The sequence below is a fragment of the Marmota flaviventris genome, unplaced genomic scaffold (genome assembly GCF_047511675.1).
Source record: "Marmota flaviventris isolate mMarFla1 unplaced genomic scaffold, mMarFla1.hap1 Scaffold_54, whole genome shotgun sequence".
NCBI classification, from domain to species: Eukaryota; Metazoa; Chordata; class Mammalia; order Rodentia; family Sciuridae; genus Marmota; species Marmota flaviventris.
Window position 1 is genome coordinate 561186 of NW_027288344.1, and position 72089 is coordinate 633274.

The following is a 72089-nucleotide window of genomic DNA, read 5'->3' on the forward strand; positions in this document are numbered from 1 at the left end:
CAAAAATCTTTATCATGATGTTTGGGAGGAACCTCTAAAAGGACTTTTCATATGCCTAGAAATTAGTGCATACGCTATCTTCACTGATGAAAATATTTACTAAAAAGAATGGAAAAGAAAATAACCTTTCGTCGTTTTTGTTCCCCTTTTATGAAACCTAAAAGCATTTTGTTTTCCAGAGCTCCATAAAAGTTCAGCACATAAAAGGTTAGGAGCCTGACTTTTTTCTGTCGTGTATATCTTTGAAAAATTGGTTTATGAAGAGCCATACATCATGTAGGCAGACATATGGGAATAGTTAAAGATTAAGGTAAATAGACAAATTGAACTGCTTTAAATCATTTTCCTGGTTTCAGGAAAATGAAACCTATTTTGTTGATTACATTTCTGCTAAGGAATCAGAGGTTGATTCTGGTCATAAGTGTCCTCTTTCTTGACATACAGAAGTATTGGAAGACTGTTGTCATTATTTCCTTACTTCTTCCTTCTTTCTGGATGTACAAGGGACTCTAAAACGACTGGCATAGGTTTAGTTGGATTGATTGCCCATTGAATAGATGAAATAAATATCTATCAACAACTAAAAAATTATTTTAAAAAGTTAATTGCTTATTATAGCTATTAAATATCATAGTAAAAAGTTGCCCATCATGAGGCAACTTTTTAACTTACATCCATTTCTTTAATTACTATTAGGGGCTAAAGGCTAACATAGCAAAGTTAAGATACCTAACAAATGGTTAGCAGTTTTGTTTATGGACAGACTGATATCTACCTTCTACAGATTGATTTTCCTTTACTTGGATTTTATGTAGACCCAAAACAGAGGGCGAAAATCTGAGAGACATCGTGTATATGTCTCAGGCAATCACTGAGGATATCTTGTAGTAAATTATGTTTTCTACTCCAATTCCACATGTGCTTACAAAGTTATTGTGTCCAATTCAAATTTTCTCTACTAATTTCCTCAAATAATTGTCTATATTCTTGGGAGATTTGGATTTACTGCATGACAATGTATATAGTTATCAGGTTCAAAATTTTTATTTCCATTCCATTCATATTATGAGGTTAAAAATATGTTGCTATTGTGATAAAAATATCTTAGTAGAAAAATGTATGAATTTATAATAAGCAAAGCAAATGGAATTTGAAATCATAAGACATATACTTTTTTGGAATATTTTCACAGTTTCTAAAATTTCCTGAACTTCAGAAATTAGTCCTCAGAGAAAACTTATTGTGTTAGCAAGTTATAGTTATGGTTTTCTTTTATTTTTGCTAATAATTACTGAAATATAGGTAGTGACTTGTCTTATTTTACATTAGAAGAAATAAGTCATTGTAGTTTTGCATAATAAAAAGCAGAAAATAACTAGCCAATAAATTAAGTGCACTATTTTGGCTTTAAATGATTTTAAGTTATGTCAGATTTCTTTAAAATCAAGAATAGACTGATCTTCTGACACATGGGAATTTATATTTGAAAGCATCCTATTGGAGATGAGTAGAAAGTGAGGGAGATTGATGGAAAAAATATATTAGTGGAGTACTGTGATTCAAGGACAGATTATTATATTAATTCTACGATTCTAGTCTGAGCTTCTGGGTAACTAGCAAATTGAAAAATTTTTAGTTAAAATATATAGTAATTTTCTTTATTTAGTTTAAGAAAAAATAAAATGGAACTTTTCTTTCTTAAATAAGTTGAGGAAAATCTTGGGGGAAAAATTAAAAAACCTTACCCATCCATCAATTAAGGGTTAAAATGAGGAAAAAAAAATTCTCCTTTGAAATCTTCCCTGACATTCTATATGATCTTGGAGAAGACATTTAATCCTTTGCATGCTAGAATACACACATAGAATGAAGACAGCAGTGTCTACATTTGATACTTTTTTTAAGGACAAAGTTGAGAAAAATAACCACTTTATAAAATATGGTGTATGATAAAGTATCAATAAAATCATTATTTTTATGTTTTAATAGTCAATAAGGTATTTCAAAATAGAATTAAAACTCTTAAAGCATTAACACTATTATGATTGAATGCACTTTTTCTAAAGTATTACACTCAGTATTTAAATGATGCTTCTAAATCCAATCATTTTAAATCATTTTAAAATTATATACAAAGATCAAGAGCATTTCAATTTTGAAAAGAGGGAAGAAAAGAAGAAAAAATGGGGAATAATAACTAAAAGACAATAGTAATAAACATTTTAGAAATGCAAAATATTGTTTGAAAGATAAACTTTTTTATTGTTGCTTTTTTCTTTTTTTCACTTTTTTTTTATTATTAGTTGTTCAAAACATTACAAAGCTCTTGACATATTATATTTCATACATTTGATTCAAGTGGATTATGAACTCCCATTTTTACCCTATATACATATTGCAGATTCACATCGGTTACACATCCACTTTTTTACCTACTGCCATACTAGTGTATGTTGTATTTTGTTGCCCTTCCTATCCTCTACTATCCCCCCTCCCCTCCCCTCCCCTCTCCTCCCATCTTCTCTCTCTATCCCATCTACTGTAATTCATTTCTCTCTCTTTTTTTTCCCCTTTCCCCTCACTTCCTCTTATATGTAATTTTGTATAACAATGAGGGTCTCCTTCCTTTACCATGCAATTTCCCTTCTCTCTCTCTTTCTCTCCCCCCTCTCGTCCCTGTTTAGTGGTGATCTTCTTCTCATGCTCTTCCTCCCTATTCTGTTCTTAATTGCTCTCCCTATATCAAAGATGACATTTGGCATTTGTTTTTTAGGGATTAGCTAGCTTCACTTAGCATAATCTGCTCTAGTGCCATCCATTTCCCTGCAAATTAGATGATTTTGTCTTTTTTAGGGCTGTGTAATACTCCATTGTGTATAAATGCCACATTTTTTTTTTATCCATTCATCTATTGAAGGGCATCTAGGTTGGTTCCACAGTCTAGCTATTGTGAATTGTGCTGCTATGAACATTGTTGTAGCAGTGTCTCTTTAGTATACTTTTTAAGGTCTTTAGGGAATAGTCCAAGAAGGGGAATAGCTGGGTCAAATGGTCTTCCATTCCCTGCTTTCCGAGGAAACTCCATACTGCTTTCCAAATTGGCCACACCAATTTGCAGTCCCACCAGCAATGAACAAGTGTACCCTTTTCCCCACATCCTCGCCAGCAGTTGTTGTTGTTTGACTACATAATGGCTGCCAATCTTACTGAAGTGAGATGGTATCTTAGGGTGGTTTTGATTTGCATTTCTCTGACTGCTAGAGATGGTGAGCATTTTTTCATGTACTTGTTGACAATAGTAATAAACATTTTAGAAATGCAAAATATTGTTTGAAAGCTAAACTTAATAATGTAAAAAGTAACATGCAACATGAAAATAGATTGAGACCTTTAAATTTAAAATATAGTCTGCCTGGCACGGTAGCACATGCTGTATTCCCAGTGGCTCAGGAAGCTGAGACAGGAGAATCTGGAATTCAAAGCCAGCCTTAGCAATAACGAGGTGCTAAGCAACTCAGTGAGACCCTGTCTCTAAATAAAATACAAAATAGGGATACAGGTGTGGCTCAGTGGTTGAGTGCACCTGAGTTCAATCCCTGGTACCTAAATAAATAAATAAACAAATAAACAAACTATATTTTGACTATAAAGTCATTTAGGCTATTTGAGCAAATGTATTCAGTATAGATTTACATTTAACTTTGTGTGTAATCCTTAAGTTGGATCCAAATTGTACTAAATCAGGATAGTATAGAATGCTAAAGACCTCAGAGTACCATAAATTTAAAAACAGAAAAATTGGGGAATGATGTACTAGAATTCTATAGATCCTGCAGGAGGGCTTTCCAGTATAATTCCCTTTGTGATCTGAGAGTCTTTTACCCAGATCCCTGAGCACTGGCCATGCAAGCTCCCCTTACACTCCACATTCATGGGAGGCTCAGTATCTCATAAGGCAGTGTTTGGGGCACAGTATTTCATAACTATTTTGCATAGTTGGATAATGAATATCTAGTATTGTAAATTTTGCCATATACTAAAGCTCTTGGAAAGTTTCTTCACTCTAGCTCTTTTTTAATAATAAATTTAATTACATTTGAATAATTGTTATGTACTGTGAATACAGGGATTTGGAAGGCAGCATATTATGAACACGGATCTTAGCATGTAGGAACATATAGCTTATTAAGAGACAGTTTAAGACCAATAATTACAATATAGCATACTAAGGGCAACAACTAGAGTCTGAACATATTACAGAGCAATGCTAAAAGAGGATTTAGTCCACTTAATAACCTGAGAGATTTCATCGAGCAATTGAAACCTATGATGAGTAATGAGAAGAAAGGGACTGTAGGTCAGAAAAAAATGCATATACACAGTCACTGAGTCTAAATAAGCTGTGTGTGGAAAACTTCAAGAGAAGTCAAAGTTTTCTCCTTTATTTTTGTGATAGGTTTTTGAAAACAGCTTTTTTGTGGTATTTTTATATATGAAAATATACATATTTAATGTGTATCATGCTGAGTTTGAACTGAGCACCTCAATCAAGGCAATAAACATCACATCCCAAATTGTCCATGTGCTCTACCTTCTTGTGCTCATACGTGCAAGAATATTTAATATAAGATCTACCCCCTTAAAAATTTAAGTGCATTACCCAGTATTAACTTAGAGTACCATGTTGTACAGCAGATCTGTAGACCTTATGTTTCTTACGTAACTGAAACTGTATATCCATTGAATAGCACCTCTCCATTCCCTCTACCCCCCAACCTTGGCAACCACCATTCTATTCTCTGCTTCTATAAGTCACATTTGTGGATTCTTGTGGTGTTTTCCTGTGACTAAATTATTTCATTTAGAATATTCTTATCCAAGTTCACCCATGATTTTTGCATCTAAATGTAATCCATCCCTGTTTGTTGAACTCCTCATTGAATGAGTGACTATTGTAAATGAGTGTTGAGTGCCATTTCCATGTCCCAGTTGCTATTCTAAGTACTGAGCACAGATCAATGAACTAATCTTCTCTTATTAGGCTCACAGTCTAGTGGGGGCAATAAGCAGAGTAAATAAATGAGATATGGAATGTAAACAAATAAATGTTAGGGAATGTAATGAGAGATAGCACTGTGAGGGAAGAGGAAAGGTGTTAGAATTTTAGATATGATGGCCATGTATGGTTACCATGTAAAGGAAACAGTATAGTGCTAATTGACTTTTTGGGGGGTTGATCATTCCTGGATAGGTCTTGAGGGCAAAGCCTCCATGGTTTGTTCAAGAAGCAAGTCAGGGTTAGTGTAGATGAAGTGATATAAAAAAAAGAGATTAGAATGGGATTAGAGGAAAAAGAATGATTTTATACATCACTGCAAAAGATGTGAGCTCTTACCATGGGGAGAAGTTAAGTAGAGGATTGACATAGTGTGATTTACATTAAATCAGGATTATTTTGGATGTTCTTTTGAAAATAAACAAAAGTTGGCCAAGAGCCAAAAGAAGGACCAGGTTCTCTGGGGATAGGGAGAGGAGTTTGAGATTTCCGTGGCTTGGATTAGGATGTAACAGTGCAAGTAGTAAAGATCAGCTATCTTTTCTATATTTTTAAGGAAAAATAGGAAGCATCAGCTGAAGGATAAAATGCAGAATGTGAGAGAATTCATGGATGACTTAAGAGAGTTTCTAAATGGAGAAGTCTTCTAAATGGAGAAGACTACAATAGAAGCAAGGAAAGCAGGAGCTATCAGCAGCTTCTTAGTTTGAGAGAACAAGTGAATATTCAGGAAAAACATGTTGACACATGAGTCTAGAGTTCTGGCAAGAAATATGAGCCAGAAAGATAAATAGCTTTGGGAGTCAGCAGCATATAGTTGATGCTATTAAAAACTAGATGAATGATCAAGAGAATTAATGAAGATATAAATAAAAAGAAATCTAAGGACTGATCTTTGGGGCACTTCAGCATTTAGAAGTTAGAGAAGAGGTGAAACTGGCCAAGAAGTCTAGGAAAGGCTGGACATAGAGAGCAGTGGAAATGTGGTGAAATGATTTCCTGAAAGCCCCAAGAATAATGGGGTCCAAATGGACAGGGAGCCCAAAAGATGCAAGTGCTGCCACTAGACCAAGATGAGAAGTGATGATTGTCATCAGAGTTAACAACAGGAAAGTCATTGTTGGTTCCTATGTTTTGAATGTTTGTGTCCCCTAGAAATTGTTAGGATAGCATTCTAACTCCCAAGTCAGTGGTATTAGGAAGTTGAGCCTTATAGAAGTCACTAGTCACCACAGAAGAGCCCACATATTGATACACTATAGACCTTAGGGAGCTAGCTCAACCCTCTCCACTATGTGACAATACAGCAGGAAGGCACTTTTCCATAAAGCACTTAGCAGACATTGAATCCACTGTGATGTTGATCTTGGACTTCTCAGCCTGTAGAACTGTAAGTATTAAATTTCCATTCTTTATAAGATACACAGCCTATGATATTTTGTCACAGCAGCTATATGGACTAAGAAAGTGATCTTGGTAAGAGGAGGTTGGTAGAGTGACTGGAAGGAAGACACCTAGTTACAATGAGTTACAGAGATAATGGAAGAAGAAAACTGGGAGCAATGAATTTAAATAGGGTTTTACTTTTTCCTTGTGAGATTTGGTATGAAAGAAAGAAGAGAGATGAGGATGTTAATGAGAGGAAAATGAGCCCATTTTTTAAGATAGGAGAAATTTATGTAAATAGAAATGATTCAATTAAAAAGAAAGAAAGAAAAAAACACTCAGGAGGGAGAAGGGGAAATTACTTGTGCAAAATTCTTGAGTAGGCAATAGGGGACAGGCTAAAATAAACATGTATGTTGAGGGGTTGGCCAAGTTAGAAATGAATTCTTCATCTTTTCTCAAATTCATATGTGTCTTGAGAGAAAAGTATCATATTTCTCTTTTTTTCTGGACTATTTTTTCAAGGATGTTTGCACAGCAAGTTAGATAGGTTTTCTTACTGTTCAGTATAATAAAGATAATGTCTCCCTATGGGTACAGGTCAAGAGTTGTTCACATCCCATTATAAAATATTCAGCTTCCCTAAACTCAAAATTCCTTTCCTGTAATGCAACCCACTGCATATACAGATGTTGCTTATTCTCAATACAAAGCCCTGTGGATATCAGGGCCAAGGGAACTATATTAGTCAGGGTATAAAAAAACAGAATTGATTAATTAATTAATTAATTTATTGTAACAAATTGGTTCACACAATGATGGAGGCTGAATAGTGCAAGATCTGCAGTTGACAAGTTAGAGACCTAAGAAAGTTGATGGTGTAGTTGTAGTTCCAGATTGAAGATAGTAAATTGGGGGGAAAAAAGAGAATTCTTTTTGACTCAGATTTTTATTCTATTCAGGCATTCAACGGATTGGGCAAGACTCACCTACATTGGGGAGGGAAATCTGCTTACATCAGTATGCAATTGAAATTACCATATTTACCAGAAAACCAGAAACACCCCAAAATAATTTTAGACAAATATGTGGGGCCCCTATGGCCTGATTAGGATGACACATCACAAGAAAATGTATGTATAGTAGGTTCTGCATTTTCTTTTTTAAAAATAAAATTTGTTCTTTTATTTATAGATGATAGTAGAATGGATTTTGACATATATACATGGGGTATAAGTTCCCATTTTTGTAATTGTATATGATGTGGAGTTATACTGGTCATGTAACCATTATTAACATAGAAATGTTATGTCCAATTCATTCTACTCTCTCTTTCATTCCCATTCCCCTTCCCACCACTCCGTCCCCGCCATCCAATCTGGTGAACCTCCATTCCTGCCCCTGCCCCTGATGCTATTGTGAGTTAGTATCTGCATATCAGAGAGAACATTAGGCCTTTGGTTTTTTGGAGATTGGCTTATTTCACTTAGCATGATAGTCTCTGGTTCGATTCATTTACTAGCAAATGCTATCATTTCATTCTTCTTTATGGCTAAGAAATATTACATTCTGTATATGTGCTACATTTTTTCTTTATCCATTTATCTATTGAAAGGCACCTAGATTGGTTCCATAGTTAGCTATTGTGAGTTGAGCTGCTAACAACATTGATGTGACCACATTGCTATAGTATGCAGATTTTAAGTCTTTTGCATAAATGTGGATGAGTGGGAAAACTGGGTCATATAGTGGTTCCATTCCAAGTTTTCTGAGGAATCGCCATACTGCTTTCCAGAGTGTTTGCACCAATTTGCAGTCCTACCAGCGATATATGAATGAGGTACTGAAATTTCTAAGAGTACTAAACTGTGCTTTGTATAAAAACCAAGACTCTCATGGCTTTTGGTAAGCTAACTTTTCAGGTTCAAAGTAAAATAAATAATTAAACTTAAATATATTAAAATTAAAACAATAAATTTAATAAAAAATAATAAAATAAAATAAAAATAATTATAATAAACAAATAAACTTCATAATTCTTGACAGGTAACATCTAGGATCTGGGCAATTTTCTATGTTAACAGAAGGGTAAGTAGGATTTATGATCATAGACGTGAATAGTTGTGATAACTCCAGTTATCTCAATTCAATTGGAGGCAAATTTATTAAAACATAGCAGGGATGGAAGAAAACCTATTGATGACTGGAAAGGACAAAAATGTCTAAAACTCTTATTAAAGAGGGTGAGAATGTGAACAAACAAGAATTTGTACAAATATTGTGATCTTTTGTGGTACTAAAGAATATGTGTTCATGAATTTAAAGTGATACTGGATATGTGATTGAGAGTAGCTCAATTGTAGCCTTGTTAAGATTCAATCATAGATGTAGGTGTAGAGGGTGGAAGTTCAGTGGAGAAAGCCAGCAAGAGCCAAGGGAGCTAAGGGCCTAGTAAGAGTGATTGTAATGATTGAGCTGTGAAATTTAACCTGGCTAAATAGGGTAGTGAAGGCATCACTTGGGAGTCAGTGAAGGGTGGTAGAATCAATGGATTGTAGACCTCATTCTCAGGGTAATCGAAGAAATTTGGGCTGTGGTCTAGAGGAAGTGAGCTGGAAAGATTATTCTGGTTATCTATCACACAAGCTATTCTTCCAAGTCTGCTATTTTATTCACATCTTGATTTTTTTGAGTGTCTTGCTCAAAACAATATGGTGATATTTAATCTATTTTCTAAATATAAGAATGATATTGAAAAGATAAATGAAGTCAGTTGTGTGCTTTTTTTTTAGAAAAGTCATGTTGGTTTCTAATGATTATTACATTCTTTGTATCATGTTCACATTGCTTTTCAAATGTCCCTAAAACATCTCTTTTATCATGTTCCTGGTTATTGATATTAGTTTCCTTGAACTAGTATTTAGAAAATGTTTTTGATGTGCCTCTCATAAAGTAAATATTTTCATGAATTTGTATACTAACGTTTTAATTATATGTTACCATATGGATCTAGAATATCCCCCAATGGAAAGGTTGATCCCCAATGTAGAAGTGTTCAGAGGTGAGGCCTTTGAAAAAGTTATTAGATCATGAGGCCTCTAACCTCACAAAAGGCTTAACCCATTGATGAAATTATAATTTGGCATTATTGGGAATTGACAATGGAAACTGTAGGAAGTGGGGCCTGGTTGGACTAAGTAAGCCAGAAGACACATGTCCTAGAAGGACATCTTTTTTGTTTGTTTGTTTGTTTTTTGAAGGTAACATTTATTTGTTTGTTTGTTTGTTTTTCTCATTCAATGCTAAAGATCAAACCCAGTGCTTTGCACATGCTAGGCAAGAGCTTCCAGGCTTCTCTGAGGTAAGCAGCTCTGATACACCCTTTTGCCTTGATGTTTTTCCTTACCTCAAACTCAGAGCAATGATACCAAGAGACTGTGGACTAAAATTTCTGATATTGTGAGAAAAAATAAATCATTCCTTCACTGAGTTGGTTTTATCAGGTATTTTGTCACAGTGATGAAAAACTAACACAATATATAAATTATGGCCTGTATTAAAATATAAACATAATAAAATATATGATATCTAATTATAAAACTTTGCCAATTATAGAAATATAAAAAGAATGAGGAAAAGGTGAATGTAATATTAATTATTTTCTTTTTTGAAAATAATTTTCAAAATTTCCCATTAGTAGAAAACTTTCTCATTAGATTTTAATAATTATGTTTTAGTCAATATCAATACTATTAATGAACATGACTATATTAGATCTCATGGAAGTATTATTGATTTTAACTCATAAGTGTCTGATAAAAAATGAAGAAGAATCAAGATCTTAGCACTATCAGTTTCTAACTATTCAGTTATATTAAGCCTGCCATTTGAGGACTACTTTGTAAAAATCTTTTAAGATTTCTTCCTCATTTTTGGTGTGTGTTTTATTAAAACTAGACAATGTGATCTGTCGAGATACTTAACTAGTGTGCTTAACTTACAACAGTTCAAATTGGAGCAAGGTCACCTGTCTTATTGAACTCCCACAGTTTCATCAGGTTATCTCAAGAAGCTATACAGCACATATGAGGTCTTGCATTTGGGCTCAAAAAGAAATTTCATGCCAATTTGTACATTAAATATTAGTATAGCTTTATATATTTATTATTTATAAGTGAGAATTTAAAGAGAAATTGTAGTATTTAACTTCCAACCCTAGTGAATTATCTCATTTCCCATCAACTTTAATGTCTATTATCTTATTCAGTCCAATTCATGGGAAAATCACTGTTTCTTTTTCATTGTTCTAGTTTCCAATCTATCATAGGAACTAACATGTATTCTGTGTTTATTAATATTTGGTGAATGAATAAATCGATATTGTCCCCTGATTAAAAAATCAGGAAACTGTTTGCAGTATTTAGCTATATTTTGTCTTCTATGATTTCTTGCAGCAGTTATAAAATTATATTTTCTTATCATCTTTCTAAAATAGAATATGTCTAGATCCAATCCCATACAGAAATTTTCCATATTGGAAAATATATGATCATCCCCCACTTAAAATGGTCTTTTCCTATCTGCAATTGCTGGCTACCCTTCTGTTGTTTTCTGTTTGTTCTAAAATATTTTCCTTGTAAAGTTTTTATAGCAATGTATATTCAGGGCACATATGAAATAATTTGATAAATATCTGTTTACCTATCATGATTCCAAGGATCAAGTTGAGATACTTTTTTCCTTAATAACTTCCCACATCCTCATCCCCAACATGAAGGATCTCTAGAGCTCTCTGAGAAATGGGCAACCATGCAATGACAACTTTCTTGCTGGCACTACGTTTCCATCACAGGAAAGGAATTTAGTTTACATAGAGCACATCTTCTGAAATTCCTCAAGGCCCTGGAATAATTTCATTCCTTGGTACATGTCTCCCATGGTACTCATTTGGTAAAGATGTAAAGTATTCCTTGGAATTATTTCTTCACTTATGTTACTGTACTTCTCACCTCTATTTCCTTCAATACTTAGAAATATCTATAGTCCATCATTAATTAAAAGAATTTGTCTTAGATAATTTTGAAAACTGTTACTCAGTTAAAAAAATTAGTGAGGGAATAGGAAATAAAAAACTGAGGATGTGATTAGTTTATTCTAGTGTTTCCCTCTTCATCATGCTATTGCATTTTTTCCCCTAGTTTTTCTCCTGTTACAAAAGTGATTCTTAGGCTAAGGATATAGCTCAGTTGGTAGAGTGCTTGCCTCACGTGTACAAGGCCCTGGATTCAATCCTCAGCACCACACACACACACACACAAAAAAAATTCTTACCTTCTTCATTGTTATTTTGCCATCACTGTACAGACCCATAGAGAAGTGTTGGTTCTGTCATGTATGTTACTGTGCCACACCCTCAATGACAAGTAGGGACTTTCTTTCAGCATGCATAGCACATGTGTAGCAGTATCTTTCCTTTACATGTTCATTATGTTTAGAGGAAAAATAAATAAATTTCCCATTCCCTTGTCAGAATGTGAGTCAACAGTTGAAGTTGCTTCCTGCTGAAATGGCTAGTTTAGGAGCACTGGGGCCCAAGGTCTACTCAGCTGCCCCTGGAACTACAAGAGATCAGCATCCCTGATACACCTGTAACATCCACTTGGAAGGACAGTGGGAATTTCTACTTTGAGAGACTGTCAAGACCACTTTTATCATATTTCATGTAAGCCCAAAACTCTACATTTTTAATATTAAGATATTGCATCTTAATATTGAAGAACCAATAAAATAAGAATTTAGGGCTAGTATTAAAAGTCTTGTTGGGTTAAAAAGATAGAAATACATATTCTTTAAATGAGAAAAAAAAACTGCAAAAATATTTAACTTACATATAATAAGAGTCTTCCTTTTAGTGTACAGTTTTATGAGACTTGATGAACATATAGAGCCATGTAAGCATCACCACAATCAAAAGGTAAACAAATTTCATCAATATAAGAAATGCCCAAGAATACCCCTGTAGCCTACTCCATTATCATCCCTGGGCCATAAGTCATTACTGGTTTATTTTCTATTGGTTATCATTTTGCATATTTAGAACTTCATATAGATGAATTTCTGCATTTTGCATTGTTTCAAGTCTGCCTTCCTCCACTTAACATAAGACATTTTGGGTTCCTTGTTGCTGCATGTTTCAGAACTTTGTTTCTTCCTCTTTGCAGGGGACTAGTGTTCCATTGTATGAATGTATCTAATCTAATAGTTGAAAGACATTTGAGATGTTTGAGTAATTAAATCTGTTGTAATGATTTCTATACAGTGTTCTGAGTGAACATAGTTATAATTTCTCTCAGATAAATGCAAAACATACACTGCTACCTAATTAACAATAATTTATGTACATCCATGAATATTCCATATTCTATTACAAATTCATTCTGGACTGCCACAATAGCACAGAAATCTTACTATGATCTTCTAAAAAGTTAACTTTCCAACTCTTCAGGCTTCTCGATTTCTCCAGACTAAATTTAATGTGAAGACCTTTGCTTCATTCTCCATTTAAAAAAATAGAAGACAACCAATGCAAAATCTGCCATCTCTCCCCACAGTCCCAAACCTTACTTTTGCATCCCTTTCCTCCTGGTTTTGTCCTCCTAGAATAGAAACACTTCTTGTATCTATCTCCTCAAAGAGGTTATTGCTAGGCTGTTTTTATTTATTCACTGTTTATTTACACCCATCTACTTACAATTCATTTCCACCCTCAGTGCCCATGGAGACTACTTTCCTGTAAGTTACAAATGACCTTTATGATGCTAAATTCAATTGAGTTTTATTCTGTCATTATCTTACTCTAATCTATTGCATATTTGTCAGCATTTACCACTTCCTTTTGTTTCATTTTAAAGCCATTGATTGCTGTGGCTAGAATATTTAATACAATCAAATTTAATTATTTCAAGTCATTTGGAGAAGTGTTATAAAGCAGTTTTTTTTTGTTTTGTTTTGTTTTGGTACTGAGGTGCTTTAGCTCTGAGAAGCATCTACAATCCATTTATTTATTTATTTTTTGAGGCAGGTCTCTGTAGTTGTGACTCTGGCCTACACCCTGTGATTCCCGTCTCAGCCTCCTGAGTTGCTGGAAATACAGGCTGTGTCACTGAACCCAGCAGTGCAGCCTTTATTATTCTCTGTTTGACTCTATTATTATATTCTCCCCCCAAATATTTAGTTTTCAAAACTTTCAGACATACAGATAATTTTCAAAAATAGTGAAAAGAATGCTCATATGTCACGTTGTTTTTTCAATAGTTAAAAATGACATTTGATTTCTCTCTATACATGTCTCTAAATTGTATTTATCTACTTTTCTATAAACACAAACAAAATATTAATTTTTGTATTATTTGTGTGTGGATATTCAACTCTTCCATTTCCATTTGTTAAAAAATTCTTTCTTCATTGAATTACCTTATTAAGTTTGCTGAAAATCAACTGATAATACTAATGTGAGTATATTTCTAGACCATGTATTTATTCCATCATCCTATGTGTCTCTTAATGCTAACACCAGTCTTTATTACCATAGTTTAGCAATGTAAGTTAATTTCAATTCACATACTGTAAATTTTCCAAACCTCCTCCTTTTAAAATTCAACTTTCTATTTTAATGCAGTTTTACATCTACACAAGTATTGAGAACATGGCAGAGGTTCCCATATAATCCATATTCATGTTTCCTCATTATGAGCATCTTGTACATTGTCACAATTAGCAATACACTGTTAATACATTATCATTGAATGCTGTCCATACATCATTCATATTCCTTAGTTTTCCCTTAATGCCATTTTTTCCTGGTACAGATTTTATCCAGCAAATGACAGAAAATTTAGTAGGCATTTCTTCTCAGACTCCTCTTGGCTTTAAATGACAGTTTCTCAGATTTTCCTCTTTTCAATGACCTTGACAGTTTTGAAGAGTACTCATCAGGTCTTTTATAGAATATATCTTGGCTGGGATTTGTCTGATGTTTTTCTCATGATCAGATTGAAGGAATGTATTTTCAGGAGGAAGACACAGAAGTAAAATGCCTTTTTCAAGACATCAAGGTTATATGATGGGTGTGTGCTATGCATACCTTGATGTTTATGAAGGGTATATACTATCAATGTGATTTACCACATGATTGATGTTTACCTTGATTACCTGGTTTGTGTTAGGGACCACCTCCTTGAGAACAGAGTATTATATAAATCATTTGGAATTTATCTACACAGAATATTCTCTCATTTGTCTATTTATGAAATCTTTTATATCAATAAATAAAATGTATTTATTTATGGATATGTTGTTTATACATTGGTTAATAATGAAATGATAATTTGTTTATTTTGTTGCTCCAGGTTTGCCCAATGGGAACTTTCAGTTGGCTTCTATTCCCATTAACTATTCCATCATAGTAGTATACTTTAGTTTTTTTTTTTTTTTTTTTTTTTTTTTTTTTGGGGGGGGGTGGGGAGGAGTTTTACTACAGCATGCTCCAAATTAGTCATGTATATTTACTGCTCAGTTCTAAAATCCGGAATTTCTCTAAGAATCCTAGGAGAATCTTATTAGAAATTACTATCTGAGTCCTAAGCATGTTTGTTACTCTTGTAATATTATTGCTTCCAGGCCCTCTTAGCCAATTGAGCAAAGAGACATGAATATGTATTTACATATCTATAAACATTTCTATACCTTCTATCTCTTTATTAAGCTAAACATGAGTTCATAAACCAACTCCAATCCATTTCCACATGGTTAATTCTAGCCTCCTTCCTTTATCCTCTATAATCTCTCATTTCAACAATGAGAAAACCTACTTAACGCTGTCTGCCATCCACTTACTTATGTGTTCAGTTTCTGTATTTATGCAAAGTAATTCTAGAATTGTAAGCTTATACCTTCAGGGAAGCAGTTTTGTCAACTAAAGTATAGTACTTGTGCATAGGTCCTTCTGCCATTAGTCTTACAGATTCTATCATTTCCCACATTACTAAGGTAAGCTCACCCCCAACCCCCAATCCCTTCAGTGAATTGGCTTCAGATACCTGTAATACAATTACATTGTTTTGTCACACTTGTATTCTATCCTGGAGCCCTGTGACTTCTATTTCCCTTTTTTTTTTTTTAATAAGTGACTATGTTAAGCTTCTCTCTTGTTCTCTTGGTTTTGACAGATGCATTGTATCATGTATCCACTATAATCTTACCATACTGAATAAGTTCATGACCTACAAAATCCCCTGGCATCACTCATTAAACCCTCCCTCTCCAACCCTTGGTAGAGTAACCATAGTTTTGTCTTTACCAGATGTCATATGTTGGAACAATACAATATAGAAGTTTTTCAGTCAATCTTTTTTTTCCCTTAACAATATACTAGTAAGATTCACCATATCTTCAAATGGTTGAAGGGATCATTCCTTTTTTTTTTTTAATCACTGGATGATTGTATTGGTCTGTTTGGGCTGCTATAACAAAATAACTTAAAATGGGAAGCTTATGAACCACATAAATTTATTTCTCATGTTCTAAAAACTGAAAAGTTCAGAACAGGACACTAGCAAATTTAATGCAAGTTCTTGCTTCCTAGATGACCATCTTTTTGCCACAAACTCACATGGTGAAAGGGGCAAGCAGCTCTCTCAGGCCTTTTCTTAGGATGCTCCCCACCTTCTTGATCTAATTGCCTCCCTAGAGCCTTACTTTCTAATACAATCAATTCAGGGTTAAAATTGGAAAAATATGAATTTTGGAAAGGCACTCAGACCATAGCAATAGTATTGCATTGTATGAATGTATCCAAATAGTTTATATAGCCCCAATGAAGCTCCTCTTGGTTGCTTCCAGTTATGTGATTATGAATAAATCCATTACAAATGTTCACTTGCATGTTCTTATGTGTATGTGAGTTTTCAGATTCATCAGGTAAACCCCTAAGCATGTGATTGCTGGATCATGTAATAAAACTGTGTTTAGCTTTGTATAAAACTGCCAAATTGTCTTCCAAAGTGACTGTAGTATTTTGCATCCTCATTGGCAACAAATAAGAGTTCCTGCAGGTCTTCAGGAATTAATAATTTTAGAATACTGGATTTTTATAAATTAATTAATTTTCCTTATTTGTTCTTTTTAGATATTCATGATAGGAGAATATATTTTGGCATATATACATGGAGTTAGAATGTTGGATTTAAGTCATTTACTAGGTGTTTAGTAGTTTCTTATTGTTGTTTTAATTTTCATTTTCTTAAATACAAATTATATTAAGCATCTTTTCATGTACTTGCTTGCTACCTATATATCCTTTCACATTTTTGTTCATTTTTAATTGGCTGACTTTTTTCCTACTGTTGAACTTTAAGAGACCCTCAAATATTTTGAATATAAATCTGGTATCAGATATGTGTTTTGCAAATATTTTCTCACAGTTTCTGTCTTGTATGGTTTTTTTCCTGTCTCTCCCTTTTGCAGTGCTAGGAATTGAACTCAAAGCTTTGTGTGTACTAGACAAATGTGGTGCTGCCGAACTACAACCCAGCCCCATTTTCGTTCTCTTACCAGTGTGTTTTCAGAGCAGAAGTTTTAGTTTTAATTTAAGAAGTCTAATTTATTATTTCTTAATGGATTATGATTTGATATTATATTTATTTTATGAACTCATCACTAAATGGAAGGTTATAATTTTCTCCAATGTTCTCCTCTAGCAATTTTTAAAAAATGTTTTGTTTGTTTTTTTAGTTTTTCATTGTTATCTAAAATCCATTTTTAGGTAACTTTATTGGAAGGTATAGCATCTGTATTATTTTACTTTTAATGGATATTCAATTCTTTCAGTGCATTTTGTTGCAAAGTCTATCATATCTTCATTGAATTGTTTTTAAGACTTTATGAAAAAAATTAGATGAGCCAGGCACAGGTGGCAAATGCCTGTATTCCCACCTACTCAGGTGGCAGACACAGGAAGATCGCATGAGCTCAGCAGCTCAGAACTAGCCTGGGCAACATAATGAAATACATTCTCTCAAAGAAAATCAGTTGACTACTTTTGAGAGTCTATTTATAGGTTGTATATTCTTTTACCTTACTGTATATATCTATATTGCATATGTACATGTGGATTTATTTTAGCTTTAAAGTAGGTCTTGAAATCAATGAATTAGTTATTACTATTTTTCTTCTACAGTATTTTGTTGGTAACTCTGGGCCTTTTGATTCTGTATTTAAGGTTTAAAATCAGTTTGTTGATATCTCCAAAAGAAGTTGCATGGGTTTTGAGAAAGATTCAGATAAATTTAAAGATAAAATTTTGAAGAATTGATAATTTAATAATATCAAGTCTTTTAATCCATGATCATGGAATATCTTTCAATTTTTAGACATTCTTTGATATAAGTTATCAGTGTTTTATAGTTTTTACATACAAATCCTATATGTAGTTTTTTTTTTTTCAGTTTGTACCAATGTATTGCCTTTTTTGGTGATATTGGATATGATATTGTTTTGTGATTTCTTATTTTAACTATTTATTGTTGGCTTATAAGAAAGTAATAATTAGCCTGTGATTGACTTTGGATTCTGAGAAGTTGGTTTACTTATTAATCAGTCCCATTTTAATTTTTTTGTTGATTCTTTGGGAGTTTTCAATGTGGAAATTGTTATTTTATTTCTTACTTTGTAAAATGTATAATTATTGTTTCTTTTTCTTATTATACAAGCTAGAATTTTCAGTGTGATCTTGAATAGAAATACTAAGACATGACATCATTGTCTTGTTCCCAATCATAGAGGGAAAATGTTTAATCTTTTCACTACTAGATACAATATATTTGCTGTAGACTATTTGTGCACATTTTTTTTATTTTACTGAGTTGAAGGAGTTTTCTGAGTTTAAATAGGCCTAGTGTCATTTCTATTGAATTATATTGGTTAAAGTAATAATACAGTCCACTTAATTCAAAGAGAAGGATGATAGGTCCACTCTTATCATGAGAGGTATTTCAAATATGCAGTCATCTTTACCCATCATGGTTTGCCTTGAATTGTAAATAGTTTATATTTGTTCTACATGGAAAATATACTCACTTCTAAATCTCACTGTCTCATCCTCTTTCAGTATTATTATGAATTTCAAAATTTCATTCCACTTGAAATGAGGACTGGTATGTATTACACAGCTTTATGTATGGCTTCTCTGGAGCTTAACCTGTGATTAAGAGCTAAATTATCTTTTTTTTTCTCCACACACAATATACAATGATGATATAGTCATTAAAAACAGCAATAGACATGTATGTTAAAAAAGGAGGGGAAAAACAGGAAGCATATGGGAATGTATGGCCCATAGCAATTGTGAAATCTAGTCAGGTACATGTGGCCATTTTAATTATTGGAGTCCAGTGCTGTTGAAGGATAAGATTCTCATCTGGGACATTGGATTTATCTTTCCATTCTATAAAACATGGTTTATGTTTGTAGCTGAGTAGTTTTCTCAGCTTTAATTTTATCTACAGAAAATTAGAGACCCAACTGTCTTTTTCATTCCGTAATGTAACTATATTTTTCCAGTCCAACTGGTATAAATCTTTTAAAAGCTTTGTAAACTTTCTGTGTATTAATTTACAATTCATTCCAACAGACAATACTACACCCTCAAATATTTTCAAAATAGATTCTTCTATACTTAGAGCACTCTGTGAAGTTAAGAAGATGACCTCAAGATTTTTGTAAGCCTACTATTTTAACAAATATATTCTACAGGTTTTGCCTAAGAATTTTTTTTGTCCTTAGTAGTCATTTGGTCCAAATGAAAGAAACCATGAAAAAACACCTTTAGTCTTGCTGAGGTCTTAAAAAAGGGATTTACACGTTCACACTTGGCTTCACTTTCACCCTCAGACCATGCATTACTAAGAGGGACCTGCATGTGACATCTTCTCTGAGTCTATTTCTTACTTTTTAGTTTGGAAAAGATGTCCTGAGATCTTAGTATTTTTTTCCAGGAGTTTTTCAGCAGTTTGGCTCTTTAATCTTTCATTTTGTCATAGGAAGTTAGGAAAATTTGAGCCTGCAAATCTTAGCAAGATTTCTGAGATCGCAAAGTTCTTTTATGTTTTCCATATTTTATTGTAAACAGTAGTTTTTCTAACTGCTCCCTCTGTACATAACTCAACTGTATTTTATATTGGCCTTTAATAAAGTTTTCCTCATCATCCATAATGTTCCATTAGTCTCCCTAAGACCATTCAAAGGTTCATCAATAGTTCCATCCAGTTCCTGTCCACCATAAAACTTGAGTTTCAAATATTCTTTTTTAAATACTTTTTTAAATAATAGCAACACGTTTACAGGTATCAAATTTTGTCCTAGTTATCTATTTCTAAATAACAAATTACCCTAGGACTTAGATGCTTATAACAATATATGATTTAATACATTTCATGATTTTCTGACTCACTAATTTGATAGGGCTTATATAGCCCATACTTCTCTTTATGATGTTGAGCAGTGCCATTTTCTAAGATTCATCTGGTAGATGGGATAGTCTGCAAAGTCAAGATTACTTTACAAACATGCCTGGTCCCTAAGTCTTTGATTTGACTCCTGGTCTGGTCTGAGTCCTCTGAGACTTTTGAACATAACACATTTATCTTAGTACTCAGTTCTTCTAGTAGATGGATTTAACATTGCAGTTCAAAATTCCCAAAGTATTTCAAGAGACAAAGAATTCAAGAGAGTCTTCTAAGGCCTTGGGCTGGAAACTGACTTGAGTATACATCCAGTATATTCTATTACTCAGAACAGTCACAAAACCCAGGCAGATTCAAGTTTAGTGAACATAGAGTCACTTATTTGGGGGAAGAATCTCAAAGACTCTTTTTGGTCATTTCTAATTTATCATACCTTCTATTTTCTATTTTTAATCAACTGTAACAAATTGATTCTTGAAATATGAATTTCTTTTTTGTCATAGTAACTGTTTGTATACTTTTACAAGTCTTGAAACTTGGTTACCAATTAGTAGTCATTCTGTTAGGAAAAAATCTATTTAAAAATAAAAATACATGTTAGAAATTATCTAGCCCTGTTTCTTGGAAGAACATACCTTTAAAAATGGAGGATCAGAAGCTTCCTGGTCAATGCCAGTTCTATTATCTATTACTCTTATAAGAACTTTGATTTCCTCTTTTATAAAGTAGGAATTTATATCCATAGTATTCATATAATTTAGTCTAAATTGCAGCATGTTGGGGAATACTAAAAATAAAATGGGCATGTTTCATTTGTAGTATTCTAAACTCGAGATATCTCAGTCAAATTTCAGGTTGTCTTTCTATTTCTCAAGACTTTTTTGATGGTCAATGTTATGATTTAAATGTAAAATATCCCCCCAAAGCTTATGTGTGAGACAATGTGAGAAAGTTTAGAGGTGAGATGACTGGGCTATGAAAGCCTTAATTAAATTAGTGCATTAATCCCCTGATAGGGATCAATTAGGTAGTAACTCTAGGCAGGTAGGGTGTACCTGGGTGTGGGTCACTAGAGGTTTGCCTTTGGGGTATATATTTTGTCTGTGGTAAGGGGAGTCTTTCTCTGTCTATGTTTTCTGATGCCATGTCCTGATTGTCCTAGTCTGCTTTTCTCTGCTATGTCTTTCCTCCATGGTGTCCTGACTTAACTCAGGTCCTGTGAAATGGAGCCAGCCATCTCTAAACTGAGACCTCTGAACCCCCAAATAAACTTTTCCTTGTCTAAAATTGTTCTTCTCATGTTTTATTGGTTACAGTGGTGAAAAGGCTGACCAAAAGAATCAAATATATCAATGAATATTCAAAAATATCAAACAAAATAGAATAAGGTAATGATACACATCCAAAATTTGGGGGATAATTCTTATCATTAATTTAGTATTTCTAAATCTGTTCAAATTATTTTCACAATAATAAATGTCTACTGCTGATATTTAATTGAAAAATTGTCATAATATATTTTAAGGTAATTCCTTTGATCAGCATCCACTTAGGCATGGTAGTCTTTCCTGATCTTTTACAGCAACTCATGTCTTTTTAGTTGAACAATTGTCAGATTAAGTAATATTGGATCCTTTATGTCTTATTAATATAGTTTGATATTCATTAAAGTGGCTCCTCAGCAGTTTTAAATTACAAATCTCAGGACAATTTTCAAACTCATTACTCATTAAATAAAGCTATCCTTTTACTTAACTACAAATGAAAATCTTTAGCTTAGCACTTGCAAATTGAAACAATTCTAAAACACTCCAATTCAAAATAGTTTATCATAGACAATAGACAATATTCATTCTTATTTTCCAGGTCCAGAATATAAGGCTGCACTCTGGCATTATATTTTGTGAATTCTCTCCTCATTCCTGCATTGTTTGTCTTGCTGTTTGATTCTGATACAGTAGGATCAGCATATGGGGAGCTGTATTCTTGGTAATCCTGGGGTAATAAAGACATGGAAGAATGACTCTGAACAAAAACTTAAAGCCAACTGCTCTCAAATATAAAAGTGCTCTTCAAAGACAGGAAATTTCTTCTTTGTGGGAAATGGAGGTACTCAGTGACTGGCTGGAACTCAGGTGTGAGGGGACTGAGAGAACAAGGTCAGATCTTGCCTAGAAAAATTTTGACCCAATTAGCTGTCCAAGGAGTAATGATTAATCCATGGCCTCACACCATTCCAGTATTGGACCTTGGATTTTTATTTGAAGAGAGTTTTATCTTACAAAAAAAGCAATTGTGATCTCTGTGTTTAGAATCTATGTAATATATGTGAGATTTGATTAACTTTGCTAAATGTACAATAATAAAAATGAGTGCTTACAAAATTTAACAAGAACATGGAAGATAAAGGTGAGTTTGGAGGTTTGAAAAATTCCAGGGAACTTCTCCTAACAGGGAATATTCATCTATTAGAGTGCTTAGTTCATGTTTGGGTTCAGATTGGGGAGTGTCACCAAGGTGTTATGAAGGAAGCTCAGGAAGTGCTATCATGTACACATACACAACACTAGAAAACTACTTCAAAGTGAAGTTTTAAAAACCACTACCATAACCCAATTCATCCAAGATTTGATACGCTTATGTCATTTGTAATTTAATGTTGTATTTGTTTAATTTCTCATAGATTTTGCAGTATTTCATAGACTTTGCTTAGAAATGTTATTTTAGTGTATATTTTCCTTCTATTCTAGGCTTTTTCTAATGTTAGATAACAAATACTTTCTTGTGGATTAATGAAAACTATCAATGGTGCCTGCTTAAGTGGCCTCAATCTGAAAAGAAGTATCAGCTTTGCACATATTGTCAACAACAGACTTAAGCATAGTGTGAATCATGAGTTCCCACTGTAGTATTAAGATGAAAACTACAGCACTCTTTTCCCCTTTAAAAGTATGGCATTTCATTCTTCTGTCCAAATAATAATAATTAAAGAAACACTCCACGGTGCATGGTGTCATGGCAATATTTGGTAGAAGGTTACTTGTTTTGATAATTTATTTCACCAGTAGTTTTAATTGTAAGAATCACTTACTTAAAAGTAACTGTAATATTCACAGAAAACAGTTCTACTGTTTTCATTTTGAAGAAGTTGCATTACATAGGATGAAAGAGACTTTTCTTTCTTTGATCTCCTTGTCCTTACATTTCTTTATATCTGCAAGAAATGTGTATATAACCACTTTTTACTATATAAGATATTCAAAGTTGATAAAATGAATGTTCAAAGTCTTCAAAGGTTTATAACAAATAAGACTTTAAAATTCTAGCTAGTAATCTTTGACATTAGGAAAATATCCAGAACAATAGTGTCCTTTGAGTTGATATGATTAAACTGTGAACTAGATACATTTTATTAATTAAATATAATGCTATTTAGCATTTAGTTCTGAGATGATAAAGCTAATGTTATTTGCTTTAACAATCCTTCTCTCAATGAAAATATACACTATGATTGAATTATTGCCAGTTACATAAGTCTTTGTGCTTTTTGTAAGTTTTTCATTTTTAATATTAAATATAAAATCAACTATTTTCTAATTATATTTGTCTTCATCATATTCATATCCATAGTTCATATTAACCCTGTTTCATCTTTCTTTAAAGATTTTGTGTATGTGTATGGTACTGGTGATTGACTCCAGAGCATACCAGACAAATGTCTTATCATTGAGTCACACAAAATCCCCATAATTTCTTAGAATGTTTCAAAATGAGGAAGTTCTAATTTTTATGTATTTATATCAAGGGTTAAAGTACTTTATATCTCAAATGTTGAGTTTTGATTATGTTTAGTTTAGATAATGTTACTAATTATTATACACCACAGAAACATTTTTGTTCAAATATTTGCTTTTTGCCTATGTTGTTGTATTATCTATTTTACCTTTTTCTTAATGAACATCATAGCCCCATGATCATATTATATTTCATTTTTTTTTCTTTTTGCAGTGCTGGGAATCAAACCCAAGACCTCAAATATGCTAGGCAATTGCTCTAGAGAATGAAAGTGTGCTAGCTCTATGACACTGTCAGAAGAAGGATGGAAACAACTAATTCAATATCTATGCTGGCCTTTGAGTTATTTGGTGAGGATAGGGTAAGAGTGGGGAAAGGAGGAGATGGAAAGAGGTAGTAACACGTGCTGGGGTTGTGGCTCATGCTTCTAGCCTGTTTTTTAATAGTTTTTAAATTGATTTTTTATTAATATGATCTTTATATTTTTAGTATATTTGATGAAATAGTTCTTATTTTTCCATTTTATTTTTTCCTATCAAATTACTCACAATTCAGCTAATACTAGTAGGGTAAAATTTATTGAAAGATTATTTGTACCTAATTAATTCTTAAACTATCATGGCCATTATGATAGAGTGGACACAGCATTGCAAAACCACACAGGAGAGCAAGGATGGTTTTTCCTCACCTGATACCACCTCTCAGATATTTTTTATTTAGTACTTGGGAAGTGTGGTGGTTACATTTGTAAAATAGATAAATCAGAATTAAACTATTGGAAAGTGGGAAAGTCTGTTGAGTTTCATTCTCATTCTATGATCCCAGATTCCCTGATCTTTGATTTCCTTCTTGGTGTGGAGCATTTGTATTTTTGATGTTTGTTGATATAAACACAATTTTTCCTATAACCCTTAGTTTTTAACTTCCATTTAGAAAAGCTTAGACAATGTCCTTACTCTTTCCCATCTCACATTATGTATATTATATGCTTACACAATATCAGGTGTAAAATTATTGGGATGTGACTTGATATGATTCCAGTAAGGAAACTGAGTGTGACCAGGTGGTGAAAGCAATATAAAAAGAAGTGTATGTCATACATAGAAGAGAAGAGAATGAAAGTGTGCTAGCTCTATGACACTGTCAGAAGAAGGATGAAACAACTAATTCAATATCTATGCTGGCCTTTGAGTTATTTGGTGAGGATAGGGTAAGAGTGGGGAAAGGAGGAGATGGAAAGAGGTAGTAACACATGCTGGGGTTGTGGCACAGTGGTAGAGCACTTGCCTTGCATGCATGAGGCATTGGGTTTGATCCTCAGCACCACATAAAAATAAATAAATAAGGATATTGTGTTCATCTACAACTTAAAAAATATTTTTTTTAAAAAAGGAGGTAGTAACACAGCTCAAGGGATGGATGTGGCTTTTGTCAGAACATTAAAGAATATCTTCAATTTCACAGTACAGATAATATTTTAAAATAGCTAATAAATAAATGATTGATGCTGACCACTACTATGAAATATGGTGCTATAACTTCAAGGTTTGTAGTGAGCCACTATTGACATCTCTGTGACTTACCTCAAGTCTTACTTTAAGTTTGTGAAGTTTTTAAGGGAGTTTCATGATTCATGGGTACCCATTAAATGATCAATTTTTCTTTATTAGATTTTTTTTCTGCAATATTGCTTAATAAAATAACATTGGGATTATTACATAAAACCTGATACTGAGATTATCTTTAAGAAGATTTTATAATAAGTCTTATTATAGTCTAAGCCTATCTCCCAAAGATCCACGTGTTAAAGGCTTGATCTCAGGGATGTGCGTTTAGGTGGTTCTGTGGACATTTCGGAGGTGTGTACCCTTATAGGAGGTACACACCTTAGATCACTGGGAGTATGCCCTCAAAGGGGAGTGTGGGACCCCAATTTCATTTTTCTCTGTTTTCTGGCCCCTGATGTGAGAAGTTTACTCTGTCATGTGACTTGCACCATTACCATCAGTAATCCCCACTAATGGCCCAAAGTGACAGAGCCAAACTTTCTTGGACTGGAAACTCCAGGACTTTGAGTTAAATAAACCTTTTCTTTTTTATAAGTTGCCTCAGGCATTTTGTTACAGCAATGAAAAGCGTAGTCTGAAGTTGTAGTCTTCAGTTAGTCTCAAGTGTCTTGTAGAGAAACAAAAATTTAGAGTTGTAGAAATTAGATGTGAAAAATAGATTTTCCCCACATTTATATTGGTGTATTATAGTGGTACATAATGGTGGTATTTGTTGTTACATATTCATAAATGCACACAATATAATAATATAATTTGGCCAATATCACACCCCAGTACTTTCCTCCTCCATCCCACATACCTTTCACATCCCACCTGTTGGTCCATTTCCTCTACTGATCTCCCTTCAATTTTCATGAGATCTACCCCCATCTTTCTTTTCCTTTTTCCTCTCTAGCTCCCGCTAGAGAAATGAAAGAATACATACCACCCATAACCTTCTGATTTTGACTTATTTCACTTAACATGATGGCCTTTACATTCATCCATTTTGCTGCAAATGATGTAATTTCATTTTTCTTTATGACTGAATAAAACACCATGGTGTGTGTGTGTGTGTGTGTATATATATATATATATATATATATATATATATATATATATATATATATATATATATCACATTTTCTTGATCCATTTATCCATTGACGAAAATCTATGCTAGTTCCATAGTTTTGCTATTGTGTATTGTGCTGCTATAAGCTGGGTATGCATGTATCACTATAGTATAATCACTTTAATTCTTCAGGATAAATATGAAGAAGAGTTATAGCTGGGTCATATGGTGGTTCTATGCCTAGTCTTTTGAGGAACCTCTATATTGATTCCATAGTAGTTGTACTAATTTATAATCCAACCAATGTGTAAACATGTTCCCTTTTTCCATATTCTCTTCATCATCTATTGTTATTTGTATTTTTGATGGCTGCCATTAAGACTGGCATGAGATGAAATCTCAGTGCAGTTATGATTTTCATTTTCTCTAATTGCTAATGATGCTGAACACTTTTTTCTATATTCGTTGATCATTTGTATTTCTTCTTTTGCAAAGTATCTGTTTAATTCATTCCCATTTATTAATTGGATTACTTCAGTTTTTGGTGTAAAGTTTTTTGAGTTCTTCATATACTCTAGATATTAACCCTCTGTCAGAAGAGTAGCTAGCAAAGATTTTTCTCCCTTTCTACAGGTTACTTCTTCACATTCTGAACTGATTCCTTTACTGTGCAGAGCTTTTTAATTTGATGCCATCTCATTTATTAAACCTTAAAAGTATTTCCTGAGCTTTAAGGGTCCTATTGAGAAAGTCATTGCCTGTTTCTACACCCTGGAGTTTTGAACCAATGTTTTCCTCTATGGGTTGTATCGTTTCTGATCTAATTCCTAGTTCTCATTCTTCTACATATGGATAACCAGGTTTTCTAGCACTATTTTTTTAATAGGCTGTATTTTCTCCAGTGTATGTTTTTTGGCATCTCTGTCAAGGGTTAGATAACAAGATGCATGGGTTTGTCTCTTTGTCTTCTATTCTGTACCATTAGTATGTATGTCTGTATTTATGCAAGTTCCATGCTATTTTTGTTACTATAGCTCTATAGTATAATTTGAAGGTTTTGTGATGCCTCTATTATTGCTTTTTTTTTTTTTTTTTTGGCTTAAAATTGCTTTGCCTATCCTGGGTGTCTTTTTTCCTTCAAAATGAATTTTAGGATTTTTTGTAGTTCTACGAAGAATATCATTGTTATTTTGATGGGGGATTGCTTTGGAATATATATATATATATATTCCAAACACAATATATATATATATATATATATATATATATATATATATATATATATATATATATTCCAATACACAATAGCCAAACTATGGAACTAGCCTAGATTTTCACCAATGGATAAATGGATCAAGAAAATGTGATATATATATATACACACCATGGTGTTTTATTCAGTCATAAAGAAAAATGAAATTACATCATTTGCAGCAAAATGGATGAATGTAAAGGCCATCATGTTAAGTGAAATAAGTCAAAATCAGAAGGTTATGGGTGGTATGTTTTCTTTCAACAACAAATACCACCATCATACATTATAATGGTACATGATGGTGGTATTTGTTGTTGTTACATATACATTTTACATATTTGTTGATATATATATATATATATATATATATATATATATATATATATATATATATATATAGTTTTGATAGTATGACCATGTTGATGCTATTATTTCTGCCTATCCATGAACTTGAGAAATCTTTCCATTGTCTGAGTTCTTCTTAAAATTCTTTGTACAATATTCTATAGTTTTCATTGTCAAGTTCTTTAACCTGCTTGGTTAGATTTATTCCTATGATTTTTTCAAGGCTATTGTTAATAGAATTGTTTTCCTGATTTATTTCTCAGCAGATTCATTGTTGATATATAGGAAAGCTGTTGATCTTTTTGTTTGTGATTTTCTAATCTGCTACTTTGCCAAATTAGTTTATCATCTCTAGCAGTCTTCTGGTGGAATTTTTTTTTATCTTCTAGGTATAGGATTGTCTCAGGCATTTCATTATAGTAATGCAAAACTGACCATATATCCTACAGTTAGCCTTAAGATTCTTGTAGAGAAACAAAACTTTAGAGCTCTAGAGATTGGATATGAAAGATATATCTATGGAAAAAAAATTAAACAAAAATTATGTGGATAAATGAGACTTTACCAGGAAATGAGGAACGGTAAATGAATGGAGTTGGAAAATATCATGCTAAGTGAAATAAGCCAGTACCAAACTAATTTTCAGAAAAGGAGGAATTCCATAAGTAGAGTCTTGGAAATGAGAAAACAAAGTATGGTCAGAGTATGTTCTTTTTCAAAGTTGAAATGAGGGAAAGGGAGAGATCATGAGGTGGAAATTATGTATCATGACTTTTGCAACAGTAACTAAGAAATATCAACAATTCATCACTATTAATCTAATATTTTAGAAAAGATGAAAAGAAATATTGTTCCTTGGCTTAAGTATAATGTTGTACTTAGTTTATATTTAATATTTTAAAAATATTTAAAATATAATCTATATTTATTATATTGTAAGTACATTTATAAATTACCACATTTTCTATGTGGTGATGGGAACTTTTGTGATATATGTCTATTATCATACACTGAGAGCAAATGTTTTAATAGATACTATTTGATAATCTACTGAATAGGGACAACATTGTGTACCATTTTGATCTATTGGCTTTTATGATATTAAAATATTGGCACAATTTCCAAATTCACATATTTTTATTTATGCATTCATCTGTTGAGTTGTGGAAAAAGTGATTATTTTAAGCTAATTTTGTATTCAAACTTCTTTGAAAGTACCACAAAATGTTAGATCTTTCAATTCTTCTTATACTTTGAAATGTAAATCAATTAACATTCTGACTCTCTAATAATTCTTCTAATAAAAGATTTTTAATTGCCTTTATTTTAATTGAGTACTAATGCGCTATTACTTGGCATTTCATGATTCTTCTAAGATAATAGCTGAATCCCAAAGTCATGTCTTTTCACAAAGCCTCCAAGAAACCATGCAGAAAGAGAAAAGGAAATAGCATTAGCCATAGCTTATGTTTAGACATAACTAGGGGGAGATGACTGCAAGTTTCAACTCACACAAATTGAGTAAATCAACATTCAAAATGAGAACAATGTTCTGAACCTTTCAAGAAAGCAGAGAATTATCAAAGATTGAACAGAGAAAAGGAGGATGAGAGGGGAATACCACTGTGGATGCAATTTGAATCATGTCAGTCAGTGCTGTGTGAGGCTGATTATGAAAAAATCTGATAAAGAGGGCAATTAAATTAAAGGTAGGAACTTAGAATGTGCTTTGGACCAGAGAATGTGTCACTTTTGAGGAGAATAGTACCTCTATGAGATCAAGTAGCAGCATAGAAATAGGAGGTACTAACCAGAGGTTTTGTATGCAAGAAAAAATAGGAAGAATTTGATGATAAAGAGCCAATGAAACAGGAAAATGCTCAGTTATTAATTAGACCATCTGTGAATATACACCCAAACCATAAGATTCAAAACAGACACATGTAGAAAACCAAATAACCTAAACAATAAATGGACTAAGGAACTGAAAAGATAATTCACAGAAGAATATATATAATCTATAACAAATATATGAAAATATGTTCAACATCTCTAGCAATTAGAGCAATTTTGATTTGTATTTCTCTAAGATTTCATCTCACTCTTGTAAGAATGACAATTATCAAGAATACTAGCAACAATAAGTGTTGGCAAGGAAGTGGGGATTGCTGGTGGGATTGCATATTAGTGCAACCACTCTGGAAAGCAGTATGGAGATTCCCTAGAAAACATGAAAAAGAAGCACGATTTATCCAGCTATCCCACTCCTCAGTCTGTACCCAAAGGAAGTAAAATCAACATACTGCAGTAACACAACCACATCAACATTTGTATTAGCTCAATCACAATAGCTAAACTATGGAACCAACAGAGATGCCCTTCAATAAATGAATGGATAAAGAAAATGTAGAATGAATATATGAATATATATATATATATATATATATATATATATATATATATATATATATATATACATACACACACACACAATGGAATATTATTCATTATTCAGCCTTAAAGAAGAGTGAATTATGGCATTTTCAGATAAATGAATGGAGTTGGAAAATATCATGCTAAGTGAAATAAGCCAGTCCCCAAAAACCAAAGGCCAAATTATCTCTCTGATATGTTGATGCTGATCCCTAATGGGATGGGGAGGCAAGGGAAGATTGGAAGAACTTTTGATTGAGCAGAAGGGTGTAAGGGTAGGGGAGTGGGTATTGGGGTGGAAAGATGATGAGTGAAATGGACATTATTATCCTGTGTACATGTATGATTGCATGAGTGGTGTGACTCTGCATCCTGTATAGCCAAAGAAATGAAAAGTTGTGCTTAATTTGTATATAATGAGTCATAATGCATTCTGCTGTCATGTATAACTAATTGGAACAAATTTAAAAAAAAATTAAAAATAAGAGCTGACCAAACTAAGGAAATAATTTAAGGAAAGAATAACCATATCAATAATTCAGATTCATTACAATGTGCCCTCAGGAAAGTAGGTACATTTGATAAAAGCAAAAAAAAAAAATAGTAATGAGAACAAAAAAGCTGAAAGAATAGAATGATCAAGAGCAATTCTGACAATCATGGAGAAAGAGACTGTTGTAATTGGAGTCCAAGAACGAGAACAACAAAAAATGTGATTATGGAAGTGAACTACAATTTAAAATGATGATCTAAGAAAATATCCCAGAAATAAAAGAAGACATGATTATACACACTGATAAATGTCTTCCATACACTGAAAATTTTGTTTTTGAAATCTATTCTAGTAAAATTAGTGTACTATAAGGATTGATTTTTTTTCTTCAGGTTTTTCAGACTTAAAAGGCCACTTAAAAAGAGAGGAATACCAGCTCACCTCTGGAATTCTTGACAGCAATATACAAATCAAGATAATTGAAGAAATGGATAAATGTTTTCAAGAAACGCTAGGCTAGAATGACTAAGATTTCATATCTAGTCAAATTTTCTTCAAAAAGTTATGCTTAGGGAGCGATATTGGCCAAAATAAATTGTTATATTGTGTGCACATATTAATGCACAACAACAAATTTCCATCATTATTCACAACTATAATGCACGAATAAAAACTCTGAAAAGAGAACAAAAGTTATGCTTAAGAACTGGATATGGAGATTACTGGCACACAGTAGGAATCCCAAGGACTTTGGGAAGCTAAGGAAGAAGGATCATAAGTTACAGGGCAGCCTTAGCATCTTAGTGGGATCTTCAGCAATTTAGCAAAACTTGATCCCAAAATGAAAAATAAAAGGCACTGGGTATATAGCTCAGTGGTAACGTGTCCCGGGTTTAATCTCCAGAACTATACTATACACACACACACACACACACACACACACACACACACACACACACATATATATATATATATATATATATATATATATATATATATATATATATATATATATATGTTAAAGAAAAACAGTTTAAACTTGTAAGAGTTTGTTGTGGTTTGGTATCCCTCAAAACCCTCTGAACCCTCTCATATTGTGTGAGACAATATGAGAGGGTTCAGAGGGGAAAGGATTAGGTTGTGAGAGCCTTAAACCAATCAGTGAATTAATATCCTGATGGGATTAATTGAGTGGTAACCAAAGACAGGTGGGGTATGGTTGGAGGAGGTGGGGCATTGGGGGGCATGGTTTGGGGTGTATATATTTGTGTCTGGCAAGTGGAGAGCTATCTCTCTGCTCTCTGATCATAATGTGAGCCACTTCCCTCTGACACACTCTTCTGTCATGATGTTCTGCCTCACCTCAAGCCCGGAGGAATGGAGTCTGTTGTCTATGGATTGAGACCTCTGAAGCTGTGAGCCCACAAATAAACTTTTTCTCCTCTACAATTGCTCTGGTTGGGTCCTTTAGTCACAGCAGTGAAAAAGTTGACTAAAACAGATCTCAAATATATATATATATATATATATATATATATATATAATATATATATATATATATATATATATATATATATATCACAATATATTCCTGAAGAAGAATATACTTTGGAGCTATCTACTCATTTTGCTAAAGGAATTTGTGACAAATACAATGGGTAGTGAAAGTTAAAAATGTTTGGATGGATTAAAGTATGGAAGAGGAGCATGTACTTTGGAACAGTGCTTGACAAAGAAATAGTACAACTAAAAAGGAAATGAGAGAAGGGAGAAAGTGTTAGTAGTAAAAGCTCATGAAATAGTATGTCATTAGCATTTTGGAGTAAAAAGTCACTAAATTACTATTTCAAGCTGAGAAAACAAATAGGAGAAGCTTAAGTAAAGAAAAAGAAGAATAAGGACAACTTAAGTAAATATTATCCCAAAAGTAATCATTAGGAAATATACAAACCTTTTTATCAAAAAAAATTAAAAAAAGACTCCTGACCTCCATGAAGTGAGAACAGGGATCCTATGGGTTAAATGAGTTGTTCCAAGCCCTGCAGTAGCTATCACAGAGGTGGTTGGGTTTTTTCATGACTCCAGGACACATAATCTACCCCCCACACTCAGTAGGCCTCTAATTTGAGAAGAAGGGCAGTATTAACTGCAGACCCATTTTATCTATCCTGGTTCTCAGCAAGGGTGTCCAGGCTACCATGACATTAGGCAAATGAGGTTCATGGGAGCATACTTTGGACACCATCTTGGACTGCTCCCTGTATGGGAACCTCCAGCCAGAAGGTTAGGATGAATGTCATCATGGAAAAGTTGAAGGCCTTGTGGGAGTGTTTTTGTTGGAATTGTGGTCATTTGTATGATGGTTGGAAAAGATGACTGGGTCAACCTCAGCTTGAACTCTGTTGTGATTCCCATTAGAGACTGAGTTCTGGAACTGACCTCAGAGAAGAATTTCCATGAATAGTGTTGGGATTTGAGGAGGCCGAGCATGAGAGGTGCCCTTGGAAACTGAGATCTAGGCCAGGGTGGCTTTCTCCACTGCACTGGGAATCTCAGCCATGATGTCACATGATTTTCTTATGAAATCCTTTTCAGCCATAGTTGAGAGCCAAAACACACATGGACCTCACATTTTGCACCCCAAAGGGCCTGGCTTCCTGTGACCTTTTGGCCACTCTTTTGAAAGACTTCCCTGTGTGAGTTGTCCAGAGCTTTCTTTGAAAGGATATTCTTCACCACTTAATGGTTACTGAAAGAATCGAAACCCACAGTTCCGCCTACTTCATCCTTGAATGATGGATAGACCAATAGCATGAAATATTTGAAATTCCCATGACCAGAAAGCACTGGAGGACCTTTGGATCTCTAGTTGCTCATCATGACTGAACCAGATAGCGCCTTTATTGACCAGAATTCATGAAAAAAGGTTTAGAACAGAGATTCCATTGAGTTGGATTCTGCTTGGAACTGGGTCTGGAGCTGTGGAGTGCAGGTATGTGATAAAACATCTGTGGTGGGGCCATGTGGATCTGCCATTGGCTTCCAAATGACATGTGACTGACATGAGGCAGCCATCAGACCCTTATATGTAAAGGCATCTTATTGTGGGGAGAGGTTTTGGGGTGATGCTCAGAATCAGGTTGCTATGCTCAAGTGGAAAAGATGTATAGGATAGCAACCCAGTTGGTGTTTTCTCCTTCAGACCATGACTCACCACACATGACAGACTTCCTCCAGTGCTGTGTCCCAGTTGACAGTCTTGTATTTCATGAAGCAACTACCAAATTCCCAGTGAAACTGAAAGAAAAGCCATTGGAGGATGACCCAATGGCTTCACAATTCACACAGAGAAACATTCAACCCCCAGTTGACACCATTTATCTACAAAGAAAGGATTTGGCTCTGTTGCCTCAATTTCACTGGAAATATTAAACCATGTACTCCAGTTCACATAGATGCAGACCAGCTTTGATGGTCTCACTACAAAGGAAGCTAATGCTCCTAACACCAACATATATTTCAAGAGCCCAAAGCTCAGAGGCAGGTTGTCAAGAAGTCACTAGGACAGCACAGCGCCATGTTTGTGGAATGTTTACCCTTTCCCCTACTTTTGTAATCTCCTCTGCCACCTCCAGATGTGAGCTCCTGAGGATTTTTCATTCCACATATGTATTCACAGATTTTCTTCCTCTTCTGCTCTAATTGTGTCTTACATGGGGTGATGGTAATGTCAATGTCAAGGCATTGTTCTGGATGACAGTGGGAAGTTTTTTGTGTAGCACATATTTGCATACACATTGGATACATTTTCCTATTTTCCATTCAACATATTGAATCTCTGACATTAACCCTTACCCTACTAGACTCTGACTACTAATCCTAACATTATGGATAAAAATAACCTAAATGAAAAGAAGTACAGGCAGTTTATAGGAGGCATGTTGTATACTTGGACTTGCCTTTTGCTTTATCAAGGGTTGTGTTATAAAACTAGTCATTTTTTTCATTCTAATACTTCTCCATGAATTTTCAAAGTTAACACTGTGTAACTTCCTAACTCCCTTTCTCTGTAGCCTGGGTCAGACCATGTATTTTTATATATATATTACTCTTCACGTTTTTCCCAAAATGAAATATATGTGTCATATGATACACTACCTTGATTCTTTCATGTTCATGTATGTGGATTTATAATCAACTTTTCACAAGATCATTCTCAGAAATATTCATTTTCCCGAAATAGATATTCATTTCCTAGTACTCAAAACTAACTTCAGTGAATATTGAGTACTAATCCTAATATTTCTACTGTAACTGACCCCTGTTTAACATCAATGCAAGCATATTTATATGGGACATGATGTTTATTTTGACATTAATTTTCATTCAACATTGGTACCTTAGGATTTCTTCAGTATATATACTTCATAGGATATATCCTTTCATCCACAAGTTCACATATTTTTATGCATATGATTCACATTCAATCGCTTCCTGCATTAGAACACATGTATTCTTCAATGTTTTTTACTTGCTTTTTCATGAGACTTCTTTCATAACACATAGTTTTCTATTTCCATAATCTTTTTCAAAGCAAAACTCACACACACTTCAGTATAAATAGTAACCCTAATACTAGCACAAGATGTATAACTAGTTGTAATGAATGTATGTATGTGAATACCAGATTTCATGTATATTTTAAAATACCAATTCAATCTATTATTTAATATTGGAACCAGTTATATTATTTATTCCCAGTATGGTCTATTCATGCATCATGTCTATATTCATAGACAAATGGTATACCTATTTGTATCCCCAAATACTAATTTAAGTTTCAAAACATGCTCCCAGACATGGTGGAAGAAATACTCATGTCACCTGATCTACATATCTCTTTCATCACAGTAATATTCTGGACACAAAATGCAAAGCTCACACTTATCTTATGATTCTACCAAAGCCTAATTTTAATGAGAGCCTGGATAACTAAAACATCCATGTCTACATTGCCTAATGTGTTCCAATTTTAAATCTATTTGTGACTATATATTGGATTCCTTCTAAGATTATATATTCAACTGCCCGCATTTGAAAATATTTCTAATCCTATCACTTACTTTCCACTTTGCCTTATCTCCTAACTTCTATATTGATATCTATTTTTCTACATATTTTCCCAAGTCCATTCTTGTGATTGACTCTTCAAGTGTGCTGACATTCACATTCACTCTCTAATAGAAACCCTATTGCAAAAGGACTTTTTGTCCAAATCCTAAACTCACTGAAAACTACACTGAATTCCTACCTACTAACTGTATTTCCCGGTTCTGTTCTACATTCAATAATCCGAGGTACCGGATTCTATGCCATTGTATATTGATTAATATTAGATATATCTGTGCAAAACACAATTCAAAACTATGTATCCAGGTCAAGGGCCCGATGTCCTTCTGTGTTTCAAATCTTACCTAGATTTCTGTTTTCATACTTATATTTCACCTTACATTCTTATAAATATCAAAGTTTCTCAATGCCAGTATTCATCCAGCAGGGTGACTCCTAACCCAAATCGAACATGATATTAACCCTAACCATCCTCTGTTCCCTGTATCTCATTTCATGTAAGACCAGATACAGAGTTTATCTTGAAATTCAGGTATGTAGAAGATCCTACACCTGCTGAGAACCTCAAAGGTAGATGCAGAAATGATCCCTGGAGAAGATGTAGGCAACTGTGTAGGAACAGAGAGGCCTAAAGTCATCTTCCATGGCAAACAACCTGTCAGGATGAAGGGATATGTCTGAATCAGCCTCTCTCTTCTCAATGAAGGCAAGATGGACCAAACCAGGCCTGTGTGGATAGCTGATCCTGGCGCCTATGGTATGTATACCTTTCTAACTTGTGAAAAAGTCACAGAAAGATGGGGCAGCCACCATCTCATGGAACCCTTGGAAACCTCTGTTACGACAAAGTGGTTGCCAAGGGAGTGACTTCATTCACTTCCTTGAAGGAAGTGACCTCACCTCACGTCCTTGATGATGTAACTCTCTAACTTTGGATCCAGGTATCCAGGCACCCAGAGCCAGCCCCACTCCCAGTGGGCTCACTTTTTTGGATTTACCAAGGACAGAGTCATTCTTCCTTGGCACCTACTGATGTGGGGATGGCCAAATGCCAGGAAAGCTCTGAAGAGGGGTCTTTTCTGAGAAATAAGGTACTGGCTCATTGTTGGTTCCTGACAACTTCACAGTGTTTACCAAGGAGACCAGAGCTGAGACAGGACAGGCCACTCCTGGGGAACACAGTGTCACCCACCAGTCAGAAGACACTTTGGATAGACGCAGACCAACTCAAGATGGGTGGGGGGTGTTTGTGTGTGTGTGTGTGTCCTTGTGGTTTTGTCTCATGTTATAAGAATATGGAGGAAATATGAATTGTTTGGTTTGGAGTGGACTGTTTATTAGTGAGTCCTTTTGCTCAAGGCGAGTGTTTCTAGGTTGGTGTATCCCAGTGTGTCTGTGGTCATAGAAAGTAGAAAAAAGAATGTGTCAGTGGATGTTTCCTGTGTAGTGGAAAGCTTTCCAGCACTCATCCTGGCCAATTTAGGAATGGACTGCTGCTTGCCTTGCAGATATGCAACACCTACTATGGTCCTTAGTTCCTGTATTCTTCCTGAATTTTGGCCACTCTCCAGAAGGGGCTTGTGGTTTTGCGTCCAAGATATGTACCACCTTCAAGCTCTGTGACATGGCAATGGACTTGATTGCTGAAGAGAATGCCAAGCATCTCAGAAAATTCAGAAATCAGTGTGAGCAGTAAGGCTCTGAGTGAAGAAACCCTGCTTGGCTAGATAGCAACCCAAGTAGCCTGATCAAGAGCTGTCAGTGCCCTAGTGTTAACCTTTTAGAAAAGTCTGCCCCAGGGCTTTTATCTTACCTATTGTTCTGTTCCCCTGAATGTCAGGAAAGTCTTTGCCTCAGGCCACCCCTTTGTGAAGCCTCAAGAAAACAGTTTCAAAATGAAAATAAAGGGGCCTCACTGTGGCTCTTTGGTAAAGTGCTTTGTAAAGGGATGTGTCTGAATCAAACTTTTGGCCCTGTGTGAGGCTGTGCCTTAGATTCTCAGCGCCCCATGAAACTAAATAAAGATCCCATGAGTCTATCCAAAACTAAAATGACCAAAAGAACAGTAATTTTGGATGAAGTCTCTCGCCTTCCTCTGGTAAGGCTCCTGACCTCCATGAAGTGAGAACAGGGATCCTTTGGGTTAAATGAGTTGTTCCAAGCCCTGCAGTACCTAGCACAGGGGTGGTTGGGTTTCTTTCATGACTCCAGGACAAATAAAGAATCTACCCCCGGCAGTCAGTAGGCCTCAAATTTGAGAAGCAGAGCAGTATTAACTGCAGGCCTATTTTATCTATCCTGGTTCTCAGGAAGGGTGTCCAGGCCACCATGACATTAGGCAAATGAGGGGCATAGGAGCTTACTTTGGACACCATCTAGGACTGCTCACATATGGGAACTTCCAGAGAGAAGGTTATGATGAGTGTCTATATGGAAGAAGATGAGGGCCATGAAGGAGTGTTTTTGTTGGAATTGTGGTCATTTGTGAGGTGGTTGGAAGAGATATCTGGGACAATCTCAGCATGAACTCTGGTGTGATTCCCATTAGAGACTGAGTTCTGGAACTGACCTCAGGAAGTATTGCCATGAAGACTGTTGGTATTTGAGGAGGCCAAGCATGAGAGGTGCCCTTGGAAACTGAGATCTAAGCCCAGGGTGGCTTTCTTCACAGCACTGGGAATCTCAGCCATGATGTCACATGATTTTCTTTGAAAGCCTTGTCAGCCATAGTTGAGAGCCAAAACACACATGGACCTCACATTTTACACCCCAATGGGCCTGGCTTCCTGTGACCTTTTGGCCACTCTTTCAGAAGTCTTGCCTGTGTGAGTTGTCCAGAACTTTCATTGAAAGGATATTCCTCACCACTTAATGGTTAGTGAAAGAATCGAAACCCACAGTGCCACCTACTTCATCCTTGACCAGGAAGCACTGGAGAACCTTCCGATCTCCTGTTGCTCATCATGACTGAACCAGATAGTGCCTTTATTGACTGAAATTCATGAAAATGGTGTATAATAGAGATGTCATTAAGTTGGATTCTGCTGGGAACTGGGCCTGGAGCAGTGGAGTGCAGGTACGTGATAAAAAGTCCGTGATGGGGCCATGTGGATCTGCCATTGGCTTCCAAATGACATGTGACTGACATGGGGCAGCCATCAGACCCTTATATGTAAAGGCATCTTGTTGTGGGGAGAGGTTTGGGGGTGATGCTCAGAATCAGGTTGCTATGCTCAAGTGGGAAAGATGTATGGGATAGCAGCCCAGTTGGTGTTTTCTCTTGCAGACCCTGACTCACCACACGTGACAGAACTCCTTCCAGCAATATGTCTCAGTTTGTTGTAGGGACAAATGAGGCAAGGCACTGAACATAGCAGGAAACAGTTTTATTTGACTGCAACCAGGTTCAGAGGGCACAGCGTTTGTTTGTAATCAATCAATTTCCTGAACCCTGGGTTTAGGGAGTTTCAGAGTTTTATACCCAGCATGTAAGGGGAGGGGCTTAGCAGTTCACAGTCTGCAGAAGTTCACATAAAAGCAGCTTTTTCTTTCACTGTTCTGGGCAAGTTAACCCTTCAAGGACAACATCTGAGAATAGGAGAGCTTCTTCTCCCCTTGCTTTTCTCCCCCTGCCAGCTGTTACCATGGAGCCCATTTGTAACTTATCTCAAAAATGTAGACATCTCTGTGAAGCCCAGCTCAAGGCCAGAAGCCTTATTTGCACATTTCTTCAAAGTACTATACTGGATAAATTTGTGGAAAACTAGTAAAGGGGTGTCCAGCACCTCGAGTGCTGGTATCTTCCCAACCAGTGGCCAAGTAAACAGAGCAAGATGAAAATGGGAAGTTTATCTACATCGATCTCTGTTGCAGAGACTCTTTGGCTGAGAGTCCCCAAATCAGTCATGGAGAAGAGGAAATCTGTGGAGAAAGGGGGTGCCACTCCATTGGGTCCCCTTCTTCCTCCAGGTAGATGTCTTTTCTGCTGTCCTTTAATAAAGCTTCAACTTTCCACTCTAAACTTGCCTTGGCGTACATCTCTGGTGTTATACCTCAGCACTGGGGAAGCAAGGCCTCATTACCAGTAAACAGGGGTAACAATAACAGTCAAAATACAGACATAATGCCAAAAATAAAATCAACATTTAGAATTGAAGATAAAAATAATCTTTAGTGATAAGAATTCCTTAATTTGATACTTAAAAATAATAACAACTGTCTCCAGGGGGCAAATTTGTGACATATGCAGTCAAGGGGAGAAATAAAGAATGTCCACGTGTTTCTGCCCCTTTCAATTCTTTATTCACTCAAATTAATACAATTTTACTCTATAGGTTCTTTGCCGCAGTCTGGCTGGGCACAATCAGGAGCCACTTGTCAAAAGAAACTAACTTTATTTTTAGAACCACACACGCCAAACAAAACAGCCTCTCAGGAAAAACCCTCAGAGCCTCAACTGCCACCACCGGCTTTCCACAAGCCTCTCTCCCACACAAGCTTCTCTCTACCTCCTACAATCCTCCTGCTCTTGAGGCTGATTTACTGGGTCACGTGGGCGGAGCCAAAAAAGTCCCCCAATGAGCAGCTCCGTGGTCTGAAAGGGCAGGGAAACAGCCCAATGAGCATCACCGCAGAGGAGCCAATCAGCTAGATGTTGCTGGGGCCGCTGTGAGCCAATCATCAGCCGGCAGCTGGAAGTTTGCTGGCAGCTGGAAGTTTGCTGGGGCCCCTTCGGCTGTGGGCTGTGGCTCTCAACAGTTCTTAATGAAGAAAAAAACAATCCTTAATGATAGGCACTGCAATGGAGATAATCAAGTAACAGCAAGCAATTCTAGATTAATTCACAGAAAACAATTTTACATTAATTCTGAGCATTGCAAAACACATTTAATCATGACAGGACAGTGATAGACATGTCCTCTGAATGCTAAGCTCAAAAGTCTCAAGCCTTAGACGTTATGTCCTGCAGATGCATTAGGCTGGCTGAATCCCTGTTTATTAGCTCTGTTTTTATACTAAATTTTGGGGTTTTTTGACCACCCCTTGTAATTCTTACCAGGTGCCACCAGATTTCTCCATGACATCATTTACCATGGGGTCAGAAACATCTGGTCTGTTCATCTCCATCCTGATATTCTCACCTTTCACTCTTATCAGGAGAGGAAAGCCTGCCAGAGGCTTCACTCAGTTTATCAGGTTAAAGAGAAGTAATTTGTCTGAGGCCATAATAGAGGCTCTGTGAGTGTGCCTGGTGATAAATGACCTCTAATAATGACCTCAGATGTCAAACTGGAGTTTTTTAAATGGAGTGAGAAACTGATGTGACTCCATTTTTGAGAAACCAGCCTCTACCTCAAAGCAAAGCCAGTCCAAAGGGGGGAGTTACCCTTGTCCTTGGTATGTGCTCCTAGGCACATATCCACCCTGCTGAGTTGTTTATCTGTAAATAACTGTAGAGATCTTCCATGCCAGGTGACCCTGACTCAGTTACACTAGGTTAGGACCCATAGCAACCCCCTAGCAACCATAATCAGCGTGAGACTGGGAAAATACCTGAAATGCCATGTGACCTTCCCAGTAGTTTTGGTGATTGGTAACATGATTAGACAACCCTGAAAGTTTATCATGTACACTCTTACAACCTGTCATGGCCTAAACCAATTGGTTCAAATGCATCCACCACTTGAACTAACCAATCACACTTACCCAACTTGTTCCTGCCAATGAATATGCTAATCAATGTTAAGAGTTGTTGTTTGACTTTCCTGTCATGTGAAATGATTGGCTTTGTGATATTGTGATGCATACTGTATCCCCAAAAATCTTATTAATCTTCACTGAACTAAGGGTCTGGACTTACTCTTGGGACCTCTGCATCTGAAATGGTTGTGAGTCCAGGCTCAAGCTTATAATAAACACTCTTGTGTGATTACATCGGATTCACCTCTTGGAAGTCTATTCGGGTCCCATGAATCTGGCAATACAGGAGTTGCTTAGGCTCAGGCCTAAGGCCATTCTCACACAACCCCTTTCACCTTGACAACATAACTCCTCTCTTTATAAGCTTGATCTCTTGAGTCCAGTGTCATTTCAAGTTCTGGGTCTAAAAAGACATATTTATTTTCCCTGATGTTTTCAATAAAGCACATGGAAGTCTTAGAAATAGCTTGCAAGAGGGCTAGGGATGTGGCTCAAGCGGTAGCATAATTGCCTGGCATGCATGGGGTGCTGGGTTCGATCCTCAGCACCACATAAAAATAAAATAAAGATGTTGTGTCCACTGAAAACTAAAAAAAATAAATTTTAAAAATTCTCTCTCTTTAAAAAAAAAGAAATAGCTTATAAAGATAGCAATGTTATACTGCAAAACTTCATGAACTTTCATATTGCTTGCTGTGTGTGACTGACCAGTATGTGAAAAGCCTTGAGGAGATGTGAAAAATATATTCTGAATATAAGGGGGAGAACACTTGAGGTTTTTTTTTTTTTTTTCTTATTGTACACACATTCTGAGGGCACATGAGGATCTTTATTAGAGGTCATTTCTCAAAGAAGAGATAATGATGATGAGGGAATAAATTAACCTAGATATTATGAAATAAATATAATATATGATTGATTAAAATTGAGGACATAAATGGGCATGCCAAATCATTTGCTGAATCATTTCAATTACAGTTATTTAGTTATTTTATCTATCTGCATTAGAGACATCATTGACCTGCAATTCAGGAAAACAGTGTTAATTCTACCACTGAATTTATCAGGTTTTGTCACTTTAATATATTACTCATTGCCATAGGATCTCTTGTTCTTCAATGTATATATTTATAAATTTACACATTCTAGAAGGTTTTAGGAAGATAAAAGAAAATATGTATTAAAAGAGTAGGTAAAAAAGCTCTTTAAAATTAATGTACCATTGCTACGGTTATTACATAGCATTTTCTTTTTAAGAATGTATTAACCAGCAATATGTATATAATAATAACATTAACCAAATATGGTATAAACAAATAAACATAAATTAATAAATCTTATATGATTTATTTTATAATAATATTGGTAAAATATACTCAGAGGTGAAAATAAACATTTAAATAATGATACATGCACATGTCCATTTTTATTAAGGTATAGTGAAATATATCTATTTTTGTAATATACTTTTGTTCATGAAAGCATCATAAATATTATTGTAGGGGCACAAAATTAAAAATCCAAATTGTACATATCTCAGTAAATAAATGGCTTTTAGTGACTGAAATTTCTGAGTCTGTTTTGTGAAACACAAATACTCAGTAAAATATGCTCTGAAGAAAACCTCAATTTGAAAATATAAAAACATAGAAAGGAGTATTTAGAGTTGTTTACCATGAATTTAAATTAAAATAGTTTTGATACCTGAACAAATACTCTGAAGATTTTACCCTTAAGAAATACATATGAAAGAGTACAGCAATTCTGTCTTGAGTAATGCAAGCAGAAGAGAAAGATGATAAGAATATTAAGTAAGCCTCAAAAATCTGAGGATCATGAAATAAATGAATTCTTGGCAAGAAAATATCTAGAATCAATTTTGATATAAAGTCAAAACCAATAAGCATTCTAATTTACCAAATCTTAATGATTTAATATATTAGAGAAAAGAAATAAGAATTCCAAGCAAAGACTTGAGAAATGGGTGTGCACAGCAAGATTTAACCTCAGATAATTTTATACATCCCCTGTGTCTGTCCATGTGTCTCTCTCACGTCTTTTCACTGTGACACCAAAAACAAAAACAATGAAGAACAAGTTTTTGAGTAATTATATTTAGGTCTTAAAACAGTTAAAGAAAATGGCTAGCTCTCTTTATCTATTTTTAGTAGTAATTTGCCTTAGTATTTCCTCAATAATTAATGATCACCCTGTGCTTGTTGCTCATAATATAGAATGTGTAGAACCACCGAGAATGAGGCTCTGAAGACTACTATTTGAATAATGTCAGAACAAAAAGTGCCATAGAACAGTAAGAACTGAAAAACAAGGAGAAAGCCAGTGCAGGACCACACAGCATGTAGGGCTATCTCAAGGAGGAGTGGAGGTGGTCTATGAGGTCTGACCTCCCTTAGTCAATGCAAAGGACAGACTAGTATACACTGTCTTAGAAAATATTTTTCTTCAAATCTTATATTTTAATGGATACATGGTAAGAATCCAGAAGGAAAATGTAAAATAGCACATTTACATTCATTTCTGGGATACTTTTACTTCTAGTTCACTAGATTAGCTAATTTTAATGCCTTTCACTATGTCCTAATAGATATTTTAGCTATGGTAGATAACTTTTTCTTTTTTCAATATTTATCAGGTAATTTACAAAGGATTCCATTACAGAATACAATCATTTAAAAAAAAATTAATGATGAAATTGTTCAAAACACATACACAGTAATATCACAGGATATGAAGTCTGTGTACACACCATAGTCTTTATGTTTAGTTCCTAGTTTAAAGAAAGGTTGACTGGCTTGGAAGTTTAGCTTGAAATCTTATCTCAAAAAACTTGAAAGAACTTCTCCTGTGTCTTTAGACAGGGAGACTGGCAGTAACTCAGGGACAACTGTGGGTTTGGCACCTTTATCATGATCACTTTTTTCTTTGGGGAAGACTGTAAACTCTTTGAAGATTCACATTCCCACTCAGCAGTAGGAAATTTTACTTTTTCATGTTTTATTTCCCCTTTTCCATATCTCATTTCTCTCATTTTAGAATTATGTTAGGGAAATTTATTCTCCTGGTCCTATCTTCTGTTTTTTCTCTGAAGAATCTTTTCAATATTATCTTCCAGGTTTTATAATAGCCACCTATTTTTAAAAAAAAATTTAATCTTGTTTTTAATATACAAATTATCTGCATTAATTTTTGAGTTTTGCACCCGGTGAGGTATGATTCATTGGGCTCAGGTTTGAAAAAAGATAATCTTTAAGTTAATAAAGTTTCAATCATATGTATTAAGATAAAGAAACTTAGTTTTAAAATTACCCAGTTTTCTATAATATTTTAAGTACAATAATTTTAAATGAACAATATTTAAAATAAATTAATTTTCTTTCTCATTTGGCAATCTTAATGAAGGCATAATGACTCATTCTATTCTTCTTATAATTTTATTTTATGAAATATGCTTTGTCATTTATTATTCATATTAAATTATTAATAGAAATTCATCACTGATTAAGAGACATGAGTTAGCCAAGAGGCAAGTTAAATATAAATTCAAGTTTTTCTCCATACACAAAATAACTTTCTGAGTATAATTTATGATTGGAAAAGAAGCCTTCAAGATGGCAAGTAGCACAAACAAGTTTACTGAAGGCTAAAACTGACTCTGAAGGTGCATGCCTCTCCCACAGCACACCACAATGAAGTGAAGGTTTCTAAGGCCTGGGAAACTAACTGGGGGTATTTTTGATGGGGACAAGTACTCTTGTGATACTAACAAATTGTAGAGGGAAAATGACTCTAAAGCCCATGAAATGCAGGAACCCCAGAGTTCTGAGAACTATCTCAGGTGTAAGCCACCCAGGACACCTGCCTGACCATTAGATCTTTTTTCACTTTAGACCTTTTAGATTGGGAAATAAACATTGATTAAATAAATCACTGAGATGTGGGGTTCTAAACAACATTTATTTTCTCAACTATGCAGTCTAAAATATTACTCCTAATGGATTGAAGCACATGTCTCTGGGACATATTTTTCAAGGCCTTATAATTTTATTAAAATATACACTTAATGTGCCACATTCTTTTCCAAATTTCTTAAGAAACAATGTCAAAGATTTGACATTATGCTTGACGATACTTAGGGAGTCACTTCAAGAAGTGTAGAGTCATTCCACTTATGCCAAAATGATATCATATTTACATAAAGAGTGAGTTTTTGTTATTTGTGGTATAAGGTACAGATTCTATTCAAAACATTAGCAAAAGAGATGAAGTCCTGATACATAAAAATAAAATCAGTTTAAAAAATATTCCAAGCTGGATATGGTGGCAAACACATGTAATCTTGGTTGGCTCTAGGGGCTAAGGCATGAGAATTGCAAACTCAAAGCCAGTCTCAGAAATTCTGCAAGATTCAGTCTCAAAAAAAAAAAAAAATCCTGGGATATGGCTCAGTAGTTAAGCACCTGTGGATTCAATTCCTGATTTAAATAGTAATACTAATAATAATTCTAAGTGACATCATGAGAAACACAATAAAAATTTGTAACTGAACATCTTTTTCCCAGTGGTATTGGGGATTGAACCCAGGACCTTATGCATGTGAGGCAAGCACTCTACCAACTGAGCTATATACCCAGTCCTATGACTGGACATCTTACTAGACTCTAGCTTCCTTCTGTGACTTTTGTGCTTTTGCTATTCCTTCTCTTATTCTCTACTTTCTGCCCAAATTTTCTCCAGCAACAACAACAACAAAAAAACTCACTCCTTCCACAAATTATCTTCATAAAGAACAATTTCTGGAACATCTTCACCCCTTTGGTAAGTATTGTCAAACCTTCTATTATGAGTTAAAAACTCTATCCTTTTTTTAAAAAAAATTCTGTTCTACTGCCTATTTTTCTGTCCTTCTGTTCAAAATTGTGATTTATAACTGCATAGTTACAATTATGGTCTACATTGCTTCCTTGGCTTAGAACAATTAAGCCTTTTGCACACTTATGTCTAAACTGCAATACTCGTGCTTTGATTTTTCTTTGGGTTCAGCTACATCACCAGGATGGTTACAGATCTTAATGCAAGCAGTTTCTGTTTGATCTGGTCCTGGCTTCCTCCCTCCCATGTATGGTGTTCAAAAATTTTTGTGCGTGGTGAGACTCTTAGTGGGGTTACATCTCATATACCAGTTTTGATGTAATGGGATGTTTTTTTGTTTTTTTGTTTGTTTGTTTATTTATTTTATTTATTTATTTATTTTTTTTTGCAAATGTAGTGGATATGATAAGTAGATGTGACACTGGGACTCATGGAGATAAGTGACTGCAGTGTCTACCTGTCTTGCTATGAGATCTTCTTCATGGTATAAAAACATTGTCTTATTTCCTGTTTATAAAACTTAAATTGATGGAGTATACAAACCAAGCTTCATTTAGTTCTGATCTCAAAAGTTATGACCACTACATATCTACATTGTAGAGAGCACTTGGTGTTTTTAAGGACTACTTTACTTTAGGGAACTCTGAAAAAAAATTTATAACATCCAAGAAAACAATACTGGTCATGTTCAAATTTTCCAGTAAAATCTGAGAGCAATTATTAATGATTGATAGATAATCAACCTGAGATTCCTAGGGTTTAACTGAAGTGATATATCATAGTTTATAAAGTTATTAAGTGAGAAAACCTAAGATTAAAATGAAATCTAACTAAGGTTTTACACCTAAAAAATAGTACAATATTCACAAAGTCTTACACCTAATAAATTATGAGGCAAGACTATTACTTTATTGGCTTCTCCATTTAATATTTTCATTTTAGAAACATTTTATTAGTAGAATTAATAGTAGTTCTGATGATAAATATATAAGACGCCCGGCTCTGGGAGGGGACAGGCAGGGGGCACCCTCCAGCCCCCGAGGTATCCACTGCAGCCTTGGAGGTTCCACTCCAAGACCTGCTTTCTGCACTCTGAGCCCTGGGAGACTGGAGAGTAGGCACCCGTGTCTTGTTAAATTATATTAAAATGACTTCATGGGCCGGGTGAAGTGGGGCCTACCTGTCACCCCAGAGACTCGGAGGCTGAGGCAGGAGAACCACCAGCTCAAAGCCAGCCTCAGCCACAGTGAGGCCTTGAGCAGCTCAGTGAGACCCTGTCTCTACAGAAAACCCAAAATAGGGCTGGGGATGGGGCTCAGTGTTGAGTGCCCACTCCTGACCCCTAAATAAGTAAATGCCACGTGTTTTGTTGTTGTTGTTGTTGTTTGTTTTTTTAATGTTGCTTCTAGAAAATTTAGAAAGTGCCTGTGTGTGGCTTTCACCCTTTCCTCCTGGACAGGGCGGCTCTTGAATTTGAAGATGTCCATCCTGGTCACCAAGGAAGTATCTGTCCAGCCTTAGCCTTTGGGTTGTGGCTGCTTTTCTCCTCTGGTCTGTTCTCTTACCTTAGAAAGGAGAGAACATTCTCCTCCCACTGAAGCCAACGAGGTTGAAGTAGGGAGATCAAGGAATTCTTGCCACTAATGACCGTTTCAAGGCCCCCCATTCTGGAACCCACCCCACCGTGTCCTCACTGGGGTCCAGGCAGTGAGGGTGACATCTTTCTGGACTGGGGTCATTCTTAGACTCTGAGGTAGGTCCCTAGATTCTTCCTCTTGCTGGGGCCTGATGTTCACCATCAGAGTTGACCAGGTGAGACCCCGATGGAGCGAAGCCTGCTTTTGGCCCCCAAGGCTGGGGAGCCTTTGCAGGACTGCTGGGGTGGCCCAAGGGGGCAGCAGGGGCTGGTCCAGGCTCAGAATGGGAGGCCCGAGGCCAGGCAGGAAGCTGATATGAAGGCCTACAAATATGCCAGGCATCTCCTGTGTGCACCAGCCTGGATAAACACATGCTGACCCTGTGCTCCGGAGAGAGTGGCTGAGAAGTCCCAGGCCCCGTCACCCCGTGATAGTGGCTCATAAGCACTGTCTCACCTGGCTGCCATGTTGGTCCTGTGAAGCAAGGTTCACTACGCACCCCATGTCCCAGAAGAAGAGCCTGAGGTCAGAGAGCGGCAAAACCCACATTAGCTGGGTTCCAGTCCTTCTGTGCGTGGCCCCAGTCCCTGAGCCTCCCTGGGGCCTGCCTTCCTGCATGGTTGTGTCCGAATCCATGGTCCTTGCTTTTAATGGAACCCTGGAGAAAAAGTGTGTCCATTTAGCCTGGGCCACCCTGGGGATGGTGACACTCATGATTTGACTCCCCGCTGAGTAAAGGACCGAACACTTTGATTTTCCCCAAAGGCCGCTGAGTGTCCGGGGAGGTGAGGGTGAGAGGAGAGAGGCCTGTCTGGCTCTCGTCACCTGCCTTCTCTTGGAGCCTCTGCCTCCCAAGGGGTGGCAGGGGTGCCCAGGGCAGGTGGTCAGCCCCACACTAGAGAATGGACCTCACTACACCCCCTCCCTGCATCCTGGGCATGAGGTCTTGCCCAGGAGACTTCAGCTGGCCAGGCCTCAGTTTGCTCCCCCACATCTGGGAATGAGGACCCCCTTCCTGCAGGACATGGGGACTCTACTGAGGGACCATGGGAGGGTCTGGAGGAGAGGGGGCTTCCCTGCCCACCTGGGCTTGGGTGTGGTGGCATTTCACAGATACATGTAGGGGACAGAGATGGCTAGGGACATTATTAATGGAGTTTGAGTGATAAGATATCAGCAATCCTTATTGAGACCCGGACACCATTCTGTCCTCATCACTTCTCCTCTCCTCCCCCACCCTGCCTCGGCTCCATCTTCCAGCCTCTTAGCAACTAGGCAGTCCCCTGCCTGAGGGCCTTTGCATGGCTCTTTCCCACTGCCTGAACCACTTTCTCCAGAAATAGTCGTGTAATCACCCCCTTCTCATGTGGGTGCTGCCCTAATGTCACCTTCTCCAATAGGCACCTCAGGACCCTATTGAAACCCGCAGCCCCTCGCCCTCATCCTCCCAGCTCTTCTCTCTCTCTAGCACCCTTCATTTCCTATCAAACCTTATTTTTGAAAAAGTCTCCTTTTAAGAGGCTGGGGTCATGGCTCAGTGGTATTGTGCTTGTCTAGCACATGCAAGGCCCTGGGTTCAAGTCTTAGTACCACATAAAAATAAATAAGTAGAATAAAGGTATTGTGTGTGACTACAACTAAAAACAGAATATTTTAGAAAGTCTCCTTTTAAGGTATTTATGCTGTTTATTCTTGTCCATTTTCTCCAAAGCCGGGACTCTCGCCTGACGGTCTGGATCCTGACTGTCCCCTCCACACCTGGCACACAGCCTGGCCCACACAGGGTACACCGTGGATGGAGTGGGACCAACCCGCTGTCCTCACTCCTGTCCTTCCAAGGGTTGTGCATGTGGGTCCTGATCATTGTCACACAGGGAGAGCAGTGATGGTGCCGTTGGGTCCCCTTCAAGCTCAGAGATAGTTAGTAATGAACCGATTCATTTCAGGAGGGGTGGAATTGGGCTGGGGACAGAGACATGAATCAGGGAATCAGGCCTGGGAAGGCTGACCTGGACCCAGGTGCCCATTTTGCAGGTCAGGAAGCTGAGGGCCTTAGTCTCGGCCTGGTGGCCCTGATCCTGAGGGTTTCCAGCTGCCCCTCCATACCACCTGGCCCCAGGCCCCAGGCTCGACTCTTCGGGCTTCTTCAGGACATACTGCAGGAGAAGAGGGGTCCTCTTGGAGCCTGTGGGGGGCCTGGAGAGGCGCGGAGGGGACACCAAGTACCAGGGAGTCTCCCCTACCAGTCTCTGGACACTTAAGGAACATTTGTTCTTATCATTTTTTAATATACAAAATTGAATGAGTGCTGTGGTTGGGCTAAGGTCCCCAAAGGCGCATGATTACAGGCCTGGGCCCCACCCCGTGGAGCTCTTGGGAGGTGGAACCTACTGAGAGGTCTCAGGTCACTGGGGCTGTGCCCTTCTGGGACCCTGGTCTCTATTTTGTTTTTGTAGTGTTGGGGATTGAACACAAGTCTTCTTACCATTGAGCCTCATTCTGCAGCCTTTTTATTTATTTATTTTATTTTGAGAAATGATGTTGCTAAGGTGCTGAGGCTGGCCTCAAATTTAGGATTCTCCTGCCTCAGCCTCCCAAGCTGTTGGGATGACAGGTGTGTGGCCCATGGTCAGCCTGCTGCCCTCTTTCCCATCCTAGCCATGAGGTGACCAGCTTGCTCCACCACAGGCTCCCCACCGTGATGTGTAACAGGGCCAACTGGGCATGCACTGCCACCTGAAAACCATGAGGCCAAATCAACCTCCTGTCTTTATAAGCTGGTTGTCTTGGGGATCGTTACAGTAACAAAAAGCCAAGGACAGGCGAGAATTGTCTGATTTTAGAAAATGATCATGAGTCTGTGGATCAGGTGTTACGTGCTGACCGAGACTCAGGCTGGTCCAAGACCTGACACCTTGATTCAGTCCTAATTTCCCTCGGGTGGCCTATCAGGAAGATTAGGTCCATTTTACAGATGAGGAAACTGAGGCTCAGAGAAGGAGGGAATTTGCCCAAAGCACAGGGTTGACAGACTGGAGGGACCAGGACCCCTCTCCAGGCTGACCTCTGTGCTGCAAGGGGCTTCATGTTGGGGGGGATCATAATTTCTTACAAAGAATAGAAAATGGGGGTGGGTGGGGTAGAGGAGCTGCAGACCGAAGCCAACGGAACCCTTCATTTCCGTTTCCACCTGAGTCCCTGGAGGGTGTGTGTCCCATTTCTGTTTTCTTTTGCACCTGACCTGGCCTACATAGGGCTGCAGATGTGGCTCAAGTGGAAGTGCACTCGCCTGTCATGCATGCGGCCCGGGTTCGATCCTCAGCACTACATACAAAGATGTTGTGTCTGCCGATAAATAAATAAATAAATATTTAAAAATTCTCTCTCTCTCTCACTCTCTCTCTCCTTAAAAAAAGAATTTGACTACATTGCACATGTCCTTAGAATTCATGGGAGGCTTATTTAAAGGTAAGAGAAGGTCATACTTTAGATATGAGTTGTCTCTGGAAAGCTCAGGTATAAGACAATGCAGGAAAGTTTTGAGGTGAAATGACTCTGTTTTGAGAGCTTAATCCTAATGAGTGCATTAATCCACTGGTATGGACTAACTGGATGGTAACTGTAGCAAGTAGGGTAGACCTAGAAGTAGTCAATCAGAGGGGACATGCCTTTGGGGTTCATAGTTTGTCGCTGCTGAGCAGAGTTCTCTCTCTGCTTCCTCATTGCCATATGCTGAGCTGCTTTTCCCACTCCCTACACTTCCCCCACTATGTTCTGCCTCACCTTGGCCCCAGAGCTATGGAGCTGGTGGTCAGTGGAGTGAGACCTGAAACTATTAGCTACATAAACTTGTCCTGCTCTAATTGTTGTTGTTAGTTAGATATTTTTGGTCACAGTGATGTAAAAGGCAACTAAAACACAGACTAATTTATCCAGCAGGGAATATTCATGGCAGTACAGCATTTGAGATATGGCCTGGGTATTTCTAGCTGCTTTCAGCCTGACTTACCATAGGGCTCAGGAGCAAACGCCAGGTTAGATTTAAAATACTTGCAGGTTCTCCAGAAAAGAAAAGTTTGTAATGTTGGGGCCAAGGATGGAGTGGTTGGTAAAGAGATTAGTTCCATTACACAGAAGCCACCTTTAGGCATCTCAGGAATGGGAAGGACACCACCTTTAGCAGGCTCTTTGACTTGTGGAGAGAGTGTCAAGATGCCCTGCTTGCATAGGGCAGCCTCAGAATCCTTATGTCCAGATTCATTTTGCTGTGTAACTAACACCATATGGGCTCACAGGCCATGGTCCAGGTGGGCATGGCTAATGTCCTCATTCCCAGCTGACCTTGATATCATCCATGTGATGCTGGTTGTCAGGCTTACAGAGCGAAGAGTTGTGGGGTTGTGAAGATTTGCATTGATAATTCAGAGGAAAGGCTGGTGGCCAGGAATAGCATGTCACATTCAGAGTTCAACCCAGTAGCCCCAGAAACAGTGATTTGTCAAACTGTGAGAGTGGAGCCAGTGTTGTGGTGGAGCGCTCAGTTGGTTAGCAGTGGCATCCTATGAAACACCTGCTCAGGGAAGTGAAAGTCAGTGAGCGCACCAGCTCTAGGGAGTGGTCCCACATCAGACCAGGCTGGAGGGGTGAGGAGGCTCAAGCCCTCGGGGACCCATATCACACCATCAGGTGCCCGAGTTTCCCACCTGGAGCACTAGACTTAATGGAGCACTAGACTTAACGTGTTCCCTGATGTGCTTTTTCAGTTTCCTCCTTGCTACTCTCCTTCTCTTCCCTTTGGGGTTAGTTGGGTTTCCCCTGTGTAGTTGTATCTTGGAAACATGTTGACTTTCTTTTGATTATTAATGAGGATTGCAGCCAATGCAGATACAAAAGGTTTCATCATGCTGCTTTGCTTCCACCCATGACAGTCAGTTACTGAAGAGGCAGAGAGGTGGGAGAGGAAAAGGCTTCATTGGCAACAATCCAGCATTTCAGAGATGAATGGCTAGCTCCTGGTTTCATCTTGCTTAGTGCTGCTGAGTGAAAGTGTATACAGTGTGTTATGAGGAATTGTTCTCTCAGTCTTGGGCAGGTGGACACAAGCACAGTTCACTAGTGTAGACAGACCATCCTTTAAATGGGGCTGGGGTCATGGCTCAGTGGTAGAGAGCTTGCCTGGCATGTGTGAGGCACAGGGGTCAATTCTCAGAACCATATATAAATCTATTAAAGATCCATGAACAACTAAAAATATATATTAAAAATGTCATTTAGAGAAGCTGGAATTGTGTGGGTTATATCTGGGTCCAGTGGACCCTGACCCATCCCAGACCTGTGAATCTAAGATAATGTGATTGTTTATATGCTTGCAATTCTGAAGGTGTGTGTGTCTGGTTTCTATTCTAGTCAGTGTCTTCTCTACACTTCTGCCAATACCTTTTCATTTGGATATTTCCTGTGACATAGTGAGGAGGAGTGCCCAGTGCAAGGGTCCTTTTAACTGACTTTAGTGCTTTTAACTGATGCTATGGTTAGTCATTAAGATAGGGTTGAGGGTGTGGGGAGAAAAGAAAGCTATACTCATGAATCAAAAAGAAGAGAATGGCAGAAAAAAAACCTTTCAATTCAGGGTTCAGCATCACTGTGTTCCCTTGAGTCTCAGAAGAGACTTTGGACAAGAACTATTGAGAATGCACTGTTGATATTTTTGGACTCTTGGAGTCCAAATGCTTATCTATTTATCTATCTATCTATCTATCTATCTATCTATCTATCTATCTAATCTATTTATTTAGTTATTTTTAATTATTTATTGCTGTGAGACAGACATGAGCTTTTGGGGACAAGGAGTAGGTGTTCTGGCATTAACATTTGGTGTTCCTCAAAGGCTCACCTGTTAAACATCTAGTTCCCAGCTGAAGACACTATTGGGAGGTGTTGGAAGCTTGTGGAAAGTGGGGCCCAGTTGATGAAAATTAGTTTATTGGGGATGTGCCCATGATGGGGTACTGGGACCCTAATGCACTTCTGTCTCTGTCTCTCTCTGCTTCCTAGCAGCCATGCGGTGATCAGTTTTCCTCTGTCATACACTCTCGGCCAGATGTTCTGTTTGCTACAGGTCCAGAGGTAAGAGGGCCAAGTGACCATGGGCTGTAATCTCTGAATTCAGCTCCTTTGAATGTGGTGATCTCAGGTATATTCTCACAGGTTTGGAAAGTGATTAGGACAGCTGCCGTCCAAAACACAAGAGGCCCCAGACCTTCCTCTAACCAGATTCACCTCTTCTGTCTGAATGTAGCACAGAAAAGCTGACAATTTACTCACTATTTTTTTTGTCTCTGTCTCTCCTATTTTTTTTTTAATTTTTTATTGATTTTTTTTTAAAAAAAATGACAGCAGAATGCATTACAATTCTTATTACATGCATACAGCACAATGTTCCATATCTCTGGTTATATATAAAGTTTGTTGATACCAATTCACGTCTTCATACATATATGTTGGATAATGATGTCTATCACATTCCCCCATCCTTGCAAATCCCCTGCCCCCACTCCCTTTCCCTTTTTTTGAGCAACAAATATGCCAGTAATATCTTCAGGTTAGAATTTGGGCATGTAAGGATGCCAAAGGCCTCTTGTGTGAGAACACTGCAGACCCCATTCAGAAATTGGAGCTGATGTGGCTTAAGGGGGAGCCCAGGTGAACAAGCCCAGCCCTGGCATGGGAACACGCATTGCACAATGGTCTGGCTTTCCAGCTAGAAGACATCCATCTGGGCTGACGGTGGATACTCAAAAGAATCTATTTGGGGTGATTTTCTCTTTTAGAAACCCCTTAAGTTTCCCAGAGTACCTTCATCTCCAGAGGCACTATCTGAGAGTACTCTCTTATTATTTGAAGTGTTTTCTCTATATTGAGCAGTTACTGAGTGGCTGGCAAGTACCTTTCAGATTTATAGGAGGGAATGTGCTCGCTCCTTTGCACTTTTATATTTTCTTACATTTTCAACAACAAGGTATGTGCCTTAAATCTGCATCTTCACCCCTCTACCTCTGTGTGCAGGGCCCACAAGATAATATCCTTGAACTTGTTGTGTCAGTGTTCAGATTATGTATGTAATGTTCTGTATGTGTGTGTGTGTGTGTGTGTGTGTGAGAGAGAGAGAGAGAGAGAGAGAGAGAGAGAGAGAGAGAGAACACAAGAACTTGTCCCTCTAGCACCAGGACTTTGTGCTCTCATGTGTTTCATGTGTATAGGTATGGAAAGGATATGAAACAAGACACCATAAATTATCTTGTGTGGGACTGTTTGGTTGTCATGTGTAAATATTTTCTGAGTGATTTCTTTGGTCAGTGTTGGCTGAGTACCTTTCTGGCAGGACATGTGTTTAGGGTTTTAGTGGTGCGTCTGTAGGTATTGTTGTCATTGTGGACTACTGTGAACGTGACTATTGTGAATGCATTTGAGAATAGTTAGGATGTTGTCTTACCATTATCTGTTGGATCTGTGCATTTTCAGATTTTAGAATGTATATGTATGTTCATGGTGTCTCGGTGAGAATTTTGGGACATAATCTTTGGTGTACAGAGATTTGGAGAGACTGAAATCATTGGGTATGTTGGGGTGTTTGGAATTATGTATATGTGGCACATAGATGTGTATAGATTCTGTTGATAATGTCTCAAGTGGACTGCTGTGTATTTTATTGTTTAGGGCTTTGAGGTGATCATGTTATTCTTGGGAATGGAGGGGTATCCTTTGTGAGTATGTAGGAGGAGTCAGCAGTGTCTGTCTGTCTTGAGATTTGTTGTTGAACTTCATATTCTGAGGCATTCTGTGTATGTGCATGTTTGCAACATAGAGGTGATTGTATATGTTTTCATTTGAAAATACAAATTGTTGTCATGTAAATAAGTAATTTGTTTGTTCCATTCAGTTACTGAGGAAGTGTTTGTGTGATTGCTTTTTGGGTGATACTGATTGGTGTGTGGTCTGAAGATATGTGCATCTGAAGCAGAGCAGATACTCTCAACCAAAAGATTCTTGCCATAATTAAACTTCTTCTCCTGTCAGATCAGCAGCAAGTATGTAAAGGTTACTGTGGTTGGTACCTTCCTCTTTCTTGTAAACACCAGATTTTTTTTTTTTTTTTTGTAAATACGTGTGAAACCTGTGTCCGGCCTAGAGAATGGAATGAAAAGCACTTGTCAAGTGAATCTTCAAGCCCTTTTCCCCCATGGGACATAATAGTCAAAATATTTTGAAATTATCTATACACAGAATGTTTCAGGCATGAGCCACACTCTGGACTGGTTGGCAACAGCCAATAAACCTGCTTTCTAAAAATTCCTCTGGTATCCAGCCTCTTAGGTCCTACTTCATATCTATTTTAAGTGTTTCTTGGAGGTGACTGGAATATGTATGAGACTTTGTAAGGAAGGTTATTGATTGGAATTGTTTGGATTTTGCTGTGTATTTGTTTTAATTTAGGCATGAGGACCTCTGGGTTTACAGTCAGGCATCTGGAAGATAGGAAGATTATGCTATTGAGGATTTTCAGAGTTCCACAGTGTTGTGTGCTATTGACTGAGTATATCAGAAAGTATGAGCAGTTCTGTACATTAATAGTGAGTTCTGTTCCCTTTAATAGTGAGAGACTGGCTGCATGTACTTTGGGTCTGTGGGAGTACTCTCGATTTGTAGATTCAGACAGACACGTGTATTCCCAGACTTGTGTAATCTAGGACTGTGAATGTATTTAGGAAGTATGGTGGCTGAGTATTCATTCTCAAACTAGATGGGTAGTGTGTGTTTCCACTGAGAGAATATAGGAGTTATATTTATATGGGAATACAAGTTAGGAGGATTGGGTACTGACAGTGTATATGGGTTATTATGACATGGTGGTACTTGTGAATAATTATTAAGAAGAGTGTTTGAATGGAGTATTTTGGTGAATACTTTTTGATATTCACAAAATATTGATTTTTTAATTTAATTTAATTTTTTGTTTAGGGAAGGGTGTGACATTAGAGTGCAGGGTAAAATATGTGTATTAAGGCCACACATGTGTTATGTATGTATTTGGGAAATGGCAATGAGTAGATTGTAGGTGACATCATTGTTGTGTACATTTGGAGAGGGTTGGGAAGTTTTATGTGTTTTTGGGAGTTGGTGTTTGCGTATCAAGTGATTCTGGGAATATGGACTCATGTTTATGTGTGTATGTTGGTGGTTGTACCTGTGTCATTTAGGGTTAAGAATGCTACATTTTTGTAATCAGGGTATTTCTGGTTCCACTCAATCTTGGGGAAGTTCAAAGAGATTTTTGTGTATATTGTATTTCTGATGAGAGGATCAAGTCTGTGAGATTTTCCAGAGCAGTTAGGGTTTTATTTATGTGACTTCTGGTAACAAATAGGGTTTATTTGGTGTGTATGTGTGTGTGTAGGGGGGTTGTATGTTGTATTTCTGTGTGCATGCATACTCAGTGTTTGGTTATATTATGTGCATGCCTTCAGGAAGTGTAGAGTATATAGGAATGTATAAGCCTGCATTTGGAAAAGTATACATTATAATTGCATGTCCGTCAGTACCTGGGTGATAACAGGCATGTGTATTTGTGGGTATGTATATATATATTTTTAGAAAGGAAGTGGTGGTGTGTGTATTCAGGGAAAGAAGGGATAAAGGTGATTTATGCATCTGTGTTTTTGGTGGGATGGCAGTGAGTTGTGGGTCATGCACCTGTTTCTAAATGCGAGGTGTTTTAATGATATCTGTGGTGGAAGGGGTTGTAATGAGTGTGCATCTTTACATGTTCGTGCCTCAGCAAGAGGTGTTCACAGGTCTCTGTGGCTGGGTGGCATGTGTGCATCTGTGGCCATAAGGGATGGCAGGAACACATTGGTTATGGCAAGCCTTTCCCAAGTGCACTGATGCTTGTTCCTGTTGATCTGGAGCTCCAACAGTGATTTCTGCATTCTCATTCTTATCTGACATCTGTCTACATTAGTTGTGGTGGTGGGTGGATGTGCCTATTGGATCCTGGGCTGGTGGATGGGAGCTGATCAGGGATGGTCCCTCAGGAGTGGTGGGGGGAGCTTTTCCTCCAAGATGTAAGGTATGGCCATTGTGATTCAAAGGGACTGACTCTGGAAGGAAACTGCCAGGGGTTTCACAGATCCAAGGACAATTGTTGAGAGAGTTGTTTGTTTGTTCACCTGTTGCATCCTCCCTTGCATTTTTCCCTCTGCCAAGACAAAGACAGAGACCCTAAGCACAAGTCTCCATAGAGCCCTCCCAGCTTGGTGGTGTCCTTGGCCCATATGTGCACATGACTGGCCTCATGGTGTGCATGCTCTGGCAACATCACAAGCTCTATAATTATTACACCACTGCACCTCAGTCAGATTAGGAGAGGAGTTAAGAACTGATTGTACAATGATACTTATTTTAAATTTTCCTGTGGAGCTACCCTCATTGTATTCTTTTTTTCTTAGCATGACCAAGTGAGTGATTCATCCTTTCAACATGAATGATCCTTTCACATTTCTACTCATAGAGAACTTCCTTCTGATCAGTTTCTACTAGTGGAGAATTTACTTGGTTTTTATTTGTGTGGAAATAAGCAGGATGAGTTTAATTTTATATACATTTTCAAATATTCACAGCAAAGTTTTGCCATGTCAGCTATTTAGGAAGGCACATCAGTGGTGTTCATTACACTTATTTTTCCATTCTTTGGAAACCAGCATGCAGCCACAGAACTTTTCTCATCTTGCAAAATTGAAGCTCATTTGTTAGACAGTAATCATCAATTTCCCTCATGCTCTAAGAAGTCACCATTCTCCTTTCTGTATTATTTTAATTACTCTGTGTACTGTACTTCATATAAATAGGATCGTACAGTCTGTATTCTCAAGGTCCATCCCTACTCTACTATCAGCCAGGATTTTCTTTGTTTTTTAGACCAAATAATACTTCATCATGTGCTACATGTAAAAAAAATTCTTCCTTGGGATAGGAAAATGGCAAAATTGTAGAATTAAATTGACCATACTATCCTATATACATCTATGAAGAGACCACAGTGAGTTTTATCTTTATGTATATCTGTAAAGCACGAGTTAAGAAAATTATAAATACATGGATGGAAGACCAGTATAGAAGAAGAAAGGAAACTGGGTCAGGGAGGAAGGGAGGGAAAGGGCAAGTTCTTGAGACTGACTTGGAAAAAACTATATTCCATGCTTTTGTATAACTATAATGCATGGCTAAAAATAAACATATTCTTCCTCAATGTACCCTTGAGTATAATAAATAATCCTGTAGTAATTACAAGCATATAAATATCTCTTCAAAAGAAGTAGAATTGAAGGGTCATTTGAATGATCCTTTTGATAATTTGGGGAACCACCAATCAGTTTCCCATAGAGCCTGCACTACTTTGCATTCTAACCCACTAGGGTTCTGGCTCCATCACATTCTCAGCAGCACTGGTGATTTCTGTTTTAGTTGTGGTGGTGGGTGGATGTGCCTCTTTGTTCCTGGACTGGAGAATGGGAGCCGATCAGGGATTTTTCTGTTTTCTGTTTCTTTCTGTTTCATCATGTCTTTGAACCTGGATCTCATTGTGATTTTGATTTTGATTTCTCCACTTATTATTGATATTGAACATCTTCCCATGTGCTTCTCAGCTATTTGCATATCTTCTTTGGAGAAATATCTGTGCAAGTACTTTGCCCATTTTAATATTGATTTGTTGTTTTCTTCTTATTGAGATATAAGGACTCTTTATATCATAGATCTTAAATTCTAATCACAAATATAATTTTCAAATGCTTTCTTGCATTTAGTGAGTCATCTTTTCACTAATGACTGTGTCCATTGATGAATCAAAGTTTTGGGGTTGATGTAGTTCAGTTTGTTTCTTCCTTTTGGTGCCTGTGCTTTTGATGTGCTGTTCAAAAAGTCCCGGTCAAAATCCCTTGTCATGGGCTTTTTCTCTTGTGTTATGAGTTTTATATTTCGGATCTTACACTTAGGTCCTCTATTTATGTTGAGTTAATTTTAGTCCATGGTGTCAGATAAGGGCCCAGCTTCCTTGTTTCATGTGTTGCTATCTATTCAGTTTTCTCAACAGTATTTGTGGAAAATACTGTCCATTTCCATGGAATGCTGTTGTCAGAAATCACTTGAGAACTTATTTTTTTTTCATTTCTGAATTTCTTACCCTGTTTTATTAATCAACATTTCTATCTTTTGTGTTTGTATGACTGGTAACTTTATAGCATGGAGTTTTGAAATTATGACAGGTTAGATCACCAATTTTGTTCTTGTTCAAAGTGTTTCTGAAGTTGGTTGTTTTCACATTCCCTATCATTTTAGGTTGGAATTTTAAATTTTTGCAATGAATAATCTCTGCATCATGTACAACAAGACTGGGATCTTAATTAGAATAAGATGTATTCCATGTTTTTATGAATAAATTAAAATATTCTCTACTATCATGTAAAACGAATATGAGTAAATAAAAATATGAAATAAAAATGGTATTCATGAAAAAAAGAAGTTAGGAATTCTTTTAGGGATGGAACAGAAACTGTAGATTTCTTTGGATAGTGTTGATATGTTAACAAGTTTAAGTGTTCCTGCTCATGATCATTTGATATCTTTCACTTTTTGGTGTTAGTTAAGTTTCATTGCTTGTTTTAAAGTCTTCACGTTTGATCTACTTGATTGGGTAGTATTACATTGGGTCTAGTATTACATTTTTTTTTTTTACTTGTCAGATGAAATTGTTTTCTTGATTTTCTTTCCATATATTTTTTTTATTATTAGTGTATAGAAACACAGTTTGTGTGTGTGGTGTTTTGTATTGGCACCTTTGCTGAATTTATTCATTGTGGTGATTATTTTCTTGGAATCTTGAGATTCTCCAGATATAACTTTATCTTGCTGATAAACAGAGGTTTTTATACTTCTACCTTTCCATTTGGCATGCCCTCTGCCTGTACTTCTTGCAGATTGATCTGGCCAGTATTTCTAATATGTTAAAAAGAACAAGTGAAAGCATGTAAATTTGTCTTCTTTCCATTTTGGGAAGAAAATATTTTGTTTTTTGATTATTTAATGTATTAGAATGTAATTTCTCATGTGTGATCTTTATTTTGTTGTTGTTTGCATTTTTCTTTTTTTCAGTATCAAGAATTGCATTCATGGTCTCACATATGCTAGACATGCATTTTCCCAACAACAGAACTAAATCCTGACCCTTTTAAAAATGTTGAGACAGAATCTGGTCAAGGGGTTCAGGGTGGTTTAGAACTTATGTGTTTTCTGCCTTGGACTTTGAATAGCTGGGATTACAGGTATACACCATATCATCCAGCTGTTTTTCTTTCTTCTATTTCTAGTTGTTTTCAACTTCTAATCATGAAAGATTTTCTTGCAAGATGGATGCAATGACAAGGTTTGTAGTTCAAGGTTCTTTTTGTGAACAGATAATTGAAGGAGACACTCACTAGACAGAGCATGAGGAGTTACTGAAGTGAGAGTACACTGCCTTAGATAAGGGGCAGTGGGCTCACCCATGGGAATGGGAGGCCTTGAGGCAGAGAAGGAACTGGGAAGCTGGCTTTGACATATAAAGAGACCAGATCTGGGATGCTAAAGTTAGTGATAGGATATGACTATCACTCCATAGGATATGACTACAACTGAGTTTGGCAAATAAAAATTTCTATCAACAGAGAATGCTGATAGAAATTTTGTTTCTGTGGCTTCATTGGGAACTTGACTAATTTTACATGAGATTAAGTAGAAGAATTTGTTTAATACTGCCCTACTTCTCAAATTAGAAGCCTACTGACTGCTGGGGGTAGATTCTTTATGTGTTATGATATGGTGTATACCTGTTATCCCAGCTATTCAAAGTCCAAGGCAGAAAACACAACCACTTATATGCTAGCTACTGCAGGGCTTGGAACACCTCATTTGACCAAGGAATCCCTTTTTGAACTAAATGGAGGTCAGGAGCTTTACCAGAAAAACGCGAGAGACTTAATCCAAAATTACTGTTCTTTTCTGTAATTTTAGTTTTGGATGGACATATGGGATCTTTATTTAGTTTCATGGGGTGCTGAGAATCTAATCCACAGCCTCACCCAGTGCCAAGAGGTTGATTCAGACACATCCCTTCACAAAGCACTTTACCAAAGAGCCACAGGTGTGGCCCCTTCATTTCCATTTTGAAACTATTTTCTTGAGGCTTCACAAAGGGATGGCCTGAGGCGAAGACCTTCCTGTCATGAAGGGGAATTGAACAATAGGTAAGAAAACAGCCCGGGGACAGACTTTTCCACAAGATGAACACTAGGGCATTGACAGCTCCTGATCATGCTACTTAGGTTGATATCTAGCCAAGCAGGGTTTCTCCACTGAGACCCTTACCAGTCACACTGATTTCTGAGTTTTCTGAGATGCTTGGCATTCCTTTCAACAGTCCAGGAAATGGCCATTTCACAGACCTTGGAGCTGGTGCATATCTTGGACACAAAACCACGAGCCCCTTCAGGAGAGTGGCCAAAATTCAGGAAAAATACAGGAACTTAGGAACATAGTAGGTCTTGCCCATCTGCAAAGCAAGCAGCAGTCTATTCATATATTCACCAGGATGAGTGCTGGAAAGCTTTCCACTAATGCATTCTGTTTCTCAATTCTTTGTTTCCAGAGACTCAGTAAAAACTACCTGAGATCAGGTTTTGGAAGGGCACAGCCAAGAGTAGGAACGATTAAAGGCTCAGTCACTGTAATCTCCTCTGCCACCTACAAGGTTGTGAACTGCTGAGCATTTTCCATTCCAGTATGTATTCACAGATATTCTTCTTCTTCTCCCTCTAATTGTGTATAACTTGGGGTGATGGTAATGTCAAGGCATTGTTCTGGATGACAGTGGGAAGTGATCTTGTGTAGCACATGTTCATATACACATTGGATTGATTTTAATATTTTCCCTTTGAAGTATTGACTCTCTGACCCTAATCCGTACCCTACTAGACTCTGAGTACTAATCCTAACATATGCATAAAAGCAAACCTAAAATAAAGAAATGCAGGCAGATCATAGGAGGAATTGTGTATACTTTGATTTTCCTTTTGCTTTATCAAGGGTATGTGTTATAACACTAGTCACATTTTCATTCTAATACTTCTCCATGGATCATCAAATTTAACAAATATATAACTTATGGATTCCCTTTCTCTGTAGGCTGGGTCAGAACATGTATTGTTATATACATATATATTGCCCTTCCTGCTATCACAGGTACATTCATGTGAGTACTCTGACTTTGGCAAATACAAATTCCATGAACAGATCACTCCCCCCAAACCCCAGGGCAACTGAAAGTTCAACCAATGGTGAGCTCCATAGTTGAACAAGTTTATACATAACCCCATGTAGAGTCAAATGAATATTTTTGTGATCTTTGAGTGATATATGTTCCATTAAGAATTTGGATTTGAATATCTATTGCTACTTTTACATGTATTTTATATATATATTTCTCTCTCATATATATATATATATATATATATATATATATATATATATATATATATATAAAATTCATTGAAAGGAGTTTTCTCACCCCTTAATGGTTCCTGAAAGAATCAAGACCCACAGTGCCACCTACTTCATCTTGAATGATGTCTAGACCAATACAGTGTAATATTTGAAATTCTCATGACCAGGAAGCACTGGAGATCCATCGGATCTCCTGTTGCTCATCATGACTGAACCAGATAGTGCTTTTTTGACTGGAATTCATGAAAATGGTGTAGAACAGAGATGCCATTGAGTTGGAGCCTGCTGGGAACTGGGCCTGGAGCAGTAGAGTGCAGGTGTATGATAAAAGATCTATGGTGGAGCCATGTGGATCTGTCATTGGCTTCCAAATGGCATGTGACTGACATGGGGCAGTCAAAAGACCCTTATATGTAAAGGCCTCTTGTTGTGGGGAGAGGCTTTGGGGTGATAATCAGAATCAGATTGCTACTCTAAGTGGGAAAGATGTATGGGATAGCAGCCCAGTTGGTGTTTTCTCTTGCAAAACCTGACTCACCACATGTGACAGAACTCCCTCCAGTGCTGTGTCCCAGTTTGTTGTAGGGACAAATGAAGCAAGGCACTGAAGATAGCAGGAAACAGTTTTATTTGGCTGCAGCCAGGTTCAGAGAGCACAGCTTTTGCTGTTATTAATCAATCCCTCCAAATTCAGTGAGTTTCAGAGTTTTATACCCAGCATGTAAGTAGAGGGGCTCAGAAGTTCACGGTCTGCAGTTCACATAAAAGCAGCTTTCTCTTTCACTGTTCTGGGCAAGTTAACCCTTCAAGGACAACACTTGAGAAGAGGAGAACTTCTTCTTCCCTTTCTTTCTCCCTCTGCCAGCTGTTACCATGGAGCCCATTTGTAACTTTTCTTTAAAATGTGGACATCTCTGTGAAGCCCAGCTCAAGGACAGAGGCCTTGTTTGCACATTTCTTCAAAGTACTATACTGGATATATTTGTGAAAATAGTAAGGGGGTGTCCAGCACCCGGAGTGCTGGTATCTTCCTGGCCAGTGGCCAAGTAAACAGGGCAACACAAAAATAGAAAGTTTATCTACATTGAACTCTTTTGCAGAGACTCTTTGGCTGACAGTCCCCAAATTAGCCATGGTGAAGCGGACTTTTCTGTGGAGAAAGGGGGTTCCACTTCATTGGGTCACCCTCTTCATCCAGGGAGAAGTCTTTTCTGCTGTCCTTTAATAAAACTTCAACTTTCCTCTCTAAACTTGCCTTGACATGCTTCTCTGGTGTTATACTTCAGCATTGGGAAAGCAAGGCCTCATTACCAGTAAACAGCAGTAACAATAACAGTCAGAGGACAGAGATAATGCCAAAAGTAAAGTCAACATTTAGAATTGAAGATAATAATAATCTTTAGTGATACAAATTCCTTAATTTAATACTTTGAAAATAATAACAACATGTTGCCAGGGAGCAAATTTGTGACATATGCAGTCAAGGGGAGAAATAAAGAATGTCCATGTGTTTCTGCCCCTTTCAATTCTTTATTCACTCAAATTCTTAATACAACTTTATAGGTTCCTAATGAAGAAAACAACAATCCTTAATGATAGGCACTGCAGTGGAGATAATCAAATAACACCAAGCAATTCTAGATTAATTAATTCCCAGAAAACAATTTTAGATTAATTCTGAACATTGCAAAACAGATTTAATCATGACAGGCTAGTGACAAACATTTCCTCTGAATGCTAAGTTCAAAACTCTCAAGCCTTAGGCTTTATGTCCTGCAGATGCACACTCACTCAGACAGCAGTGATCAGGTCCCAAACCAAAACAGTCTTTTTCTGGTGGGGAGTGGATGACCAGTTGAGGAGAGGGTCACAGGGAGAAGTTGCAGCTCTCACAAAGGTCCAGACAAGGCGGTAGAGTTTGAGAGCAGTGAGGATCACACAGAGAATAGGAAAATGATGGCAAGTGATGGGATGGCAGTGTAGGTCCTCATCAGGCTCTCCAGCTGGAGTACATACTTGTTTAGGCTGGCTGAATCCCTGTTTATTCACTCTATTTTTATACTATTTTTTAACACACCTTGTAATTATCAGGTGCCACCAGATTTCTCATTTACCCTGAGGTCAGAAATATCTAGTCTGGTGGTCTCCATCCTGATATTCTCACCTTTCACTCTTATCAGGAGAGGAAAGCCTGCCAGAGGCTTTATTCAGTTTATCAGGGTGAGGGGAAGTAATTTGTCTGAGGCCATATTAGAGGGCTCTGTGGGTGTGCCTGGTGTTAAATGACCTCCAATAATGACCTCAGGTTTCAAAATTCAGTTTTTTAAATGGAGCGAGAAATTGATGTGACTCAATTTTTGAGAAACCAGCCTCTATGTCAGAGCAAAGCCTGTCCAAAGCAGGGAGTTACCCTTGTCCATGGAAAAACTCAGAGTGCTCCTAGGCATATACCCACCCAGCTGAGTTGTTTGTGAATAACTGGAGAGATCTTCCATGCCAAGTGATCCTGACTCAGTTACACTAAGTTAGGACCCATAGCAACCCCCTAGCTACCACAAAATGCATGAGACACAGAAAATACCTGAAACACCAGGTGACCTTCCCAGTAGTTTTGTTGATTGGTAAAATGATTAGGCAAGTTTATCATATACACTCTTGCAACCTCTCATGGCCTAAACCAGTCAGTTCAAATGTATCCACAACTTGAACTAACCAATCACCCTTACACAACTTGTTCCTGCCAATGAATGTGCTAATCAATGTTAAGAGTTGTTGTTTGACTTTTCTGTGATGGGAAATGATTGGCTGTGTGATGTTGTGATGCATGCAGTATCCCCCCAAATCTATTAATCCTCACTGAATTAAGGGTCAAGACTCACTCTTTGGGACCACTGTATCTGAAATGGTTGTGAGTCCAGGCTTGAGCGTACAATAAACACTCTTGTGTGATTGCATCAGATTCAGCTCCTGGAGGTCTATTGGGGTCCCATGAATCTGGCATTACAGGAGTTGCTTAGGCTCAGGCCTAAGGCCATTCTCACACAACCCCTTTCACCTTGACAGCTCTTCTGCAGATAAACAGAAGCCATAACACATAACTCCTGTCTTCATAAACTTGATCTCTTGAGTCCAGTGTCATTTCAAGTTCTGGGTTTAAAAAGATATATTCATTTTCCTTGATGTTTCTATAAAGCACACAGAATTCTTAGAAACAGCTTGAAAGGATAACAATGTTATATTGCAAAACTTCATAAACTTTCAAATTGCTTGCTGTGTGTGACTGACCAGTATGTGAAAGGCCTTGGGGATATGTGAATATATTATGAATATAATAGAGAGAACTCTTGAGACTTTTTTTCTTACTGTACACACATCCTGAGGCCAAATGAGGCTGTTTACTAGAGGTCATTTCTCAAAAAAGAGATAATGATCATAAAGGAATAAATTAACCTATATATTATAAATAAATCTAATATATATTTGATTAAAATTGAGGACATATATAGTCATGCCAAATAGTTTGCTGAATCATTTCAATTACAGATATTTTAATGTTTTGCTTACTATCTGCATTAGAGACATCATTGACCTGCAATTCAGGAAAACTGTTAATTCTAGCACTGAATTTATCAGGTTTTGACACTTTGGTATATTACTTATTGCCATAGGATCTCTTGTTTCTCAATGTGTATATTTATAAATTTACACATTCTAGAAGGTTTTAGAAAGATAAAAGAAAATATGTATTAAAAGAGTAGTTTAAAAAGCTCTTTAATATACCATTGCTATGGTTATTAAATAGCATTTTCTTTTTAAGAATATATTAACCTGGGGCTGGGGATGTGGCTCAAGCAATAGCGCACTTGCCTGGCATGCGTGCGGCCTGGGTTCGATCCTCAGCACCACATACAAAGATGTTGTGTCCACCGAAAACTAAAAAATAAATATTAAAATTCTCTCTCTCTCTTTAAAAAAAAAGAATGTATTAACCAGCAATATGTATAGAACAATAACATAATAAATAAATATGGAACAAAGAAATAAACATAAAGTAATAAATGTTATATGATTTATTTTATAATAATATTGGTAAAATATACCCAGAGGTGAAAATAAACATTTAAATAATGATACATGTACATGTCCATTTTTATTAAGGTATAGTGAAATACATCTATTTTTTGTAATATACTTTTGTTCATGAAAGCATCATAAATATTATTATCAAATATTATTGTAGCTGCACAAAATTAAAAATCCAAATTGTACATATATCAGTAAATAAATGGCTTTTAGTGACTGAAATTTCTGAGTCTGTTATTGTGAAACACAAATATTCAGTAAAATATGCTCTGAAGAAAACCTCAATTTGAAAATGTAAAAACATAGAAAGGAGTATTTAGAGTTGTTTTACCATGAGATTAATTTAAAATACTTTTGATACCTGAACAAATACTCTGAAGTTTTTACTCTTAAGAAATACATATGAAAGAGTACAGCAATTCTGTCTCTGAGTAATGCAAGCAGAAGAGAAAGATGATAAGAATATTAAGTAAGCCTCAAAAATCTGAGGATCATGAAATAAATTAATTCTTGGCAAGAAAATATCAGAATCAATTTTGATGTAAAGTCAAAACGAATAAGCATTCTAATTTACCAAATCTTAATGATTTAATATATTAGAGACAAAAAGTCAGAATTCTAAGCAAATACTTGAGAGATGGGTGTGCACCACTAGGTTTAACCTCAGAAAATTTTATACATCCCCTGTGTCTGTCCATGTGTCTCTCTCACGTCTTTCCACTGTGACATAAAAAAAAAAAATGAAGAACAAGTTTTTGAGTAATTACATTTAGATCTTAAAACAGTTAAAGAAAATAATTAGCTCTCTTTATCTATTTTTAGAAGTAATTTTCCTTAGTATTTCTTCAATAATTAATGATTACCCTGTGCATGTTGCTCATAATACAGAATGTGTAGAACCACACAGAATGAGAGCACTATTTAAATAATGTCAGAACAAAAAGTGCTACAGAACAGTAGGAACTGAAAAACAAGGCCAAAGCCAGTGCAGGACCACACAGCATTTAGGGCTACATCAAAGAGGAATGGAGTTGGTCTTAAGAGGTCTGACTTCCCTTAGCCAAGACAAAGGACTAGTACATACTGTCTTAAAAACTATTTTTCTTCAAATCTTATATTTTTATGGATACATGGTGAGAATCCAGAAGTTAAATGTAAACTAGCAAATTTACATTCATTTCTGGGACACTTTTACTTCTAGTTCTCTAGATTAATTAATTTTAATGCCTTTCACCATGTCTTAATTGATATTCTAGCTATGGTAGATAACTTTTTCTTATTCAACATTTATCAGGTAATTTACAAAGGACTCCATTACAGAATATAGTCATTTTTAAAAATTCATAAAGCAACAGATGAAATTATTTAAAACACAGACACAGTCATATCACAGGATATAAAGTCTGTGTAGACACCATGGTCTTTATGTTTAGCTCCTAGTTTAAAGAAAGGTTGACTGGCTTGGATGTTTAGTTTTAAACCTTATCTCAAAAAACTTGAAACAACTTCTCCTGTGTCTTTAGACAGGGAGACTGGTGGTAACTCAGGGACAACTGTGGGTTTGGCACCTTTATTCATGATCACTTTTTACTTTGTGGAAAGACTTTAAACTCTTTGAAGATTCACATTCCCACTCAGCAGTAGGGAATTTTATTTTTTCATGTTCTATCTCCCCTTTTCCATATCTCATTTCTCTCATTTTAGAATCATGTTAGGAAAATTTATTCTCCTTGTCCAATCTTCTGTTTTCATTCTGAAGAATCTTTTCAACATTATCTTCCAGGTTTTATAATAGCCATCTTTTTTTTTTAAATTTTTTAATCTTGTTCTTAATATACAAATTCTCTGCCTTCATTTTTGAGTTTTGCACCTGGTGAGGTGTGACTCATTGAGTTCAGGTTTGAAAAAATAATCTTTAAGTTTTAAAGTTTCAATCATATATATTAAGATAAAGAAACAGTTTTAAAATTACCGTATTTGCTATAATATTTTAAGTACAATAATTTTAAATTACAAATATTTAAAATACATTTAAATTTCTTTCTCATTTGGCAATCTTAATGAAGGCCTAATGGCTCATTCTATTTTTACTTATAATTTTATCCTATTAAATATGCCTTTTCATTTATTATTCATGTAAAATTATTAATAGAAATTCATCACTGGTTAAGAGACATGAGTCAGCCAAGAGGCAAGTTAAATAAAAATTCAAGTTTTTCTCCATACACAAAATAACTGTCTAAGCATACTTTATGCTGGAAAAATACTTCAAGATGGCAAGTAGCACAAACAAGTGTGCTGAAGGCTGAAGCTGATTCTGAAAGCTAATGCCTCTCCCACAGCACACCATCACAAAGTGAAGATTTCTAAAGTCTGGGAGACTAAGGTAGATATTTTTGATGGAAACACCTACTCTTGTGATACTAACAAATTGTAGAGGAAAAATGATTCATAAAACCCATGAAATGCAGGAACCCCAGAGTTCTGAAAACTATCTCAGATGTAAGCCACCCAGTAGACCTGCCTGACCATTAGATTTTGTTCACTTTAGACCTTTTAGAGTGGGAAATAAACATTGATTAAATAAATCACTGAGATGTGGGGTTCTAAACAACATTTATTTTCTCAACTGTACAGTCTAAAACATTACTCCTAATGGATTAAAACACAAGTATCTGGGACATATTTTTCAAGGCTTTTTAATTTTATTAGAATATACATTTAATGTGCCACATTCTTTTCCAAATTTCTTATGGAACAATATCAAAGATTTGACATTATGCTTGACGATACTTAGGGAGTCACTTCAAGAACTGTAGAGTCATTCCACTTATGCCAAGATGATATTATATTTACATAAAGAGTGAGTTTTTAGGTTATTTGTGGTATAAGGTACAGATTCTATTCAAAACATTAGCAAAAGAAAATACAATCATTGTCAGATGAAGTCCTGATATATAAAAATAAAATAACTTAAAAAATTCCAAGCTGGGCATGGTGGCGAATGCTTGTAAACTTGGTTGGCTCTAGAGACTAAGGCATGAGAATTGCAAGCTCAAAGCCAGTCTCAGAAATTCTGCAAGATTAAGTCTCAAAAAAAAAAAAAAATAGAAAAAAAGAAAGAAAGAAAGAAAAAAGAAAAGAAAGAGCTGGGGTTTGGCTCAGTAGTTAAGCACCTGTGGGTTCAATTCCTGATTTAAATAATAATACTAATAATAATTCTAAATGACATCATGATAAACACAATAAAAATTTGTAACTGAACTTTTTTTTTTTTTGGTGGTACTGGGGATTAAACCCATGGCCTTGTGAATGTGAGGCCAGCACTCTACCAACTGAGTTATATCCCCAACCCTATAACTGAACATCTTACTTGACTCTAGCTTCCTTCTGTGACTTTTGTGCTTTTGCTATTCCTTCTCTTATTCTATACTTTCTGCCAAAATTTTCTTCAGAAACGAAAAACTCACTCCTTCCACAAATTACCTTCATAAAGGAAAATTTCTGGACGTCTTCACCCCTTTGGTAAGGATTGTCATGTCTTCTATTATGAGTTAAAAACTCTATCCTGTTCTTTAATTTGATACTTCTGCCTGTTTTTCTGTCCTTTTGTTTAAAATTGTGATTTATAAGTGTATAGTTACAATTATGGTTTACATTGCTTCCTTGCCTTAGAACAAATAAGCCTTTTGCACACTTATCTCTAAACCCCAATATTCATGCTTTGATTTTTCTTTGTGTTCAGCTACATCACCAAGGTGGTTAAAGGTCTTAATGCAAGCATTTTCTGTTTGATCTGGTCCTGGCTTCATCCCTCCCATGTATGGTGTCCAAATTTTTTTTGTGCTTGGTGAGACTTTTAGTGAGGTTACATCTCATATACCAGTTTTGATGTAATGCGATGTCTTTTTGCAAATGTGGTGGATGTGATAAGTAGATGTGATATTGGGACTTCATGGAGATAAGTGACTGCAGTGTCTACCTGTCCTGCTATGAGGTCTTATTCATGGTATAAAAGCATTGTCTTATCCCTTGTTTACAAAACCTGAATTGATGGAGTATACAAACCAAGCTTCATGTAGTTCTGATCTCAAAAGTTATGACCACTGCATGTGTACATTGTATAGAGCACTTGCTTCTTTTCAGGGCTACT